The sequence below is a fragment of the Triticum urartu genome, chromosome 2, assembly GCF_003073215.2.
Source record: "Triticum urartu cultivar G1812 chromosome 2, Tu2.1, whole genome shotgun sequence".
In the NCBI taxonomy this organism is placed as follows: Eukaryota; Viridiplantae; Streptophyta; class Magnoliopsida; order Poales; family Poaceae; genus Triticum; species Triticum urartu.
The window spans coordinates 295,938,360-296,010,448 of record NC_053023.1 but is presented as its reverse complement, the minus strand read 5'-3'; positions in this window follow the sequence as shown (position 1 = coordinate 296,010,448).

Here is a 72,089-nt window from a genome sequence, read left to right as displayed (position 1 = left end):
GGTTTTCTAAAAAAAACCGAACTGGTTTTAAAAATAAAACCAAATGGTGGCAATAGTGGCTTATACCTCCGGTGAGGTCCGGCGAGGCGGGGCAGCTCCGGCGAGGTCCGGCTGCGACGGTGGGTGGCGCTGGGCGGCGACGGCAGGCGGCAGGGCAGCGACGGCAGCGGTGGCGCGGGGCTAGGCGGTGGTGGCTGCAACCGGCGGCGGCGCGGTGCTAGGCGGCGGGGCGGGGTGGTTCGGGTGGTGGTGCGAGGGTGCAGGGGCGGCGTATATAAGGAGGGGGGCTAGCTTGGGGAGGGCGTAAGGCGGCGCGGGGAGGAGTCCCGGCAGGACTCGGCTTGCGGCGGCGGCGGTCTCCGCGTCAGGGACGAGGCGGACGGCTTGGCTGAGCTGGGCCGGCTGGCTGGGCTTCGGCCCAGTGGGCAAAGATATTTTTTAATAATTTCACCGAAACTCCAATAAATCCTAGAAAAATAAATAAAAATCTAAAAATGCCAAAACAAATTTTCACCGTCTAAATAAAATATTTAGAACAAGATGAACATTTTCTTAGCCCTAAAATGCAATTTTGAAAAATGTGCAATTTTTTCTAATTCAAATAAAACATCAATAAACTCCGAATAAATTCAAATATTTGATTTTAATATGAAATATTTTCGGAGAGAAAAATAATTAAAACCAAAAAATCCTCGTTTCAATATATGATAGAATTCATATATGAAAACAGTGAAATCCCCAACTCTCTCCGACGGTCCTTGAGTTGCTTAGAATTTTGAGGATCGCGAAACGAAATGTAGCAAAATATGATATGCATGAATGATCTATGTATAATGCCAAATTGGAAATTTGGGATGTTACAGCTCTAGTAATTGGTCCAGTATGTATAGCAGCAGGGGCTGTGGTCTAACAATGTTATTGATGTCCTCATCATCCTCCCCTTCTTGAAATGAAGTCGTCCTCAACGGAAGCTCATCTTCCTCACCCAAATAAGGCTTCAAATCTGCACTGTTAAAAGTGGGACTAACCACAAAATCTGCAGGCAGCTCAAGTTTATATGCATTATCGTTTATTTTCTCTAACACCTTAAAAGGACCAATAGTACGTGGCATTAGCATTGATTTGCGCAAATTAGGAAATCTATCCTTACGCAAATGTAACCAAACAAGATCTCTAGGTGCAAACACAACATGTTTTCGACCCTTATCTCCTGCAAGTTCATATTTAGCATTCATATGCTCAATGTTTTCCTTAGTTAACTCATGCATTTTTAAAATCAACTCAGCACGTTTTTTAGCATCAAAATTAACCTTCTCTAAAGATGGAAGAGGCAACAAATCAATAGGTGCACGAGGTAGGAAACCATACACAATTTCAAAAGGTCACATCTTAGTAGTAGAATGCAATGAATGACTATAAGCAAATTCAATATGAGGAAAGCATTCTTTCCACATTTTCTTATTATTCTTCAAAACAGCCCTAAGCATAGTAGAAAATGTTCTATTAACTACTTCAGTTTGTCCATCAGTTTGGGGGTGACAAGTAGTACTAAAAAGCAGTTTAGTCCCCAACTTAGCACATAAACATCTCCAAAAGTGGCTAAGAAATTTAGTATCACGATCTGAAGCAATAGTATTTGGCACACCATGCAAGCGAATAATTTCATGAAAGAACAAATCAGCAACATTAACAGCATCATCGCTTTTATGACATGGTATGAAGTGTGCCATTTTTGAGAATCTATCCACAACAACAAATATGCTATCCCTCCCCTTCTTTGTTTGAGGTAAACCTAAAACAAAGTCCATAGATATATCCTCCCAAGGAACACTAGGTACAGGCAAAGGCATATATAAACCATGAGGATTGTGTCATGACTTAGCTTTTCGACATGTAGTGCAGCGAGCAACAAAACGCTCAACATCCCGTCTCATCTTTGGCCAAAAGAAATGTGTAGCAAGTACGTCCTCCGTCTTCTTCACGCCAAAGTATCTCATTAATCCTCCTCCATGCGCCTCCTGCAACAACAAAAGATGAACGGAGCTAGCTGGAATGCATAGCTTGTTAGCACGGAACACAAATCCATCATTAATGACGAACTTGTTCCATGTTCTTCCTTCTTTACAATTCTGCATTAGAACTTTAAATCAACATCATGCACATATTGATCTTTGATGGTCTCCAAACCAAATATTTTGAAGTCAAGTTGTGAAAGCATAGTATAGCGACGAGACAATGCATCAGCAATAACATTTTCTTTACCCTTCTTATGTTTAATGACATAAGGGAAAGTCTCAATGAATTCAACCCATTTAGCATGTCTACAATTCAGTTTAGCTTGACTTTTAATATGTTTCAAGGATTCATGACCAGAATGCACAACAAATTCTTTGGTCCATAAATAATGTCGCCATGTCTCTAAAGTCCGAGCAAGACCATATAATTCTTTATCATAAGTAGAATAATTCGGACTAGGCCCACTCAATTTTTCAGAAAAGTATGCAACAGGTTTGCCATCTTGTAATAACAGACCTCCTAATCCAATTCCACTAGCATCACATTCAAGCTCAAAAGTCTTATTAAAATCAGGAAGTTGGATTAAAGGAGCATGTGTCAACTTATCTTTTAATACCGTGAAGGCTTCTTCCTGTGCGGTACCCCAAACAAAAGGCACATCCTTCTTTGTAAGCTCATTGGGAGGTGCAGCAATGGTGCTAAAATCTCTCACAAAACGCCTATAGAATCCAGCGAGGCCAAGAAAACTCCTCACTTGTGTGACCGTTTTGGGCTGCGGCCAACTCTCAATAGCTTCAATCTTGGCTTTATCAACTTCAATTACCTGTGGAATAACAACATAGCCAAGAAAAGATACTCAGTCAGTGCAGAAGGTGCACTTCCCAAGGTTGCCAACAAACGTGCCCTCATAGAGAAATAAAAACGACACCTAAATGTTCCAAATGTTCCTCCAAAGATCTGCTATAAATCAGTATATCATCAAAATAGACTACCACAAATCGTCTAATGAAAGCACGTAAAACTTCATTCATTAGTCTCATGAAAGTACTAGGTGCATTAATTAACCCAAAAGGCATGACTAACCACTCATATAAACCAAACATAGTTTTAAATGTTGTTTACCATTCATCTCCCAGTTTCATACGAATTTGATGGTATCCACTACGCAGATCAACTTTGGAGAATATTCTAGAGCCACTCAATTCATCAAACATATCATCTAGCCTAGGAATAGGATGACGATAACGAATAGTAATATTATTAATGCCTCTACAATCAACACACATACGCGACGTACCATCCTTTTTAGGCACTAGTATAATAGGAACAGCACAACGACTAAGAGATTCACGTATATAACCTTTGTCGAGCAGCTCCTGTACTTGACGCATAATCTCCTTCGTTTTCTCTTGATTGGTACGGTACGGTGCACGGTTGGGTAGCGATGCACCGGGAATTAAGTCTATTTGATGCTCAATCCCTCAAATAGGTGGTAATCCCGATGGCATGTCTTGTGGAAAGACATCAGTGAACTCCTGCAAAATGTGAGTGACAACAAGGGGCAAAGAGGAAGGCACGTCCTCGAATGAAAATAATGCCTATTTGCATACAAAAGCATAGCAAACAGATTTGATAAAATCTAGCACATCAATATCAGATTTTGTGGCAAGTAAACATGCACTTTTCAATTTAATTTCAGAAGCAACACTAGATGGTTTATTATTAGGCTTCATTTGTTGCTCAAATTCTTTTGCCACAATCTGTTTTTCACTCTTATTTTCCTCTTGTTTTGCTTTATTAGCTCTATTAATATCATCTTTCAAAATGGAATCAGGAGTCATAGGAAGCAAAGTAATATGGCTATCTTTATGAACAAGAGTGTACATATTATTTCTACCATGGTGTACAGAATTTTTATCAAATTGCCATGGTCTACCAAGTAATAAGGAACATGCTTGCATGGGTACCACATCACAGTCAACATAATCAGCATATGTAGAGATACTAAAATGCACACGAATAGTACGTATTACCTTAACCTTGCCGATGGTGTTGAACCATTGGATGTAGTAAGGATATGGATGTGGTCGTGTTGTGAGAGATAGCTTCTCCACCATCTCCATGCTAGCCAAGTTGTGGCAGCTCCCTCCATGTATGATGACGCGAACAGAATGTTCCTTCACAACTCCCTTTGTATGGAAAAAATTATGCCTCTGATTTTGCTCAGCTTGTGTAACCTGCACACTCAAAGCACATTGAGCAACTAAACATTCATACCTGTCAGCATCTTCAGCAGCCATGTATTGTGTCTCATGATCAGAATCATCTCCATCGTGTTCTTCATGTGTAATAAGAGCCAAAGCCTACTCATCATAGTCACTAGCGGACTCATACCCACCATCCTCAGTAGAAATCATCACACGCTGAGATTTGCATTCTCTCGCAAAATGTCCTCTTCCCTTACAACGACGATAAATAATATCACTTGTGTGCCCTGTTGATGCCATGGAAGAAGAGCTTTGCGCAGGCTCGACAGGTGTGCTCTTGGCAGATAGTGGTGGTTGTGCCTGCTTTATTGTATCACGGCTGGAGGTGGCACCTGATGGAGGTGCTGGTGCAGTGGAGGTAGAGGATGCACGTGGTGTCCATGATGAAGATCGACCTGTAGAAAAGTTAGTTCGCGCCAATGCCTGTCGATCCTGCACTTCATGTTCAGCTTTAGAAGCAAGATGGAATAAACGAGTGATATTATTACAATCCTTATACTCTAGAATGGTTTGAATCTCTCTATTTAATCCACCCATAAAACGTGCAAGCATAGCTTCATTCTCCTCAACAATACCACATCTAATCATGCCAATTTGTAATTCCTGATAATATTCTTCTACTGAATTTTTTCCTTGTCTTAAATGATGCCATTTTTGAAGTAATTCACGTTGATAATATGGTGGAACCCAACGAGTATGTATAGCAGTTTTCAAAGAAGCCCAAGTACCTGGAATAGGATATAATCTACAATGTTCAAACCACCAAACACATGCAAAACTAGTGAAAGCACAAACAGCAGCAGGAACACATCTCTCCTCAGGATATTGTAAACATGTAAAACGTTGTTCAGTTTCTAATTCCCAAGTAAGATATATATCAAGAACATATCTACCCTGAAATGGTGGAATATTCAACTTCAGTTCAGGAAAAAGGTCATGATCTCGTACCTCAGGTGGTGGTGCAGCCCTGCTGTTGCGATGCTATACCTGAGGACGACCTGGTGGTGGTGGTGCTGGTGGTTGCACGTATTTCTGATTTTGATCAAACTCATCCTCGTAATGGTCCTCCACCTCTGCAGTAGCAGTAGGAGCTACTGAAGCACGAACAGCGGCACCAGAATTTTGCCCAGGGTCGATCGGAATGCATTGTGCTCATCCCACTTGATTTGGATGGCGATGTTGTTGTTGTTGTTGTTGTTGTTGTTGTAGAGGTGCGGTTGGTGCATCCGGCGGTGGTGGTGGAAAACGCACTAGAAATTCATTAAACTTGTTATCGAGCTTTGTTTCAAACGTCTTCTCAATGCCATCTATCTTCTCCATGGCCTCTTCAAATCTGTTTAGCATATCTTCTACCTGTCCACTCATCATTTGCTGAAACTTATCATGTAACTCTTTGTTCGTCATGTTCTCCCAGTCAGTCTCATCGGCTTGTGATCCTGCCATGGTTAGCAATAATAGAAACACACAAGAATATGGTCCTATAGACTACAAGGAAGTGGTGGTGTGGTGGACAGTCACAAATCTGTCAAGCGAATCTCAAATTCTTACCAGTTCTTACCAAGCAGCAGGTGGTGATCGGCAACCGTTGTAGTCAAAACTCTTAAAGCTTGGATAGAACGATTACCAGGGAAAGTCAAACGTACGACTTAGATGTATGTGGAGCCGGGAAGGCTTATAAGATGGTAGCAAAAAGATTAGCAATAATCAATTCGGAGATGCAAAGTTGAATAAATGCTCAACGACGGTACTGTGCTGGTCCTAGGCTAGACCGTGCTAGAGACACGAGCCTAGAACACTAACAAAATCATAGCGCTGCACGTAAAAAGGGAAAAGCACACTCTGGAACTTTTTTTCGCTCTGTTGTTTTTTGGCGCTCCTCTTTTTTTGTGCTCCTCTTTTTTTGCGAAAAATCACTATAATGGCGAGTGTCTCCAAACTCTTCCCTCGTTAAACTAACAGGATGGGCACACATTGTTTTTGACTCTTTCAGAAATCAGGGCAGCGACGACGAAAAAGTGCGACAAAAAATCACTATGATGGCACGTGGCTCAAAAGACCTAGAAAAGCCTAAAAATAGGATAGGGAAAAATATTTTTGCCTATGAAAATTTTGGCCTAAAAACTGCCTGGGGGTCTCCAGACTCTTGTTTTTCTTTTCTGAAACCTACTCACGCAAGCAAACATGAATCAAAAATTAGACGGATCTCGAAAACAAACCAAATATGAAAGGAACTCGGATTGGTGGTGGATATATGGTGGTAGGATATGGCAGCGGTGGTGGTATATGGATACGGATTGGTGGTGGTACATGGATATGGATTGGTGGTGGCATATGGATACGGATTGGTGATGGTATATCGAGAACGATCGGTGGCGGATAAGCGGTGGTGGTAGATGCCAGGGGCGAAGATGATGGTGCGGCGGCGGCGTGACAACTTATGACTAGAACTCGAAACTCTAAAAGACTAGACTCTAAGACCAGCAACTAGACACGACGATGCAACCACAAATTCAACAAAGCAAAATACTGAAAACACTATTCAAATGCTTAGACTGGTTCAAATATGTTGAACTAACCCTAATTTTTTTTGCTTTTTTTCGTGGAATGTAGGTATGAAGAACAGACTCGATCTAAACTACAAAAAAACTATAAAATCTCACCGAGCAACCCGGAAATCTTATACCACTTGATAGAGGCAAAGGTGTCCCGTCTTTCGATGAGATGGTGGCTATCGTTTTGGAGGAAGTTGACTTTGACGATCTGACTACGAACTTGCGAGGACGTCGTGCCTTAGCAATCACTAAACCAACTCCGAGAGGTTATTGACCACGCCGGAGCATGATCAACCTGAACGGGAAGGTTTGTTTCCTTCATGCAAATGATGAACAAGCAAGAAACTAAGATTACAATCTGGATATTGCGAATATAAGAGCAAAGCTTTATTGATCAAGGTGGGGTTCTGTGTCGCCTTTGTCTAGTCGTTGAACACAAACGAAGTACGCGAAGTTGCAGCTATGGCAAACTTTAATCTAAACAAAACCCAAAGTCTAAACGATGCCCTAAGGGCTGTATATATGGAGGAGAGAGGGGGAATTTCGTGGCCCTTGGAGGAGGGGTCCGAAACCAACCCTAACTCTTGTTTCCCCACACATACGGACTCTAAAAATAGCCTATAATCAAGTATTTCGAAATTGCATGGGCCTGGCCCAAAAGTAAGGTGACGTAGCACCTTCAATAGCCTCTGGACGAAATTTATGAAGTGGCATCTTGTATATTTCGTCCAAGGCTTCATGCACTCATTATGGTGGCTTCAAAGTCCTGGAATCATAACATGTAACTCTGTTCTTGTTCCCCTTGCGCTTGCCATCATCTCCATGCTTGAACTTTCTCCAAGGTTCATCTGTCTTGTCCAAGATAGGCCCTTCATTTGTAAGCAAAACAAACGTATCCAATTTAGGTAGCATCATATTCTCATGAACATTAGAATCTTTACCAAGAAACGAAAGTACCTGGTAATTCAATTGGCATGTGCGAGCTCTAGTAATTGGTCCAGTATGTATAGTAGCAGGGGTTGTGGGTGTGACAATGTTATTGATGTTCTCATCATGATGAGGAGACTTTGGCTCTTATTACACATGAAGAACATGGTGGAGATGATTCTGATCATGAGACGCAATACATGGCTGCTGAAGATGGTGACAGGTATGAATGTTTACTTGCTCAACGTGCTTTGAGTGTGCAGGTTACACAAGCTGAGCAAAATCAGAGGCATAATTTGTTCCATACATAGGGAGTTGTGAAGGAACATTCTATTCGCGTCATCATAGATGGAGGGAGCTGCAACAACTTGGCTAGCCTGGAGATGGTGGAGAAGCTCTTTCTCGCCACAAGACTGCAACCACATCCTTACTACATCTAATGGTTCAACAACAGCGACAAGGTGAAGGTAACACGTACCGTTCGTGTGCATTTTAGTATCTCTACATATGCTGATTATGTTGATTGTGATGTGGTACCTATGCAAGCATGTTCTTTATTACTTGGTAGACCATGGCAATTTGATAAAAATTTTGTACACCATGCTAGAAATAATCAGTATACTCTTGTTCATAAGGATAAAAATATCACTTGGCTTCCTATGACTCCTGATTTTATTTTGGAAGATGATATTAGTAGAGCTAATAAAGCAAAACAGGAGAAAGATAAGAGTGAAAATCAGATTGTGGCAAAAGAATTTTAGCAACACATGAAGCCTAATAATAAACCATCTAATGTTGCTTCTGAAATTAAATTGAAAAGTGCATGTTTACATGCCACCAAATCTGATATTGATGATCTAGATTTTAGCAAATCTATTTGCTATGCTTTTGTGTGCAAAGAGGCATTATTTTCATTCGAGGACGTGCCTTCCTCTTTGCCTCCTGTTGTTACTAACATTTTGTAGGAGTTCGCTGATGTCTTTCCACAAAACGTGCCACCGGGATTACCACCTATTCGAGGGATTGAGCATCAGATTGACTTAATTCCCAGTGCTTCGCTACCCAACCGTGCAGCATACCATACCAATCCAGAGGAGACGTAGGAGATTATGCATCAAGTCCAGGAGCTACTCGACAAAGGTTATATTCGCGAATCCCTTAGTCCTTGTAATGTTCCTATTATTCTAGTGCCGAAAAAGGATGGTACATCGCGTATGTGTGTTGATTGTAGAGGCATTAATAATATTACTACTCGTTATCATCATCCTATTCCTAGGCTAGATGATATGCTTGATGAATTGAGTGGCTCTACAATATTCTCCAAAGTTGATTTGTGTAGTGGATACCATCAAATTTGTATGAAATTGGGAGATGAATGGAAAACAGCATTTAAAACTAAGTTTTGTTTATATGAGTGGTTAGTCATGCCTTTTGGGTTAACTAATGCACCTAGTACTTTCATGAGGTTAACGAACAAAGTTTTACGTGCTTTCATTGGACGATTTGTGGTAGTCTATTTTGATGATATACTGATTTATAGTAAATCTTTGGAGGAACATTTGGAACATTTACGTGCTGTTTTTATTGCTCTACGTGATGCACGTTTGTTTGGTAACCTTGGAAAGTGCACCTTTTGCACCGACCGAGTATCTTTTCTTCGCTATGTTGTTACTCCACAGGGAATTGAAGTTGATAAAGCCAAGATTGAAGCTATTGAGAGTTGGCCGCAGCCCAAAATGGTCACATAAGTGATGAGTTTCCTTGGCCTCGCTGGTTTCTATAGGAGTTTTGCGAGAAATTTCAGCACCATTGTTGCAGCTCTCAATTAGCTTACAAAGAAGGATGTGCCTTTTGTTTGGGGTACCGGACAGGAAGAATTCTTCACGGTATTGAAAGATAAGTTGACACATGCTCCTTTACTCCAACTTCCTGATTTTAATAAGACTTTTGAGCTTGAATGTGATTGTAACAACCCGGATGTAACTTACCATATTTGTACTCCGACTCTGCCATTTTCGGCTTTAAGTTATGTGTTTCCCTTCGTTGTTGGGTTTTTTCTTTGTTTTGCATTTTGTTCAGTTCATGCATTTCATATCATGTCATCATGTGCATCTCATTTGCATACGTGTTCGTCTCATGCATCCGAACATTTTCCCCGTTGTCCGTTTCGCAATCCGACACTCCGACGTGCACCAGCGTACCCCTTTTGTCTCTTTTCATGAGTGGGTTTTAAACATTCTCGGAATGGACCGAGATTTTCCAATTGTCCTTGGTACACCACTGGTAGACCGCCTGTCAAATTTCGTGCCATTTGCAGTCCGTTTGATGCTTCAACGGTTAACCGAAGAACCGCAAAGGCCTCTTGTGTGTTGCAGCCCCACACCCCTCCAAAACGGCCCAATAACCCTTCCAAACCACTTTCACGTCCTCCGTCGTCGGATCACGATCATGTGGGTGAAAACTACACCCCATTTGGACACTCCTACCTCCTCCTACCTATAAATATGTGCACCCCCCTCAAATTTCGGGTCCAAACCATAGATCCATCCTCGCCCTCCGCGTCGGACACGTCCGCACCGGCCGGACGCGTCCGCCGCCGCGCCCTGTCCAACCCGCTGCTGCCGACGCCCGCCGGCCCAAGGCCGGCCCCCACGGGCCTAGCCGCCGTCGCCCTACGCCCGCGCTCGCCCGTCGCCCCGCGCCGTGCAAGCCGCCGCCACGCCGGCGCTCTCCGTCGCCCCCGCTCGCCGTCCACCGCCGCTCGCCGGGGCGCGCCGTCGCCCCATGCGCCGCCGCTCCTATGCCGCCGCCCCACACGCCGCTCCTCCGCCGGATCCGCCCGGGCAACCTCCTCCTCCGACCGGCCCCGTCTCCTCCCTTGTCCGGCTAAGCTCCGGCATGACTTCGGCGAGTTGCTCCGGCGAACTTCGAGATCCGTGCCATGAACCCTAGATCTGTTTTTTCCGGGAGGTGAAAATTCCACCAAGTCCTTATCTCTGTAACATTTTATTCCCCTGTTCATCATGCCATAACTCCATGACCATAGCCCCATTTCAAGCGCATGATATATCAAAATGTTCATTGGGAGATGCTCTTCATTTAATTCCATTGTGGAATGCTTGTTTGAGTTCATATTGATGCCCAAATCATTGATGCAAGAGTGCTATAAATTGTTTACTGCTGCTACTTATCAGTTTAGGGTGATTTGTCATTTTTGTCACATTTGATGTGTGCATCATATGGGCATGAGCTCTACATGTGTTTTGATCTATGCCATGCCATATTTACAGAGGTGCTTGCCATGTATTTTTGTGATCTTTGTGGTGACTAGCACAAGCATGCAAAGTAGCCTTCATGATATTGCTGTTCTCAGAGACTTAGGATTTTGCTAAGTCCTTGTTGCTGATGTTATTCTTATGCCATGTAAACATGATGCTACAGAGAGATCCGTGCTTGTTTTGAGCATCATCAGTAAGGGTGTTTTGGACATATGGTTATGCTCTATCCATACATGCCTTTGTTTGCAATTATGGAGTCCCCTAGCATGTCTTTATCTTACTCTAGTTTTGCTATAAAATGTTCCTAGCAGATTGTCTACATGTTAATCAATTTTTCCATGGGTGTTCCTAGTGATCCATGCATCCTATGAACTTGCTCTTGCCATGGTTAGCTTCATGAACATGTCATCTTGCTGTTGCCATGCTTGTTTTGTCATGCAAGGCTTTGTGATGAGTGATTTGAGCTCACAAAGATGCCTTCATAATTCTGCTTATGCCATGCTCTGTTTTCTGCTAAGTCTGAAAGTGTTTATAAAACTTGCTATGTTTACATGGGTGCCATCATATCTTCTGTGCCTTTTTGGTTCATGATCCGTAAGGGACTTTTGTTCTATGCATTCAATAGATTCATGACGTGCCTTTGTTTTCTATGATCTTTTCTTGTAGCATGTTGTTTGCTTGCTCTAAATATGGCTTCCTGATGTTATTTCTGGCATGTTAGTATTTTCACTAAGTCTGTGAAGCTGATATCTTTTGCACTTTTGCCATGCTTGTTTGAACCTGCTCTTGTGTGATTTAGCCGTAGCTAAGTGTTCATGTTTTGTCAAGCATCTTGAGTACATCACGGCCATGTCCTTTGTTGTTATGTTGGAGCATAGTAGCTTAGTTTCTTGTTGCATTCTAAGTAGCATCATGCTGTTAATTACAGTTTTGCACCATTCTTGTTTTGCCTGCCATTTGCAAACTGTGCATCCGTTTCCGGTGATCTTTATATCAATTTCGACCGAAATCATCTCATTTTCCAGCGGCACACTTGGTTTGCCAAGTTGATGCTTTGTTCATTCTTTCCCTTCCAAAGCACGCATATGCATTGAATATCACATTCTGCATGTCATGCCATGTTTTGCATGATGTTGCTTGTGCATTGCACCGTGATTGATTGTTGGTCCTTTTCTTGTGTTCTTGCTTTGGGTAGAGCCAGGAGACGAGTACATTATCGAGGAACCTGTTGAGTACGCTAACGAGGATCAAGCTTTCGTCAACTCTGAGAACTTTGGAGGCAACATGACCATACCCTCGAAATCACTTCTATCTTTGCTTGCTAGTTCTTTGGTCTATGGCTATGCCGTGATACCTACCACTTGCTTTATCATGCCTCCCATATTGCCATGTCAAGCCTCTAACCCACCTTTCCTAGCAAACCGTTGTTTGGCTATGTTACCGCTTTGCTCAGCCCCTCTTATAGCATTGCTAGTTGCAGGTGAAGATGAAGTTTGTTCCTTGTTGGAACATGGATATTGTTGGGATATCATTATTATTATCTCTTATTTACTTTAATGCATCTATATACCTGGTAAAGGGTGGAAGGTTCGGCCTTATGCCTGGTGTTTTGTTCCACTCTTACCACCCTAGTTTCCATCATAGCGGTGTTATGTTCCTTGATTTTGCATTCCTTACGCGGTTGGGTGTTATGGGAACCCCTTGAAAGTTTGCTTTGAATAAAACTCGTCCAGCAAGGCCCAACATTGGTTTTACCATTTGCCACCTAAGCCTTTTCCCTTGGGTTCCGCGGACTCAAGGGTCACCTTTATTTTAAACCACCGGGCCAGTGCTCCTCTGTGTTGGTCCAAACTAGAGCGCCGTGCGGGTCCATCCCTTAGCAACTTGGGTTATGTTGGTACCTGTACGCTTAGCTTATCCAGTGTGCCCTGAGAACGAGGTATGTTTAGCTCCTATTGGGATTTGTCGGCACAGTGGGGTGGTCTTGCTAGTCTTGTTTTACCATTATCGAAATGTCTTGTAACCGGGATTCCGGGTCTGATCAGGTCTTCCTGAGAGAAGGAATATCCTTCGTTGACCGTGAGAGCTTGTGATGGGCTAAGTTGGGACACCCCTGCAGGGTTTTGAACTTTCGAAAGCTGTGCCCATGGTTATGGGCAGATGGGAATTTGTTAATGTCCGGTTGTAGAGAACTTGACACTTAACTTAATTAAAATGAATCGACCGCGTGTGTAGCTGTGATGGTCTCTTTTTGGCGGAGTCCGGGATGAGAACACGGTCTTGTGTTATGCTTGAACATAAGTAGCTTTAGGATCACTTCTTGATCACTTATAGCTTCTCGACCGTGCGTTGCTTCTCTTCTCGCTCTCATTTGCGTATGTTAGCCACCATATATGCTTAGTGCTTTGCTGCAGCTCCACCTCACTACCCTTTCCTACCCTTAAGCTTAAATAGTCTTGATCGTGAGGGTGTGAGATTGCTGAGTCCCCGTGACTCACAGATACTTCCAAATAGATGCATGTGCCGATGATGCCAGTGCAGGGGACGCTACCGAACTCAAGTGGGAGTTCGACGAGGATTCGGGCCGTTACTATGTTTCTTTTTCGGATGATCAGTAGAGGAGGCATGTTGGGACGATCGGGGATCTAGCATTTGGAGTTATCTTTCTTTATTTTGGTTCCATAGTCGGACCTTTGATTGTACCTTGGATGATGTATGATATATTTATGTATTGTGTGAAGTGGCGAATGTAAGCCGACTCTTTATCCCTTTCTTATTCAGTACATGGGATGTGTAAAGATTACCCATCTTGCGACATGCCTACCATGCGGCTATGCCTCTAAGTCGTGCCCCAATATGTGGGAGATATAGCCGCATTGTGGGTGTTACAAGTTGGTAATCAGAGCCTTCCCCGACTTAGGAGCCCCTGCTTGATCGAATCGCTGACATTGTTGAGTCTAGAAGAAAATGTTTCGAGTCTTAGGATTATATATATCGGAGAGTAGGATTCTTTTTACTCCTCAGTCCCTTCGTCGCTCTGGTGAGGCCTCCTAAGATAGAGTTTTGACTCTTCTCAGCTCAAATTTCACGATTTTTTTAGGATCACGCGGGTATCTTGGAATTGTTCCGATTGTTTTGTGACGAGAACATTGTTCTTGGTCCCTCCTGACATTAAGTGTTGTGGTAGTGTCCCGGGGAGTTGAGCTCCAAGGTGTTGTCATCACAATTTTATCGTTGCAGTTCTGGAATACCTGAGTTCGCCGACATTGAAAATCTCTTTTATGCAGTTGTTGGTGAGATAACCTCAACACCACCCAGTACTGGGGCGGGAGTTTGGGAGTATTGCCATAACTCATATAACGGATGCTTTTCGAAGGTTGAGGTAAATGATTTCCGAAGGTTTCTTGGTTATGTGTTGAAGGATGGATACAGTTGGATGTAGGATTTGCTAGTTTTGGGTGAGATATTATGCTTCCCCTGTATCCCCAACTCCTGATTGCATAACCAGAAAGTTCCAGGAGTTTCATAGGTGGGAATTCATGTAGCTCTAATATTTCTTCCCGCGGATATTTGGTTTGTGATTGGGTAATCCTTACCACTTATTTGTTCATATTCGTACCTTGTTGCTTCATTTCATCTACCTTTTATCTAAGTGGCTTCTCAATTTATGGAAGTGTGATGATTCACTTTGGAATTCATTCATTCATTCTTGTTCGAATGTTAAGGCTTTATGTTGCAATTTCGATCCATTGATTCAGCTTGAATATATATCTTTCAAGATGCTAACAGATGTGAACCTCTTCAGGATGGCTCCTCCAACGCATCAGAATCCGAACCCTCCGCCACCACCTCCACCTTCGGAGGATTGGCAAGCTATCATGGCAGCCACCAACGCCAACACTCAGATGCTTTTGCAACTCTTGCGAGAGCTCAACCAAGGGCAAGACAACCAAGGAAATCAAGGCCAAGGCAACAATCGGCCTCAGTTTGCTACCCTCAATCATTTCCTCGCAAACCAGCCGAAGTCCTTCAGCAATTGTGTCGAGGCCTCAGACGCCGACGACTGGCTTGTGGATATCTGCAAACATTTTGAGTGTAGCAATGTCAGGCCTGAGGACTTTGTCAAGTTTGCTTCGTTCCTACTCAAAGACCAAGTTGCTGAGTGGTATCAACAATACAGAGATTCCAGAGGAGGTCGTGTGATTACCTAGGATGATTTCCGCCAAGACTTCAAAGCTCATCACATTCAACAAAGTGTTGTTGAGAGTAAGCGTGAGGAGATCCGCAATCTCAAGCAAGGCAACATGTCCGTGTATCAATACAATATCCAGTTCCAGAGACTCGCTCGCTTCGCTAAATAAGACGTCCCTGATGAAAAGAGCATGATTTATCAATTCAGAGGTGGCCTCAGAGAAGATCTGCAATTAGCTCTCGTGCTTCTTGAGCCGACTAAGTATGATGAATTCTACAACATGGGACTAAAGCAAGAAGTTGCTCAGATCAAGTGTGATGCTTCCAAGAAGAGAGTGAGGGATGCAGTTCAATGTTCTTCTTCAACTCAAGTGGCAGCTAAGCAACAAAAGTTCGGGTTGCCTCCTCCTCCGTTTCGTTAGCCTTGTCAGCAGACGAGTAAAGGTGGCAGTGGATCTTCCCACCCACCCAACCTAGGCTATCAGAACAAAGCTCAGTCTCATACTCCAAGGTCAAGTGCTCCTTATCACCGACCGCTCTCAGAGGTTACTTGCAACAAGTGTCAGCAGAAAGGGCACTATGCAAACCAGTGCTTCAACCAAAGGCGCCTTCCGCCTCCTCCTCCTGTGTGATCTGCCAGCAATGCAGTGGTCAAGCATAATCCCTAGCATGCTAAGGTCAACATGATGAACGTAGCTCGGGCAGAGGATTGTTCAGAAGTGATCATGGGTAAGTTTCCAGTTAACTCCATTCCTGCAAAAGTTCTTTTTGACACTGGTGCATCGCATTGTTTCATGTCAAGATCATTTGTTTCAAAGCATGACTTCGTTTCGGAAATGGTGGGTAAACCCATGGGAGTGGTTTCTCCGGGCAAGTCTATGAGGGCTACCACGATGATACCGGATGTTTCCATCAAGATGGGTGACTATAAATTTCTGTCTTCTCCAATGGTTCTTGGTGACTCAGATATTGATCTAATTCTCGGCATGGACTGGCTTTCTAAGCACAAGGCTCAGCTTGATTGTGCTGCCAGGCAGATTCAATTAACACACTCTTCTGAGGATGTGATCATCTATGCCGCTCGTGATGATACCATTCGTCTGTTTTCTCTCAATGAAAAGGGCGAGTTGAATGCCATCTCTCAGATTCCAGTCGTTTGTGAGTATCAAGATGTCTTTCCAGAAGAGCTTCCGGGAATGCCTCCTCACCGGCCAGTTGAATTCGTTATCGATTTGGAGCCTGGCACGGAACCTGTTTGCAAACGTCCTTACAAGCTTGGACCAGAAGAGTTGAAGGAGTTGAAGAAACAACTCGATGGACAAGAGTGCATGGGTCTGATCAGACCGAGTTCATCTCCATGGGGTTGTGGCGTTCTTTTTGTCAAGAAGAAGGATGGAACAAAACGACTCTGCGTCGACTACCGCCCATTGAACAAGAAGACAATAAAGAACAAGTATCCACTTCCCAACATCAATGAGCTATTCGAGCAACTTAAAGGTTCTCAAGTTTTATCCAAGCTTGACCTTCGTATGGGTTATCATCAGATTTGCATTCACGAACAAGATATCCCCAAGACAGCATTCAGAACAAGCTATGGTTCTTATGAATATACTGTCATGTCTTTCGGCCTTGTCAATGCTCCTCCAACGTTCTCTCACATGATGAACTTCATCTTCAACCCTTACACAAATGATTTTGTCCTGGTGTATCTCGATGATATTTTGGTCTTTTCCAAGAATAAGGAGGATCATGCCAAGCATTTGAGATTGGTGCTAGACAAACTCAGAGAGCATCAATTATATGCGAAGTTTTCCAAGTGTGAGTTCTGGCTTAACAAAGTTCTTTACCTTGGTCATAGCATCTCAGCCAAGGGAATCGCTGTTAATCCTGAGAAGGTGTATGCAATTGTGAATTGGGAACCTCCTCATAATGTCAAGCAGCTCCGCAGTTTTATTGGGCTTGCAAGCTATTGTCGACGATTTGTTGAGAATTTCTCTAAGATTGCAAAGCCTCTTTCCAGCCTCCTTCAGAAGCATGTTAAGTATGTCTGGATTCCTGAATGTGACGTTCCTTTCAACTCCCTCAAAGAGAAGCTGGTCACAACTCCTGTTTTTGTCTCCTCCTGATGAATCCAAACCATTTGATGTTTTCTGTGATGCCTCCCTACAAGGTCTTGGTGTTGTGTTAATGCAAGAGAAGAAAGTTGTGGCCTATACCTCTTGTCAGTTGAAGCCCAACGAAAGGAACTACCCCACTCATGACCTCGAGTTGGCGGCAGTTGTCCATGCATTATTAACGTGGAGACATCTTTTGTTTGGAAGGAAAGTGGACATCTTCACGGATTATAAGAGCCTCAAGTACATCTTCACTCAGCCCAACCTCAACCTCAGGCAGACTCGTTGGGTCGAAATGATTCAAGAATACAATCTAAGTATTGAATATACTCTAGGCAAGGACAATGTCATTGCAGATGCTTTCAGTAGGAAGGCTTACTACAACAGCTTAATTCTCAAGCCCTTCCAACCGGGCCTTTGTGAAGCTTTCTGCAAACGGAATCTCCAAGTTGTTCCTCAAGGCTTTGTTGCCAACCTCCAAGTCTCTCCTACTTTGGAAGATCAAATTCGTGAGGCACAACTTCTTGATGCCATGGTGAAGAAGGTGAAAAATGGGATTGCCAAGAGCCAACCCAAGTACAAGTGCTATCGCATTGATGACAAAGACACTCTATTCTTCGAGGATCGAATTGTGGTTCCTAAAGGTGATCTAAGGAATGTCATTATGAAAGAGGCGCACAATTCCCTTCTATCCATTCATCCTGGAAGTACAAAGATGTACCATGACCTTAAGCAGTCATATTGGTGGACTCGAATGAAGCGAGAAATTGCTCAGTTCGTGAATGAATGTGATGTCTGCAGAAGAGTGAAAGCAGAACACCAACGACCAGCTGGTCTCCTCCAACCTCTTGCTATTCTAGAATGGAAGTTTAGCCATATTGAGATGGACTTCGTAACTGGATTTCCCAAGTCCAAGCGTGGAAACGATGCTATCTTTGTTGTCATCGACAAGGTTACTAAAGTGGCTCATTTCCTTCCAATCAAAGAATCTATCACAGCAGCTCAGTTGGCAGAGCTATACACCTCCAGGATTGTCTCTTTGCATGACATTCCGCAATTGATATTTTCATATTGTGGAAGCATCTTCACTTCTAAGTTCTCAGACTCCTTCCAGAAGGCCATGGGCACGAACATGCGCTTCAGCACAGCCTTCCTCCTCAAACTAGTGGCCAAGTCAAGCGAGTTAATCAAATCCTTGAAGATATGCTCGGGGATTGTGTCATTTCCTTCGGTATGAAGTGGGAAGATTGTCTTCCATATGCTGAGTTCTCCTACAACAATAGCTTCCAAGCAAGTTCGGGCAAGGCCCTATTCGAGATTCTCTATGGCAGAAAGTGTCGTACTCCTCTTAATTGGTCAGAGACTAGTGAAACCCAACTTCTTGGCAATGACTTAATCACAGAAGCTCAAGAAATGTGTAAAGTCATTCGTGAAAATCTCAAAGTCGCGCAATCGCGCCAGAAGAGTTACTATGATAGCAAGCACTGTGACTTGGCTTTCGAGATCGGAGACCATGTCTACCTCCGCGTATCTCCAATGAAAGGTACTCGTCGCTTCGGTATCAAAGGGAAGCTTGCCCCTAGATACGTGGGTCCTTTCAAGATCATTGGCAAAAGAGGCGATCTCGCCAATCAACTTGAGCTTCCGTCCAACTTCGTAGATGTGCACGAGGTCTTTCATGTGTCACAGCTTCACAAGTGCTTCAAGACTCCTGAGCGCACCATCAACTTCGAAGAGGTTGATCTCCAAGAAGACATGTCTTACCATGAGCATCCCGTTGCTATTCCGGAAGAAACCGAGCGCAAGACTCGCAACAAGTCTATCAAATTCCTGAAAGTGAAGTGGTTACACCATTCCGACCGAGAAGCCACCTGGGAACGCGAGGATCACCTCCTTTATGAATATCCGGAGTTCTTTCAGTCCTAGATCTCGGGACAAGATCCTTTCATAGTGGTGGAGTGTTGTAACACCCCGGATGTAACTTACCATATTTGTACTCCGACTCTGCCATTTTCGGCTTTATGTTATGAGTTTCCCTTTGTGGTTGGGTTTTGTCTTCATTTTGCATTTTGTTCATGTCATGCATTTCATATCATGTCATCATGTGCATCTCATTTGCACACGTGTTCGTCTCATGCATCCGAGCATTTTCCCCGTTGTCCGTTTCGTAATCCGACACTCCTACGTGCACCAGCGTACCCCTTTTGTCTCTTTTCGTGAGCGGGTGTTAAACTTCCTCGGAATGGAATGATATTTGCCAAGTGGCCTTGGTACACCACCGATAGACCGCCTGTCAAATTTCGTGCCATTTGGAGTCTGTTTGATGCTTCAACGGTTAACCGGAGAACCACAAAGGCCTGTTGTGTGTTGCAGCCCAACACCCCTCCAAAACGGCCCAATAACCCATCCAAACCACTCTCATGTCCTCCGTCGTCGGATCACGATCATGTGGGCGAAAACTACACCCCATTTGGACACTCCTACCTCCTCCTACCTATAAATATGTGCACCCCCTCAAATTTCGGGTCCAAACCCTAGATCCATCCTCTCCCTCCGCTCCCGACACGTCCGCACCCGCCGGACGCATTCGCCGCCGCGCCCCGTCCAACCCGCCGCCGCCACGTGGCGCTCCACCGCTCGCCGCCGCCGAAGCCCGCCGGGCCCGAGGCCGGCCCCCGCGGGCCCAGCCGTCGTCACCTCACGAACGCGCTCACCCGTCGCCCCGGGCCGCGCCCGCCGCCGCCACGCCGGCACGCTCCGCTGCCCCTGCTCGCTGGCGTGCGCCGCCGCTTCTTCGCCGCTCCTCCGCCGGATCCGCCCCGGCAACCTCCTCCTCCGACCGGCCGCGTCTCCTCCCTCGTCCGGCTAAGGTCCGGCAAGACTCTAGCAAACTTCGAGATCCGTGCCATGAACCCTAGATCTGTTTTTTCTGGTAGGTGAAAATTGCACTAATTCCTTATCTCCGTAACATTTTATTCCCCTGTTCATCATGCCATAACTCCATGACCATAGCCCCATTTCAAGCGCATGATATATCAAAATGTTCATTGGGAGATGCTCTTCATTTAATTCCATTGTGGAATGCTTGTTTGAGTTCATATTGATGCCCAAATCATTGATGCAAGAGTGCTACAAATTGTTTACTGCTGCTACTTATCAGTTTAGGGTGATTTGTCATTTTTGTCACATTTGATGTGTGCATCATATGGGCATGAGCTCTACATGTGTTTTGATCTATGCCATGCCATCTTTACAGATGTTCTTGCCATGTATTTTTTTGATCTTTATGATGACTACCACAAGCATGCAAAGTAGCCTTCATGATATTGCTATTCTCAAAGACTTTGGATTTTGCAAAGTCCTTGTTCTGCTGTTATTCTTATGGCATGTAATCATGATGCTACACACAGATCCATGCTTGTTTTGAGCATCTTCAGTAATGGTGTTTTGGACATATGGTTATTCTCTATCCATCCATTCCCCTGTTTGCAATTATGGAGTGCCCTATCATGTCTTTATCTTTCTCTACTTTTGCTATAAAATGTTCGTGGCAGATTGTGTACATGATGAATTTTGCCATGGGTGTTCCTATTGATCCATGCATGCTATGAACTTTCTCTGGCCATGGTTAGCATGACGAACACATCATATTGTTGTTGCCATGCCTGTTTTGTCATGCAAGGCTTTGTGATGAGTGATTTGAGCTCATAAGGATGCCTTCATAATTCTGCTTATGCCATGCTCTATTTTCTGATAAGTCTAAAAGAGTTTATAAAACTTGCTATGTTTACATGGGTGCCATCATATCTTCTGTGCCTTTTTGGTTCATGATCAGTAAGGGACTTATGTTCTATGCATTTAGTAGATTCATGCCGTGCCTTTGTTTGCTATGATTTGTTCTTGTAGCATGTTGTTTGCTTGCTCTAAACATGGCTTCCTGATGTTATTTCTGCCATGTTAGTATTTTCACTAAGTCTGTGAAGCTGATATCTTTTACACTTTTGCCATGCTTGTTTGAACCTGCTCTTGTGTGACTTAGCCGTAGCTAAGTGTTCATGTTTTGTCAAGCATCTTGAGTACATCACAGCCATGTGCTTTGTTGTTATGTTGGAGCATAGTAGCTTAGTGTTCATTTTTTGTCAAGCATCTTGAGTAAATCACTTCCATGTGCTTTGTTTTTATATTGGAGAACAGTAGCTTAGTTTCTTTTTGCATGCTAAGTAGCATCGTGCTGTTAATTACAGTTTTGCACCATTCTTGTTTTGCTTGCCATTTGTAAACCGTGCATCCGTTTCCGGTGATCTTTATATCGATTTCGACTGAAATCATCTCATCTTTCCAGCGGCACACTTGGTTTGCCAAGTTGATGCCTTGGTCATTCTTTCCCTTCCGAAGCACGCATATGCATTGCATATCACATTCCAAATGTCATGCCATGTTTTGTATCATGTTGCTTGTGCATTGCACCGTGATTGATTGTTGGTCCTTTGCTTGTGTTCTTGCTTTGGGTAGAGATGGGAGACGAGTACGTGATCGAGGAACCTGTTGAGTACGCTAACGAGGATCAAGCTTTCATCGACTCTGAGAACTTTGCAGGCAAGATGACCATACCCTCGAAATCACTTCTATATTTGCTTGCTAGTTGTTCGCTCTATTGCTATGCCGTAATACCTACCACTTGCTTTATCATGCCTCCCATATTGCCATGTCAAGCCTGTAACCCACCTTTCCTAGCAAATCATTGTTTGGCTATGTTACCACTTTGCTCAACCCCTCTTATAGTGTTGCTAGTTGCATGTGAAGATGAAGTTTGTTCCTTGTTGGAACATGGATATTGTTGGGATATCATTATTATTATCTCTTATTTACTTTAATGCATGTATATACTTGGTAAAGGGTGGAAGGCTCGGCCTTATGCCTGGTGTTTTGTTCCACTCTTGCCGCCCTAGGTTCCGTGATACCGGTGTTATGTTCCTTGATTTTGCGTTCCTTACGCGGTTGGGTGTTATGGGAACCCCTTGACAGTTCGCTTTGAATAAAAATCGTCTAGCAAGGCCCAACCTTGGTTTTACCATTTGCCACCTAAGCCTTTTCTCTTGGGTTCCACGGACTCAAGGGTCATCTTTATTTTAAACCCTCCGGCCAGTGCTCCTCTTAGTGTTGGTCCAAACTAGAGCATCATGCGGGACCGTCCCTTGGCAACTTGGGTTATGTTGGTACCTATATGCTTAGCTTATCCCGTGTGCCCTGAGAACGAGATATGTGCATCCAATAAGTCTGAGCGGTCCTCAACTTGAAGGTCCATCGAGCCAATCTCCAATGCCACTCCTCCGTTTGCGAGATGTATCATGTAGACAACAAGAAGGAGACAACAATGGAAGAGTGACCCATCCAATATGCGTATTTGAGGATGGCTCAAAGGGAATGAGTTCACCTCTATCAGGATGTCGAAAATGTTGGTGTTGTGCATCATGTATGCCTTCACATGACCAATATGTTTCATGATGGTGCCACCTTGTGAATCCTTCAAAATGATAGGACATGACAAACACTCGGAAAAAAATGAGGTTAGCGGAAGTGCAACACCTATCATTCGAATGGTGAGATACCCAACAAGTGTTTTCATCATTCTTATCATAAGAAAGGACAAGGTGTGGTATGGTATGAAAGCATATGATGATAGTAAAACCAAAGACAATAGGCTCAAGTAAACAAGCAGGCATCACAAGTAAGGTGTCAAAGTCTCCAAGATCAATAATCATAGTATGGTTGCACTCACTACAAGTAGATATGAGAGAGGCAACTAATGGACACAAGAGACAATGATCAAGATATATCATGTGAGAGGCATGAACATATATGTCATCAACCCAAGAAAGTGAGTAAGAATGGAACATGGGTGATGCGATAAAGCAAGCAATCATTGTGATCAAGTCAAGCAAGCTAGTTGTGTGAAGATGCAACGTACTAGAAGGGATCATGGCAAGCATGTCATGTGTGCAAATAGTGGGCATGAATAATGCACATGACATATCACAAGTATGAAAGCACCATATGAGAAATGTATCATCATTGTATTGGCAAGAGGTCATATGTAAATAGCAATGGGACATCATGACTCTCCCAACACAACATGCAACAATAGCATGAGGCACATGGTAAACATGGAAATAGCAACAAGGATCTCCACCAAGCATGCAAATACACATATGAGTAGTAAAATGGTGAATCATGGGTAGATGCAAGCAAGGGTCACAATTGCATGGTAAAATCATGTAAAGATGCATAACATGCAAAGTGAGCACGATAGAATGGGCATAATGTAGAAAGTGGTAAATAGCCCATAGCCGTGTGAGAGCCAAGTAGAAGAGATGCGCGTAGTCCTTGCACAAAGGGAATGGTGGTAAGGATAATCCACGCGATACCAAGTCATCATTGCTCTCAAGAGCTCATTTCGTCAACTCTTGGGATTGAGAGGTTGACGAGTATATGTGAGTACGTACACAAAACAAAGACAAAGGGAAAATTGTGTGTGCGTGGTATATGTACACATCATCTATCATGATGCATACGTGCTTGTGTTGGTTAGCACAAAATATCCAATTCTCAAATAAATGAGATGTGTGATATAGGAACATGTTATCCATCATGAGAGGTTTGTTGTTATGTATAGCATAATGGAGACTCAAATTGTGTAATGCATCATGGGAAATATCTAGAGCATTATTATTCATGGAATGCATATGGTGCAAGCAATTATGAGAATCATGCAATGTATGGAATGCATCTAAATCTCCTAATATGTATGAGGAAACATCTCTTGGAGAATATTGACAACATCCAAAACAAAGCATATTTGGAACAATGTGATCATGGCATGGTATAGTAGATCAATTGCACAAATAATGTAAAGGAAGCATGGCAATATCATCACATGAAAAACAAAAGCCGATGACCATCATCTCGTCATCTATGCCATAAGTGCAAATGGGATTTATTTTAATGGGGCATGCATAGTTACTATGTTGAGATTGAAATGATGCAATATGGGCGATCTCACTCATATCATATGACAAGTTCAACGGATTGTCAAAGATCACGTGACCAATAGAATTTTCACATGATATGCTATGTAGCATGGCATCAAAATTAGGCAAATCAACATGCTCATCATCAAATTCATCATAAATGGGTAAGTCATGACATGAGTAATTCGCAGTAGCATGAAGCATGGGTGGATCAACATCATGTAAGAAATCATTGGTGAGATAGTCCACTAGTGGGACAAGAGAAACACCATCACCTATGTTACCTTTGGAGCATCGCTCATGTGTTGTAGGTGAGGTGTCAAAGACCGAGTCGTCATCATCTTCATCTTGATGGAACCATGTGCGGGTGCATCATCGTCCACCATGGCCATCGTCATCTCCATTGGAGGTATGGACTCGTCGAGGATAGGCGTGTCGTCATGTAGGAGACCTAGCACCATAGAAGAAAACACAGTCGGAGTAGAGGTTAGGTCGTTAGAAATCATAGTGGCCTCACATGCCATGTCAACTACCTCACTCACTAAGTGTTGTGGCTCACTCACTCCCTCTCGGATGCTCTCACTCATATGGTTGGCAGAGTCACTCAAATGGCTCTCAACCTCACAAAGGATGTGTGGCATGCTCTCATGTGTGGGCCTAGTGGTGGTCACACTCATCCTCTCATAGGAAATGCACTCCATGTCACATATGGTGGAGTCACTCATCTCACTCATGGGTTGGTGACACTCCTTACATGGCAATTGGGACATCTCATCATATTGGGTGTCGGAGAGATGTAGGTGCAAATGTCTCCATGCTCAATCATGTAGTAGTCGTAGCCGTGGATGAAGGCCGAAGATGGCACATCATCACTCTCCTCTAAAACCAAAGGTAAGGTCTCATTTGCGGTCTCGTAGCTTGACTCGGAGAATGAGTCCTTTTGGGGCGCCGTCTTCATATAGTTGAAGAGGTTCATGCTCGTCGATGTGGTCAAAGGGGATGGCCATTGTGCGACCTTCTTGTCATCGTCTTGTTGTTGGAGGCCCATATGATTTGGCAGCTCGTAGCTCGCCTCCATGACCGATGGGAATTTCCCATGCTCAGCCATCTTCCTTGAGGGGCTTCCGAAGATGGAAGTGTCCCCCTCGCTTGTAGGTGGTCGCCTCGTTTGTGAAGATGTCGATGTAGGCGAACTCATGGGAAGTAGGCAAAGACGCCGTACGTCCAAAGGCGAAGATGCCTTGAGAACACTTGGCGAAGATACCGAAGTGGTTGGTGCAGCCGTAGCTCCATCTTGGTGGTGCTTGTCTCGCGGTCTTCTCTTATGCTCATGAAGGTTGAACTTGGCGTGAAGTAGGGCTTGTTGGGACATGTGCTATTGCGCTTGACGTGCATCTTCATGATGATGGTGTCATTGTCATGCTTGAGCTCGATGGCGTTCGTCATCGTCATGCAAATGATGCTTGGAGTTGACTTGCCCTTCATGACGATGTGGATCACGAATGTGATGGTGGTCGCCATGGAGATGTGGACGTGGATGACATGCGATTGCATCATTTTTGCGCTCCGAATACTTGTGAGTTGAACATCACCACCTTGAGGATAATGAAGGGGAAGAACGGTTGATCAACAAGGTTCGAATCTCCACCATCCTTGCATCTTGCTCCTCCTTTTGTGCGGAAAGCTTGTTGTCGATGTAGTCCCTTTTCCTTGCTTCGGAGTGACGAATGTCGATGGAGAGGTTCTCAATGCGCTCTCGCAATCTTGATTGTGTGCCTTGCATTTGTCGTTGTAGATCGAAGATTGACGCTTTGGTGATGTAGTTGTTCACGCCGTCGTTGTTGTCGAAGACCGGAGATGAAATGCCTTGCCTATCCATCACAATACTCGAGAAAAGATGAGTGGAGAAAGGAGAAGAACTATACAAAATGTACCTCGACCGATGTTGAAGATGGATCAATGGATCACTTAATGATGTAACAAGGAAATAGCACAATTGGTAGCAATTCTTGTCGGTTTCTCACACCTACACAAGTAAAAGCTTATGGTGGAGCTCGGTGATGATAGTGGCACAAAAATTTGCTGTAAAGTGTTAGCAAGAGTCAATAAATTTGGAAGAGATTCACAAATTCGTAAGTGAAAAAAGTAGACCAATAGCAATGAATGGCACACGGAAACACACACACACGGATATATAAATGGGGTTGTGCAAACAAGGATGATCACGAAATGTGGAATCCACATAAAACGCTCGTGTTGCACAACTCAAGAGAGACGCTAGCACGATTGTTCAATAGGCGGATACGGCACTTGTGCACAACCTATAAGATGCAAAATGTATCAACTTTCTATCCCAAGTATGCTATATATGTATGTTCCGGTAGTGTGATCCAAGATGATTGGATATGACAATCTTATATGCAATGTGGTATGATGCTATGGCACTTGCTTACAAGCTTCTTTTCTCTTTCTATTTTGCTTAAAAGCTTATTCTTTTTTTTGTATGTGTATGGCCACTATGCGGAATGCACAAACCAAGATAGCAATTGGGTATATGCAGGAACAAACTTGAGGCACAAGATATGATATGATGATACCAATATAATATGGTATATATGTAATGGAAGATGTAGACCACTAATGCGCACAAGTAACGTTGCCGGCAATACTCAAATGGCTGGTCTCGATAGGCAAGTGACGCAAAATGGGCTAGGGGTTATCAATGCAATGGCAAGGGAATATACAATGGAGGGATACCACGATACCAAGATGATATGGAGGTTACCGTCCGTGGCGATGATGAGTGGCGGTGATCTTGATGGAGATACCAAGATGATGGAGACTTGTGCCTAAGTAGCCGAAACACCTTAGTAAACGGAAAAACCGTGAACTCAAAATCTCAAATGTCAAAATGGTGGTATCGGGATGCGGTGGTGGTTGCGGAAATGCAATGATGGTTTTTGAGATGCAATGCGGAAATGGAAGGTAAGGTTGTGGACTATACATGGTGTTGGAGTTGGACGCACGGTCCCTAAGTAGCCGAAACACCTTAGGAGACAAAACTCACAACACAAACAAAATTGGGTTAAGTTGGGGTGGCGGAAGTGTATGGTGGGCAAGCCTATGTGGAAGTTATGGTGGTGGTTGATGAAGAAGCAACCATCCCTAAGTAGCTGAAGCACCTTAGGAGACTCAAATCACAACTCAAACAACCACTAATGCTAAGGGGAACAAAATTGGTTAGGTTGCGGAAGGCTATGGTGGTTATGCGGAAGTTAAGGTGGAAGCCCTAGGAAAAATGCCAAATTTCCATACATTTGATGGAGTCAAATGGTGTTGGAAGTATTTTTTGGGAAGGGGGATGTCAAGAGCTTCTCAACGAGCTAAAGAACGCGAAAATCGGACTCTAGATGAATTAGTTATGGACAAAACGGTGAAACGGGGAAGGCTGAAATCCCAGGGGCCGGACATTCGGGGTCGGGGCCGGATATCTGGGACCTGATGTCCAGAAACTTGCCCGATTTTGCACTCCAGGAGCCTAATATCCGGCTTGGGGGCCAGATGTCCGGCCCGATTATTCTAGATCGGGATTTGGACTTCGAAACTCGATTTGGGGCGGAAATTGATGATTTCGGGGGCAAAATTGCGGAGATTTCGTGGATGGAAAGTGGGGAAACTTGGGAATTGCTAGATCCAGTCAAAACTAAGCAAATCCATGGATCAAAATCAACAAAACATCATCAAACCAACAAATCCCAAAAAAAATCTGGGTGCTATTTTTTGGTGGGGATTTTCGAATTTAGGACGAACACAACAAAATTAGGCTAGAAAACAAGGGGGAGGCTCCGAAATCGTGATCAACATGGCTCATGATACCATGATGATGTAGGGTGGAAACCCTAGGGGCCGATATTTCACAAAAGGAGCGGATCCCGCGAAGAGCACAAAGAACACAAGGGGAAATGTCGGTGTCAAAACCGGCAGATCTCGGGTAGGGGTCGCGAACTGTGCGTCTCGGGTAGGGGACATGATGTTTACCCAGGTTTCGGCCCTCTTGATGGAGGTAATACCCTACGTCCTACTTGATTGTTCTTGATGATATGAGTATTAAAAGAGTTGATCTACCACGATATCATAGAGGCTAAACCCTAGAAGCTAGCCTATGGTATGATTGTATGTTGTCCTATGGACTAAACACACCGGTTTATATAGACACTGGAGGGGGCTAGGGTTACACAAGGTCGGTTACAAGGGAGGAGATATACATATCCGTATTTCCTAGCTTGCCTTCCACGCCAAGTAGACTCCCATCCGGACACGGGACGAAGTCTTCAATCTTGTATCTTCATAGTCCAACAGTCCGGCCAAAGGATATAGTCCGGCTGTCCGGAGATCCCCTAATCCAGGACTCCCTTAGTAGCCCCTGAACCATGCTTCAATGACGATGAGTGTGGCGCGCAGTATTGTCTTCGGCATTGCAAGGCGGGTTCCTCTTCCGAATACTCCATGGAAGAGTTTGAACACAAGGATACTATCCGGCTCTGCAAAACAAGTTCCATATACCACCGTAGAGAGAATAATATTTCCACAAATCTAATCTGCTGAAACGTTTTGACAGCACGACATCACGCCATGGCCCAGTCATTATTCGAACCGTTTTTCTCAACCAGCACCGCACATATCGCGAGGCGGTTTTCTTGACACGTCTTGTCAAAGCAGAGATCGTTTTCCCCTTATTATGGGATTCTCATCAATACGGACGTGGGTAACCCAACCGTGCCTGTTGGTATGACTCCTAGATCTTAGGCAAATCCAAAATGGCCACGAGGAGGACGCTTGATATTCACCCTCTTTATAAAGAGGACGAGTCCTTTTCTTTTTCCCCTCTCGTGCTCAAATGAATCCTTCCCCCGCCTTGAGTTCTAACACCCAAAGCTCAGGCCAGGTGCTTCGGACGTTCAACTTCGTCCGGATCCAACCTTCAAGGTCTGTGGATGCCTTCATCTATCATAGAGGAGGACATCAAGAAGCTGAGAGAGGCCAGATATCTAACCGCCGAAATTTCGCAGAGGCTGCCTGCCCGAGGGCAGGTCATCCCTACTCCCAAACCCACCGAGAGTGTCATGTTCATCTCCCACTTCCTCCGAGGACTAGGCCTCGCTCTGGATCCCTTAGTTAGGGGTCTTATGTTCTATTATGGGCTGGATTTCCATGATCTGGCCCCGGATTCCCTTCTTCACATCTCGTCATTTATTGTCGTATGTGAGTCCTTCCTCCACATTACCCCTTACTTCGGCCTGTGGCTCAAGACCTTCGATGTGAAGCCGAAGATGATCGAGGGGCGGCACGCAGAGTGCGGAGGTGCCATAATAAGCAAAATCGCTGATACTCCATGGCCAGAGGGTTCCTTCCCAGAGGTATCCAGATTGTGGCAGTGGGAGTGGTTTTACATCACAGCTCCCCGAAGTGCCAAATGGGTAGCTGCCCCCACCTTTCGCTCGGGCCCTCCATCGCAACTGATGTCATGGCTCAGCAGGGGGCTGAGCTGGGTCCAGCAAAGGACGTGCCAATATTGCAGAGCCGTATTCGTGATCTCTCTGAGAGAGATTTTAGTCTGGTTATGGTAATGCATGTTATGCTAGTTCGTCGAGTCCAGCCCTGCAAACGTCGGCCCCTCCGTATGTGGGAATTCAACCCGGAAGGACCGCGAGCTATTCAGCATTTCCTCGGCATGACACTCGAAGAGATGTAGAAATCATTCTTCGGACCCCAAATAGAGGGTCCGAATACCACCGAGGATGTGGGTTTGAGCTGCAACCGCCCTGCTGCCCAAGTAAGTAATCCCATGGCCGAACCCGCTGTCCTTTTATTTATCATGGCATCATTCTAAAGAGTCGCTCTTTGACCAGGACTAGATAACAAAGGCAAAGATGATCAGGTGTTCGGCCCCCCTTCCTGAGGGCTTGGACAATCCGGTGCTGGAAAAGATGCTCGAGCCGGTGCCTTATCTAGTGCCCTCAAAGGAAGATGAAGGGGGAATAAAGAGGGCGAAAGTGGGCCTCACTCGCTACTTATTCCAACCGGGGGAATGAGTGCCTCCGTGAGGGAGGATAACTAGGGGGAAGAATCTAACATTCTCTCTCCCCGGGGAAGGAAGAGGACTACCTTTGAAGATCCGGAAACTAAGGTTTCCAAACGGGAGAAGAAATCTTCGTCAGAGGGTCTTGCCTCGGAGGGTATTCTTGCCGCACAATGTCCGCGCGGGGATCAGCCCTCTACCAAGCTGTAAGTAATCAAAAAGTACTTAATAGTGAAAATATCCTACATTACTTCCAAAGACAATAGCCGATGCTTATAAATTGTAGTCCGGATCGTAGCCCTTCTCGACAGAGTTTGTCTTCGGGGGATCTTCTTCTGGAGATGATGGAGAGCGAAACACCTCCCCCTGACACCCCGCCTCATGAGGCAGGCGACCGTGAAGTGTTGTCGTGGAGGGTATCTCCGGATCCGCCAAGGCCAGAGGATAACCCTTTGGCTACCCGGAATCCCCAGTATCCGGCTCCTAAGGAGAGCGGCAGCAAGAGTCCGGAACTATACAGTGTGCGGTCGGACGCACTGAAGGACCTTCTGGGGCAAGCGGCCGTCTTGGAAGCGCATCATACGCTGATGGGTACGGTAATTGAATGGATTTCGTCCGCTGAAAGCGGATTGCACGAAGCCTTAATGAGTCTGCTGAAAGGCTTTGAGGTACGTGAAATAGTGTATGTTTTTGATAGTACCACGCACGTTAGGTGTGCCCTATGCAGATAGTAGCCCCTGAGACTCTGGTTGTCGTTGAAAATGGTGGCAACCCGAGGATCATATTCCCAGGTAATAACCCGACTGCCTTTATGTGCAGGTGGCTGAGGCTCCGGTGGCTAGCCGAACTGATGGTTTTATCGAGCTAAAGCGGCAACTTGATGCGGCCAATGCCGATATCGTGCTTGTCAACCGGCGGCTTGACGAGGCACAGGATAAGTGATTTCTATGGTGATCATCACATAATAAGAGGAGCATGATCCAGTATCTTTAATATGTTGTGACTGCAAATGGAGCTGCCACCGTGGAGGCCCTTCGGGCGGAGCTTGCCCGAGTCAAGGAACAAGCAAGGAGTAGCAATGCGGCCGCTCTGAAGGCGGCCGAAGAGTTGAGGGCCGAACAGGCCACGCATTGCGATAGCAAGGAAGGAATGGCCAAAATGGCTGTAGAGTTAAAAGATGCCGCTGACTGTTACCACCTTCTTGAAGAAGAAATCCGAGCGAGGGCGACGGACCTGGAGAAGGCCATGGTAGTTTCCAAGGAAGCCCGCTCTAAAATTAGAGCGACGAAGGAGGAGCTGCATCAAGCTGCAGATATCGTGTCTGGGAAACCCTTCTTGTTGCGGACTAAATTTGGATATCCGAAGTATGCTCCTCTTGACCGACTATGGAGTTCTACGGACGCCTACGTGGATTTGGCTGCAAGTGCTGCTGATGCGGCTGAGTACTTCAAGGGTCAGAAAGATCATGAAGTGGAAAAGCTGTTCTGGTCACAGTTTCATGCTCCAGTCCGCCCGCTGCTGTTGAATGAGCGAATGGCCGAGTGGGCCGAGCTCCATAGGTTGTCCGGACTTGCCATGAGGTCCGTTGTGGATCATCAGTGGCCGGGAGGGCCAAGGCCGAATAACAATTCCTTGGTGCTGTGCCACGCATCGATGCTATGAAGAGATCGGCATGCATAGAGGGTGCGCGGATGGCCTTTGCCCATGTCAAGACATACTGGGCGGAGATGGAGCCCACCACTGTTGCGACACAGGGTTCGGCCGTAGGCCGAGTGGCTGCCGAGCACTACTTTGAAGAAGTTCTTGAAGGCGCTCGTTCGATAGAGGCTCAGTGCTCAAAGAATATTATGTTCTAGTGACATGTACTTCCATTGTAAAAACAATGTTTTATTGAGTTATCAAGGCTATATTTATACTTTTGCCCGAAAGTACTATGATGCCTCCTATGCGGCCGTTTTTGTATATATGTATATAACCTACAAGTTTGCAGTCGTCGGCTTCCGCCCCCATGCATATAATGCGGGGGTGTTCGTAGAAAACACGTATCCACACTTGATCCAATGTCTTGGTCCATTAGGGAGGTGGTAGCGCAGCGAACGAGGCAATCAGACTATATTGCTTTAACACAGTCGTCGGCTTCCGCCCCCATGCATATAATGCGGGGGTGTTCGTAGAAAACACGTATCCACACTTGATCCAATGTCTTGGTCCATTAAGGAGGTGGTAGCGCAGCGAACGAGGCAATCAGACTATATTGCTTTAACACTTTCACTTAGCCATAGGAGTTTGACGGTGGGGCTACTATATAGCGCCTGGTACTTCTGCGCTCGTCCGAATACGAGGCGCGTACGTACATGACCAGGAAACGAGCCTTCGTTAATGCGGAGGAATCCCGAAGATTCCGCTGAGTCATCGAGTGGTTGACCAGTCTCTCACTATATCATGAGAGTCAGGTTTCAGCTTTCTCTACTGAGGTGCTCATCCGGATGAACTAGGGCACAATCGCAGTAGTTCTCCCAGTGCTACCTTAGCCAATATAACGGAACATAAGGTACCAAAACGTGGGAGCCGGGCACACCCAACATTTGACCAAAGACATGATTCGGAGCTGATGCATATAGGGCCAAACTCGCGACGCCGAACACTCCCTAAGGTGTTCGGTCTTTATAACATATACCGGGCTAAACAATGCCCTTAATAATAAACCCCATGTGTCCAGGTACGTGCAATATCCTAACGTGGCCACATGCCAATAACGTCAGCATCCTTCTCGGTTGTGTGGAGTATCCGGAGGATGTGAGCAACAAGAGACAGTAAAAAAGGTTTACGCAGGGTCTTAATCTAAAAGGAAACCTTTGGGCGGGTCCCTGCTGCACGTCTGCGCCTGTATCTCCGTTGTGCCGTTTCCTGGACGGATGTAGCTTGATTGTCATCTGTAAAAGGAAAGAACTTAGGTGAAAGTTGTCGTGCCAAAAAAAGAATTGGTTATTATCAATGAACTATCAAAATTCAAGAGAAGTCAAGTTGAGTCGGGCTAGCCCTGATTACATGCGGGAAGCCCCTGGTATCTTCTATGAGGGTTTGATCATCAAACCAATCTCATGTATATGTGGTGGAGCACTGGACTCGTCTAACCGTGTCCGTGGTCTTGACGAACTGTCATTTTTTCTGGTTGGTGAGGCCGTCTAGTTCGCGGCTGTTAAAGCCACCGCATCCTCTTCCGCACGTAAAAAACATTCGGTATTTCTGCTAACTGTGATGATGCCACGTGGACCGGGCATCTTAAGCTTGAGAAAATCATAATGTGGTATTGCATTAAAACGAGCGAAAGTCGTTCTTCCGAGTAGTGCTTGATAACCACTTCGGAATGGAGTGACGTGGAAAGTTAACCATTCGCTTCGGAGGTTATCGGGAGAACCGAATACAACCTCTAGCGGTAGAGAGCCTGTATAGCATGCCTCTTGGCCTGGTATTACTCCCTTGAAGGTAGTATTGCCATTTTGCGGACTGTGTCCTGATATATCAGATTTAGATCACTGCCACCGCCCATGAGGACTCGTGTGAAATGGTACCCGTTTATTATTGGGTCTAACACCAAGGCTGCCAGTCCTTCGTGCCGGATACTTGTCGCGTGATCCATACGATCAAAAGTGATCGGCAGGGTAACCAGGGGTTGAACCTAGGGGTGACGGGCTCTATGGAGCGTGTGTCTCGGAGTGCATGCTTGCTTCTCCTCTTCGTCACATGGATCGCGTTTACCATTTTAACCTCTGGTGGGAACTTTTTCTATCCTCCGGTGCTTTGCTGGCGAGGTTCATCCTAGTGTTCGTTTGGTGTCTCTTCCCCTTTGTGTCCGGCGTTTAGCTTACCGGCCTGCTTGAAGACCCAACATTCTCAGTGGGTGTGATTTGCAGGTTTGTCGGGGGTGCCGTGAGTCTGACAGAGCTTGTCAAGAATCTTGTTTAGGCCAGATGGTCCTTCTCTACTGCCTTTGAAAGGCTTTTTCCGCTGACCTGGTCGAGAGCCCCTGAATATGGCGTTTACCGCCGTATTATCTAGGATACCTTCTTTATTTCGACTCTTGTTTTTGTTGCGTCGTGGTTTTCCATTGCCTTCCCTGACTTCAGATGTGCTTGGGTCACTGATGCTGCTACGGGCTAACCAGTTGTCTTCGCCCGCGCAAAAGCGGGTCATGAGGCTTGTTATGGCTGCCATTGTTCTCGGTTTTTCTTGGCCGAGGTGTCTGGAGTGCCATTTGTCTCAGACACTGTGTTTAAAAGCTGCTAAGGCTTCGGCGTCCGGACAGTCAACGATTTGGTTCTTCTTGGTGAGGAACCTGTTCCAAAGCTTTCGGGCGGACTCTACAGAATCTTTGATTATATGACTTAAATCGTCTGCATCCGGAGGTCAGACATAAGTCCCTTGAAAATTAGCCTGAAAAGTGTCCTCAAGCTCCTCCCAACTTCCAATTGAGTTTTCGGGGAGGCTTTTCAGCCAGTGCCGAGTTGGCCCTTTAAGCTTGAGGGGCAAGTATTTAATGGCATGGAGATCGTCTCTGCGAGCCATATGAATATGGAGGATAAAGTCCTCGATCCAGACTCCAGGGTCTATGGTCCCGTCGTACGCCTCTATGTTCACTGGTTTGAATCCTTCTGGGAATTCGTGATCCAGCACCTCATTGGTGAAACATAGGGGGTGTGCGGCACCCCTATATTGGGATATGCCATGCTGTTCGGACGGTTGTAGTATTCGGTTTTGATTTTGTACCGGAGCACGCTTCCTAGATCCATAAATGGATCTGGTCGCGCCGGATTTTTGGCACAAGTTCTCACGTAGATCGTGTGTTGACTTATGTGCGACATTGTTAGCCGCTCTATCGCGGTCACAAGGTGGTGGATCCGGCCGGTTGGCCGTATCATTTTTTGGTTGTGTGGACTCTAAGGCCTCATCATCGAATTCAGGTAATAACTTGCTCTTTGGATAGCTATTTGTGTGGTAACTTCTACCATACTTTGTTTCATTGTTGAGCACTTTGTTCCACCTCCTGAAGAGCGTATTTTGTGCGACCTTAAGCCTTTGCTTCTGCTTCTTCAAGCTCCTCGCTATGGCGATAAGCCTTCTGCGAAGGTTCTCTTGCTCCAAGTGCATTTCCCGGATGATGTGTGCATCTTCGTCCGGACTGTTTTCCTCCCCGGACGGTGTTTGATGAGGTTTATCCTTGGTGTCGCCCTGTTCAGAAGCAGGATCCGTACTATGTTCGCCGTTTGCATATTGATCATGCTCTGCCACCGGGGAGGTGCAGTCGTCGTTTCTTCTAGAGTCGACTGGACTGTTATTTCCGCTTGCGCTGTTATCGCTATTTTTGTTATGGTGGGACTTAGAGCGGTGCCGCTGACGTCGGCGCTTGGGTTGCTTGGAGGGGGCATCCTCCGCTTCTCTTCGCCATTGGCCTCTTTGGGTGTATCCACCATGTATATGTCATGTGATGAAGTGGTTGTCCGGCGCCCTGTGGGCACTGGTTCCTGCTCCTCTCCTGCATCTTTGTTCACGCCGTCGATGTCTTGGGAGTCGAAGTTAAGCATGTTGGTTAAGTCGTCGACAGTGGCTACCAAGTGGGTGGTGGGTGGGTAGCGAATTTCTTCGTCATCTGCATCCCATTCTAGCCGAACATAGTTCGGCCAAGGTTCTCCTGACAGGGAGAGAGAGCTTAATGTATTTAGCAGATCGCCGAAATTCGAGTGCTGAAAGATATTCGCGGAGGTGAACTCCATGATCGGCGCCCAGTCGGATTTGATGGGTGCGGATACAGGCGGCTCGGAGTCCGTAGCCGGAGAAGAATCCAGTGGTTCGGCGACGCAACTCTCGTAAGGGGTGAAGTCAGTATGCGGCTCAATCGCCACTGAGAGTGCGGCCTCCATGGCGAGGTCTATCCCTCCGCTCACGGATGGTGCGATTTGCTGCGGATTGATGGCCGGAGTAGTTGCAGATGCGATTTCCCGAACATTGTCCGACGGCAGAGTTATGGCATGCTCGTCGCGACTGTGCGACACACCTGACATGGGCTCGAATCCATCGAAGATCAAGTCTCCACGGATGTCGGCCGTGTAGTTCAAGTTTCCGAATCTGACCTGATGGCTAGGGGCTTAGCTCTCGATCTGCTCCAGATGGCCAAGCGAATTGGCCCGTAGTGTGAAACCACCGAATACAAAGATCTGCCCGGGGAGGAAAACCTCGCCTTGGACCGCATCGCTAGTGATGATTTAAGGAGCCATCAAGCCTTACGGTGACGACACAGTGGAACTCTCAATGAAAGCACCAATGTCGGTGTCAAAACTGGTGGATCTCGGATAGGGGTCCTGAACTGTGCGTCTAAGGCGGATGGTAACAGGAAGCAGGGGACACGATGTTTACCCAGGTTCGGGCCCTCTTGATGGAGGTAATACCCTACGACCTGCTTGATTGTTGTTGATGATATGAGTATTACAAGAGTTGATCTACCACGAGATCGTAGAGGCTAAACCCTAGAAGCTAGCCTATGGTATGATTGTATGTTGTCCTACGGACTAAACCCTCCGGTTTATATAGACACCGGAGGGGGGTAGGGTTACACAAGGTCGGTTACAAGGGAGGAGATATACATATCCGTATTGCCTAGCTTGCCTTCCACGCCAAGTAGAGTCCCATCCGGACACGCGACGAAGTCTTTAATCTTGTATCTTCATAGTCCAACAGTCCGGCCAAAGGATATAGTCCGGCTGTCCGGAGACGACCTAATCCAGGACTCCTTCAGGAAATACGAGGGGAAACACGAGAGATTCACTCAAACCAACAAGAACAATCACACATATGCTAGATCCAAGTACACATAGAGAGATACACGATCTAAAGTCAACAAAGGACGACACAAGAGGTAACCGGTTCTTCTTCGTCGGGAGGTCTTGATCGTATTCTTCGTGAGGAGGTCTTGAATCCAACGTGGATCTTCTCCATAGAGGGGCCACGGTCTCTCTCGTGGAGTAGATCCGATGTGGATGAGCGAGGCTCTATCTCTAATATGAGCTATCACAACGCTAACCCTAACTAGGAGGAGGTGAGGGAGTATACATAGTGCTATCCCACGAAGGGGTAAGTGAGAGGGGGGATACATGGGCCCTTGGCCCGATCTCTGTGCACAGGAAGGTGCCGGATGTCCGGGCTAGGCGGCGAATGTCCGGCGGCTTGCGAAGAGCCGGATGTCCGGGCCTCTGGCTGGATGTCCGGGCTGAACTTGGCCGGCTTCAGTTGCATTCCTTGATGAGGGGCCAGATTTTCGGGCGAAGGGGCCGGATGCCCGGGGCTTCAGGAGGAGCCGGACGTCCGGGGCATGGTGGCCGGATGTCCGGGCTGCGTGGGTCCTTTCCGGTGTTCTCTGGATAGCCGATCCCGGATTTCCGGGGCAAGGGCCGGATGTTCGGGCTGGGGCTGGATGTCCTGCTGTTGTAGTAGCTGGCCCTTCTTCCTTCTCCTTCCTTCACATCCGTGCACGCTTGGCCTTGGTCCATGGGATCTCCATGGTCTCCCTGGGTGTACCTGAGTATGCACAAGGTCCGCGCTTGAAGTAGCATCCATGTCTTACATGTGGAAAGGGAAGATTCGTAAAGCAGCGAGTTCACATTAGGTCCAATGGCGTATGCTCGAGTGTACATGGGGATGATATTAGGATGCTCCGCATCAAGGATTAATGGGACACTTTGGCGTCAAGAAGACGGAGGATATACTTGCTGCACATTTGTTTTGGCCAAAGATGAGACGGGATGTTGAGCATTTTGTTGCTCGCTGCACTACATGTCAAAAAGCTAAGTTTCCACTCAATCCTTATGGTTTATATATGCCTTTTCCTGTACCTAATGTACCTTGGGAGGGTATATCTATGGACTTTGTTTTAAGTTTACCTCGAACAAAGAAGCAGAGGGATAGCATATTTGTTGTCATGGATAGATTCTCGAAAATGGCACACTTTATACCATGTCATAAAAGCGATGATGCTGTTAATGTTGCTGATTTGTTCTTTCGTGAAATTATTCGCTTGCATGGTGTGCCAAATACTATTTGTTTCATATCGTGATACTAAATTTCTTAGCCACTTTTGGAGATGTTTATGGGCTAAGTTAGGGACTAAACTGCTTTTTAGTACTACTTGTCACCCCCAAACTGATGGACAAACTGAAGTAGTCAATAGAACATTGTCTACTATGCTTAGGGCTGTTTTTGAAGAATAATAAGAAAATGTGGGAAGAATGCTTGCCTCATATTGAATTTGCTTATAATCGTTCATCGCATTCTACTGCTAAGATGTGCCCTTTTGAAATTGTGTATGGTTTCCTACGTCGTGCACCTATTGATTTGTTGCCTCTTCCATCTTCGGAGAAGGTTAATTTTGATGCTTAAGAATGTGCTGAATTTATTTTAAAAATGCATGGAAAACATTGAGCGTATGAATGCTAAATATAAACTTGCCGGAGATAAGGGTAGAAAACATGTTGTGTTTGCACCTGGAGATCTTGTTTGGTTACATTAGCGTAAGGATAGATTTCCTAATTTGCGCCAATCAAAGCTAATGCCACGTGCTGATGGTCCTTTTAAGGTGTTTGAGAAAATAAATGATAATGCATATAAACTTGAGCTGCCTGCAGATTTTGGGGTAGTCCCACTTTTAACATTGCAGATTTGAAGCCTTATTTGGGTGAGGAAGATGAGCTTCCGTCGAGGACGACTTCATTTCTAGAAGGGGAGGATGATGAGGACATCAATACCATTGTTACACCCACAGCCCCTGGTGGTATACATACTGGACCAATTACTAGAGCTCATGCATGCCAATTAAATTATCAGGTACTTTCATTTCTTGGTAATGTTTCTAATGTTCATGAGAATATGATGCTTCCTAAATTGGATACATTTGTTTTGCTTGCAAATGAAGGGCTTGGCATGGATAAGAGGGATGAACACGGGAGCAAGACCAAGCAAGGAGATGATGCCATGTGCAAGGGGATCAAGAACAGAGTTACAAGTGATGATTTTAGGACTTTGAAGCCACCATAAGGAGTCCATGAAGCATTGGAAAAAATATAAAAGATGCCACTTCATAAATTTCGTCCAGAGCCTATTCTAGGTGCTGCATCACCTTATTATTGGGCCAAGCCCATGTATGTTCGAAATACTTAAGTATATGCTCTTTTTAGAGTCCGTATGTGTGGGGAAACAAGAGTTAGGGTTGGATTCAGACCCCTCCTCCAAGGGCACCGAAATTCCCCCCTCTTCCTCCGTATATATAGCCCTTAGGGTGTTGTTTAGACATTGGGTTTTGTTTAGATTAAAGTTCACCATAGCTGCAACTTCGCGTACTTCATTTGTGTTCAATGACCAGACAAAGGCGTTACAGAACCCCACCTTTGATCAATAAAGCTTGCCTCTTATATTCGCAATATCCAGATTGCAATATTAGTTTCTTGCTTGTTCTTCATTTGCCTATAGGAAACAGACCTTCGTGGTCACGTTGATCGTGCTCCGGCGTGGTCAATAACCTCTTGGAGTTGGTTTAGCGACTGCTAAGGCACGACGTCCTCGCACGTTAGAGGTTGGATCGTCAAAGTCGACTTCCTCCAAACAATAGCCACCATCTCATTGAAAGATGGGACACCTTTGCCTCTATCACAAGTGGTGTGAGCTAGTAGTGCGAAGATGCAACATACTAGAGGTAATCATGACAATCATGTCATGTGTGCAAATAGTGAGCATATATGATGCGCATGACATATCACAAGCATGAAAACAAGATATGAGAAATGTATCATCATTGTATTGGCAAGAGGTGATATGGAAATAGCAACGGAACATCATGGCTCTCCCAACACGAGAATCAACAATAGCATGAGGCACATGATTAACATGGCAATAGCAACAAGGATCTCCACTAAGCATGCAAATAAACATAGGAGTATCATAATTATGAATCATGGGTAGATGCAAGCAAGGGTAAAAATTGCATGGAAAAATCATGTAAAGAGGCATAACATGCAAAGTGAACAAGATACAATGGGCATAAAGTAACAAGTGATATATAGCCCATAGCCTTGTGAGAGCCAAGTAAAAGATATGCGCGTAGTCCTTGCGCGAAGGGAATTGTGGTAAGGATAGTGATGTAGGGTGGAACCCTAGATGGCCGATCTTTCACGAAAGGAGCGGATCCCGGGATGAACACGAAGAACATGAGGGGAATCACGAGGGTAAACACGAGGGGAAACACGAGGGAAAACGCGACAGAATCACTCAAACCAACAAGATACGATCACACATATGCTAGATCCTCGAAACACAAAGAGATACACGATCCAAATCCATCAAAGGACAATACATAGGGTAACCGGTTCTTCTCCGTAAGGAGGTCTTGATTCCACGAGGGCTCTTCCCGTGAGGGGTCTTGAATCGAAGATGGATCTTCTCCGAAGAGGGTCCGCGGTCTCTCTCGTGGAGTACATCCGTAATGGATGAGCAAAGCTCTATCTCTAATGAGCTACTACTTTGCTAATCCTAGAAAGGATGAGGGGAAGGTCTATTTATAGTCTAAGCCATGAAGGGGTAAGGTGGGAGAGATATACAAGGTAAAAGGCCCGGCTGCGCATAGGGAGGGTCGGATGTCCGATCGGCGTCGAACGTCCAGTCGCTCGCGGGGGTCCGGTCGTCCGGAGGGCGTCGGACTTCCGCTAATATCTTTGTATGAAAGTGGCGTCGGTTTTTCGATCGGCGTCGGTTGTCCGGGCGCTAGGGCTTGTCGGACGTCCGGAGGTTGTCGGTCGTTCGGCCACTGTGGATCTCCTGGCTAGTCCTGGCATGGTCGCATCGGACGTCCGGTGGACGTCGGTCGTCTGGGCGCTGTAGAGTGTCGGACGTTCGGTGGCTTCCGGTCATCCAGTCGCTGTAGACTCCACAGCTCCTTCTTTTGTCTTCGCTTCCACGCTTCCCTCGCGGATGGTGTAGTTGTATACTTGCGCTCGCACTCCTCCTCGTCGTCCGTACCATTCCGACAATACCTATGCATGCACACGAGTGGAGTGTCACGTAGTATACCATCCTTGAAGGGGTCAAGTGAGCATGTGTAAAGTTGATGATTCACCTTTGTGTATGTGAAGTATATGTCGCACGTGTCACTCGCCGAACGTACTCTTGACATGGTGATGCCCGTAGGATGCTCCGCATCATCTCCCGTCCCTTGGGAAAGATCCGACCTCAGATCGAAATCCAAATCACCATGGGAAAGAGATGGCATCGCTGTGTAGGAGTGGTCGATCACCAAGTTCTCGTCATCTTGAATCTCGAAATGGGCACTCTCCAATGTCTCACCATATTGGGATTCCTTCAAAAGGAGCAAAGACAACAAACACTTGGAAAAACAAATGTGATTAGCGTTAGTGCAAAACCAAGCATTCAAGAGGTGATTCACCAAACAAGTGTCGTCTTGATGCAAAGCATATGGTTTGACAAAGGATTGTGACATGGTATATAAGCACATAAATTGAGCACAAGCAAAGATATCATGGGGACAAGTATGTAAATGTGAGGTAGTGATGCAAATATGTTGGACAAGTGAATAAGCATCTACCTCAAGATCATAGCAAACATGGGCAAAACGCTCAATGAAAGGTCTATGGTAAGCATAGGAATCATTCACAACAGCAAAAGAAATGAAGTGTCTAAACACATGGGTCAAGTGCAAGACAATCCAAGCATAACGTGCATAGGGTGTAGTGAATATAGTGTGGCACTCAATAAAATAGAAATAGCAATTGTTCATCATGTGTGAGGCAATCAAGGCAAGCATGTAGCAATCGATGGGACATGGCATATGTGTAGAAATGACATTGTTGCAACCAAACATGTGATAGGAGCAAGTAATCCAAGAATTGGATGCAACACACAAGGCATATATATCATGATGTATGGAATTTTGAAATTGGCAAGGTGAAGCAAGATCTCTAACATGTGTGCAATGAAGGGGTCCAAGATGACCAATAAGTCTCATGGTGCAAGCAACATGTCACAGCCCTAGAATTGTTTGCAATAGTTGCATAAGAGAGCATCCATGCATCATGTCTAATTTCTGAAAGTTGAATTGAGGTTTGTTGAAACCCTCAGAAATCCGTTCAAAAATAACCAACTTTAAAAATCTTCTCAAATGAGTCCAATAAAATGTTCCTGTTATTCTATAAAATTACTGGCAAGGGCTAATTCAAACCAATATTTTTATGAGCTCGGAAACATTTATTTTGGCCATTTGAATTAATCCAATAATTATTTGCTTTGGATTTATATTTAATATATATTAAATTTAACTTCAATAATTCTGGAAGTTTGTGAGTGGCTTTGTATATATTTTAGCAAGCCATATAATAACCTACAGAATTTATTAAAATGATTTAGTGGCTAAGACTAAATCAAAACAAAGAGGAAATAAATAGAAAACTGAAACAAAAGAGAAAGGAAAGACACTCACCTGGCGCTTACCCACAGCCCAGAGGCCCAGCACTATGCAGCCCAGGAGCTGGCCTAGCCCACCACCACCGTCGTCCTCCTGGCGCCAGTCGGCCAGGCGTGTCGCCGACGCGCGCGCACGGGCAGAGCGCCACGCCACCAGCTCGCTTGCCTGCCTCCCCTGCCAGCACGACGCTGCGTTGCCTCTCTTCGGCGCCACCCCGTCCTCCCTGGCCTATCCACTTCTCCTCTCCTCTGCTCTCTCCCTCGCGGCCGCCCGAACGAGCCGGAGTGCGCCGACGAACACCACCGCAGCCACCATGCTCCCCTTGCCACCCCGTGTTGTCCATTACCTCCGTCGCGACTCCCTTGACCTCCTCGACGAACTGCACGCCACCGGACGCCCCACAGCATCGTCATCTTTGACGTCTTCATCACCGGCCACCGGAGACCCCCCTCGTCACCGCGCTCAGCTCCGGCCACCTCCGAGCTTGCCGTTCGTTCCGTTGCAACCTCTGTGGGCCCCTGAGTCAAACCCCCCTCTTCTCTGCTTCGTTTGCTCATCATAGACGCTGCCCCCTTGCTCACCGTAGCACGCCGTCGCGCGAGCTAGACGCCGGTGTCACTCCGATGACCATTTGGTCACGTGCGGGTGCCTAACGCACTCACCGCACCTCGTAGCGCCTCGCTAGTGCGTCCATTTCCCCACTAGCTCGCTGCAGCAGCAAAACCACCAACGGCCGAGCTCTGGCCACCGCCCCGAGTACGCTTCTGACGAGCTCCGGCCACCCCAGCTCACCCCGCCTACTCCATCAGCTGCGCACGAGCAGGATCTCTTCGTAGAGCCTCCCCACGCCCAAAACCATCGCCTGTGGGCGATTTCCGAAGCCCTCCGCCATCTCTGGCCTCGTCGGCGATGAACTGCGGGTCAACTCCGATGGGGTTGACCCCTTTTGACTACGGTTTGACCCCCCTAAGTCTATGACATGTGGGGCTGGCCCTAACTAGATTAGTTAGGTGTTAGTTAGTGCTAATCACCACTGTTAGGTGTTAATCCCCTCGCTAAACTAACCCTGAGCCACTGACATGTAGGCCCAGCCCTGCTGACATTTTTACTAGAATTACTTTAACCCTAATTAACTCAGTTAACTAACTGAGTCACTGACTAGTGGGCCCCACTGGTAAGGTTTGACTTGGGCGGCGCCTATTGACCAGCTGACATCAGCATGACCTAATGCTGACGCAGTAATACATTTTCTGGATTTATTAATAATTCAGAAATTCCAGAAAATAACCAAAACTTCTAAAAATCATAGAAAATAATCTATAACTCAGATTGAAAAGATTTATATATATGAAAAATTATCAGAAAAATCCAAAGAATCTGTTTATGCCATGATCATGCATGTTTGAACAAGTTAACCTCACAGAATAGGACAAATGATGATTAAGGCAATTTATGAAATAACATTTGGAGTTGGAAATTGATCTTGTTTGAGTTCCACTTGAATTAAATTGGCTAGATATTGCATTAGGTCAATTTAGTACCTTAATATGTCATCTCATTCATTCGCTTGTGCATTGCATTAATTGAATGTTGTTTATGTTCCCTTGTCAGTAATTGTCCCCTCTTAGTAGACGTGTTTCGACTATTAGTTCGACGACACCGATGAAGAGCTATACTATCTTCAGAAGTGCCAGGCAAGCAAAACCCCCTTGTTCATTCCGATACAATCCCACTCTCTCGCTCCTGCTCTCTTTTACTGCATTAGGACAACAATGATTCAACTGTTACATGTTGCGGTAGTTGAACCCCTTTCCTCTGCATGACCTGTCATTGCCACAGTAAATAGATGAAACCCACTAGCATGAGTAGGAGTTGTTTGAGCCCTGATGTGCCTACTCATTCATGCTTGTTTGTCATGCCTGCTATTGCTTAGAGTTGTGTCAGGTTTGATTCATCGGGGATGAATTGGAAAGTTGTGAACATGTCCTACTGTGTGTGAGCTAAGTGTGTTGAACACGATTTGGTAAAGGTATCGATGAGAGGCCATGTAGGAGTACATGGTGGGTTGTTTCATTGGAACCGTCCTTAAGCACCGAGATCTGTATGTATGATTTAAGAATCAGTTACTACCATGCATTGGGCCCGAAACCAATGGACCCTCTCGGCTTCTTAACCACCCTAGTCCTCTGTCCAAGAGTTGCAACTAGTTTCTGGTGTTTATAGGTTATGTGTTGGCGGCCGTGCGTAGCGCTGACCCCAGGGGTAGGCTATGATGCGGTAGATACACCGTGGCCGGGCATGCCGGGCGCCCGTTTGGTGTCTCGCAACCCTGTACACATCGTCCTGGGCCGTATGTGGAACCCTCGGCCGGACTCCTTGCGGATGGAACCTGGATAGGCGATAAACCTGGACTAGAGACTTGAGTGTTTAGGTAGGCCGTGGCCGACACCCTCGTTGGGATTCCGCTCAAAGGTTGCCGAGTACATGTCATGTAAATGGCGGTAAGTGGTGAGAGCGTGTGTGAAGAAGTACATCCCTGCAGGGTTAACATCATCTATTCGAATAGTCGCGTCCGCGGTAAAGGACTACTTGGTTGCCTATATAGTTCATAGATAACTTGAAGTGGATACTCTAAAACTTGCAAGATAAGTGTGAGTGCTATGGACGGTGTTCTTGTAGGGAGATGGGAGCAGATCCATAGTGGTGTATTGATATGGTGAATATGTGGACTCGTGTGCACCACCTCAAAAGAGTTGCTTGCAGTTGTAGTTCAGGTTAGCCACTGAGTCAAAGCTGGCTTGCTGCAGTTAAACTCCACTACCCCTTTGTTGATACCGATGCATATAGTTGTGCAAGAGGAAGATTTGTCGACCTTCAATGCCCATGAAATGTACTCTTCGGGATCGTTGCTTCCATTGAACTCGGGCATGGTGAACTTTAGCTTGCCGTAGCGTTGCTCTTCATTGTGTTGGGGTCAGGGATGATGACACCCAAGTTGTTGAGGATTGGCAAACTCGCGTTGCTCTTGGTGAGGAGGGTTCTCAACCTCGTGTTGCTCTTGTTGTGGAGGATTTCCATTGTCTCCATGCTCTTGGTGAACTTGGGGTTCTTGTGGAGCTTGTGGTGGGGCTTGTCAAGCTCGAGGACGAACTTGAGGAACTTGACGATGCACACATGATTGGTAAATCCTCTCTTGAACTTCTTCGCAAAGTGCTTCTTCTTGTTCACGCCAATGGCAATTGCGTGTGGCGACGGCATGACTGGAATCTCGAAGGGCACGTTGCGCCTCAAGTGCTTGAGCTTCACGAAGTTGTTGTTCTTGGTGTTGTGCCTCGGCATCTTGTGCTTCTTGGTGTAGACGCGCTCACTCTTCCTCTTTGTGTTGGTGTTGTCGTTGCCGTTCTCATGCATGCGCAAAGGTAGCTTGGTTTTGACAGTGTTGGTGTTCTTGAGAGTCGGTGTCGCGTAGAGGATTGAGGCTTGCTTGACAATCATTGCGCGCGGCACGGCGAAGAGTGTTTCATGTTAGTGTACTTGAGCCGGAGAGGGTGAAGTCAGAGTGTCGACTTGAGCGGCTCCGTCTTGATGAGGACGAAGTGGAAGAAGAGCGGTTGAGCAACAAAGCATGAATCTCGTCCATTCTTGCGTCGTTCTCTTGCTTTTGATCGACGAGCTTGTGGTCGAAGTAGTCTCTTGTATGTTGCTCGGAGAGTCGCAAGTTGGTGGCGAGGTTGTCGATGCGTTCACTCATTCCTTGTTGCTCTTGATGCAAAGCATGTTGTGCACCAAAGAGGTGGCTCTTGGTGACGTAGGAGTTCATGTCATCCTCTTGCTGGATGAAGAGTGGGTTGGTAGATGTACTTGGCCTATCCATCATTCCAAGAGAAATATGTGAGTGGGAGAAAGAGAAGAACGTATACCAAATGTACCTTGACCGAAGTTGAAGGTGGATCAATGATCACTCCAATATGGAACAAGGAAATAGCACAATTGGTACCAATTCTTGTCAGTTTCTCACACCTACACAAGTAAAAGCATATGGTGGAGCTTGGTTAGGATGGTGGCACAAAATTTGATGCAATTGTTAGTGAGCTTCAATAATGTTGGAAAAGATTCGCAAGTTTTCAATTCAACAAGTAGACCAAGCAATATAAGGTACACGGAAACACACACGCAAAGAGATAAGTGGGGTCGTGCAACCAAGGAAGAGCCAAAATGTGGAATCCACGAAAATGCTATAGTTGCACAAAACTAGAGAGACGCTAGCACGATTGCACAATAGGCGGATACGAAGACTTGTGCACAACCTACTAAGAAAAAATGGAAGGACTTCTATCCCAAGTAAATGTTCTATGTATGGTATTTCGATGATATGATCCAAGATGATCTAGTATGACAATCTTAATGTTCTATCATGCTATGGTTCTTGCTTAAAAGCTCTTTGCTTATCTTTCCCTTTTGCTTAAAAGCTTTTTTTGTCTCTTTGTTGTTTGAGCTCTTTTCTCATGTAATGCTTCACGAACCAAGATAGCAATTTGTATGTGATGACAACCTTGTGTCACAAGAGATGATACCAAGATATGCACCAATGATGTATGTATGCTATGGGAAGTATGATCGCTAATGTGCACAAGTCACATTGCCGGCAATACTCAAAGGCTAGTCTCGATGAGTAAGTTATGCAAAGGAGCAAGGTTATGATGGCTATCAATGTAATTGCAAGAATGGATGTATCCAATACCAAGATGATGTTACTGTTCTTGCTTATGGTATTGTGTCAAATGGTGTAGCGGTTGTTGTCGATGACGCGTCCGTGGCGAAGATGAGCGGTGGTGATGTTGATGTTGAACCGTACCTAAATAGCCGAAACACAATAGGACACAGAACCACAACTCCAATTCTCAAAGCACAATGTTGGAAAACGTGACGGATGGCGAAATAGATAAGCAATGCTGGTGCTATGCGGAAGTGGTGATGGGGTAGAGGTGGTGGTAGTGGGTATGCGGAGGTGTGGCGGTGGTGGAGACTAAACTGAAAAAATTCAGTTTTGTCAGGGTACGCCGGACGTCCGGGGATTTACGATCGTCCGGTCGTCGGACGTCCGGTGCCTGGGCGAAAATCGGGCACGGGAAGAACAGCTAGGGTTCGTGATGGGGAGGATGAAATTCGTCGAATCCGGGTGATTTTGTGGATGGAAAAGGTGGAGACGAAGGGGAAAAGCTAGATCCACTCGAGGCAAAGCAAATCCACGGATCAAATCCAACAAAATTTCATCACACCAACAAATCACAAAAAATGGGTCTATTTTTGTGGGGAATTTTGAATTAGGAACAAAGTCAACAAAAACAAGGCTAGAAACACAATGGTGAGGCTCCGAAATCATGATCAACGTGGCTCTGATACCAAGATGATGTAGGGTAGGAACCCTAGGGGACGATCTTTCATGAAAGGAGCGGATCCCGCGATGAACACGAAGAATACGAGGGGAAACACAAGGGGAACCACAAGTGGAAACACGAGAGAATCACTAAACCAACAAGAAATAGTCACACATATGCTAGATTCTCGAGTACATAAGAGATCACACGATCCACGGTCAATTAAGGATGATACAAGTAGCACGATCTTCTCTGTGATGAGGTCTTAATGTTCTTCCCATAAAGGGGACTTGAATCCGCTTGGGGGATCTTCTCCGAGGAGGCGCTATCTCCGAGGAGAAGGTTACCAAGTGGATGAGCAAAGCTCTCACACGAAATATGAGCTAATCCTTTGCTAACCCTAACTAGTAGGAGGGAGAGGTCTATTTATAGTCTTAGTGCAAAACAAGGGCGAAGTGGAGGGGTACATGGGCTTCGGCCCGAAACTGGACGCAGCTAGGGTCCGGACGTCCGTGAGGCACCGGCCGTCCGGAGGTTCGCGGAGGTCCGGATGTCCGTAGATCTTCGGAAATACGTAAATTAGGTTCTATCTCCACGGCTCGAACGTCCGTAAGTGTCCGGTCACCCGGTCGATGGTCCTCCGGTCTTCCTCGGACTTCCGCTAATTTGTTCTGTTGGCGTAGTGTCGGTCGTCCGAAGTGGTTCGATCATCCGGAGCCTAGGAGTCGTCGGACGTCCGGTCAAGGTAGGTCGTCCGGCCGCTGGAGCGTTTGCAGGCCTGAGTTCCTTGGGCTGTAGTGACCTCCAGGGGTCGGACGTCCGGGATGGGCCGGTCGTCCGGAGCCTGTAGCTTCTTCCGCAACTCTCCTTCTTCTCCGTCTTCACGTCCATCTTCTTCTTCGGATTCTCCTCGCTCATTAGCTTCTGCATGGCTAACTCCGTGATACCTGAGTATCCACAATGTCTCCGTTTGAGGTAGTAGCCATGTCTCATGTGCAACGAAGAGTACTTGTGAGAGGAGAGATGTCACCTCGGTTTCGAGAGCTCTTGCACATGCTCGTGTCATGGGTCCGCTAGGCACTTGGTGAGATTATGGTAGGTCCATGGGGATGACCTTGGTATGCTCTGCATCAAAATGTTAGCAAGAGTCAGTAATGTTGAAAGAGATTCACAAATTCTCAAGTGAAACAAGTAGACCAATAGCAATATGTGGCACACGGAAACACACACACGGATAGATAAATGGTGTCGTGCAACCAAGGAATGAGCACAAAATGTGGAATCCACGGAAAATGCTCGTGTTGCACAACTCAAGAGAGATGCTAGCACGATTTCTCAATAGGCGGATACGACACTTGTGCACAACCTATGATATGCAAAATGTATCAACTTCTATCCCAAGTATGCTATATATGTATGATGTTCCGGTGGTATGATCCAAGATGATCGGATATGACAATCTTATATGCAATGTGGTATGATGCTATAGCACTTGCTTACAAGCTACTTTTCTCTCTCTTTTCTGCTTAATAGCTTATTCTCTTTTTTTGCTATGGCCATAATGCACAAACCAAGATAGCAATTACGTATATGCGGGAACAAACTTGTGGCACGCAAGATGATATGATGATACCGATAAGATATGGTATGTATGCAATTGATGGTGTAGATCACTAATGTGCACAAGTAACGTTGTCGGCAATACTCAAATGGCTAGTCTCGATAGGCAAGTGGCGCAAAATGGGCTAGGGTTTATCAATGCAATGGAAAGGAATATACAATGGAGGGATACCACGATACCAAGATGATATGGAGGTTACCGTCCTTGGGGATGATGAGTGACGGTGATCTTGATGGAGATACCAAGATGATGGAGAATCGTCCCTAATTAGCCGAAACACCTTAGTAAACGGATAAACCGCGAACCCAATATCTCAAATGTCAAATGTCAAATGGTGGTAGTGCGATGTGGTGGTGGTGTTGCGGAAGCTCAATGGAATTGCGGAATGGAAATGATGGATTGTGGAGTACGTAGTGCGGAAATGGAGGGTAAGTGGTGGATTATACACGGTGTCGGTGTTGGAAGAACGGTCCCTAAGTAGCCGAAACACCCTACGAGACATAACTCACAATACAAACAAATTTGGGTTAAGTTGGGGTGGTGGAAGTGCATGGTGTGCTATATGGAAGTAAGAAGTTTGTTCCCGCATGTGTGCCTCAAGTTTGTTCCCGCATATATACAATTGCTATCGTGGTTTGTGCATTCCACATTGTGTACATATACAAAAAAAGGAATAAAGCTTTTCAGCAAAAGAGAAAAAGGAAATAAGCTTGTAAGCAATAGCCATAGCATCATACCACATTGTCATATCCAGTCATCTTGGAGCATACCATCGGAACATACATACATAGCATACTTGGGATAGAAAGTTCATACATTTTGCATCTTATAGGTTGTGCACAAGTGTCGTATCCGCCTATTGAGCAATCGTGCTAACGTCTCTCTTGAGTTGTGCAACACGAGCATTTTCCATGGATTCCACATTTTGTGCTCATCCTTGGTTGCACGACCCCATTTATCTATCCGTGTGTGTGTTTTCGTGTGCCACATATTGCTATTGGTCTACTTGTTTCACTTGCGAATTTGTGAATCTCTTTCAACATTATTGACTCTTGCTAACATTTTGCATCAAATTTTTTGTGCCACTATCCTCACCGAGCTCCACCATAAGCCTTATTTGTGTAGGTGTTAGAAACCGACAAGACTTGGTACCAATTGTGCTATTTCCTTGTTACATCATTGAGTGATCATTGATCCATCTTCAACATCGGTCAAGGTACATTTGGTATAGTTCTTCTCTTTCTCCCACTCATATTGGCTTGAGTCTTGTGATGGACAGGCAAGGCATTTCATCTTCAGTCTACAACAACAACTACAAGTTTGATGCCACGAACAACTCCACCGACGCCAAGATGCAAGCTCAAATGGAGGAGATCAAAGCCCTCATCAAGTCCTGCAAGCGGTCTTCCTCATCTTCGAGAAGACGCTCAAGAGAAGAAGCCTCTGAGCTACCATCTCCGGCAAGGTCACATCGGCATCGACACGATCACCACCACGAACATGAAGGTCAAGAGCTCAACACCAACAACCACTCAACGACTTCACCATATCCCTTGGCATCTTCCCCAAGCAACTTCAAGGCATATTCGCCTATGGACATACGGCATCTTCGCCCACAAGCACCTCAAGAGAAGCTCCCCAAGCTCAAGTCCGCGACTTCCACGAGCTACTACGACCTCGACATCGACCATGTGATTCCTTTCTATGGGACTCAAGAACCCGAGGAGTATCTCGAGTGGGAGCATTTGATGGACGAGTACCTCAAGCTACATCAAATCCCTCCTAAAGATCAAGTGAAGTGTGTCACAAGGAAACTTCCACGACTGCGCGTCCACATGGTGGCTTCACACACCTTCGGAGACCTACGACATGAGTTGGCGCAAGATGAAGAGAGCTTTGCGACAAGAGTTCGTGCCTCCAACATACACGGAACAACCTCAACGCCAATTGGAGAACACCATCCAAGGATCCAAGTCCATCGACGAGTACTTCAAGGAGATGAAGATTGCCTTGCGACGAGCCGGCATGGACGACCCCATTTCGATGAAGTTCCACTTCATGATGGGATTGCACAACGACATCTCCAAGATGATCTTCCTCGAGAAATACAAGTCCCTCGATGACAACTACATTGGTGCTCTCAAGGCGGCACAAGAACTCATGAAGGCCAAAGCTTCTCCACCCCAAGCTCACTTCGCGACGACCAAGATCCATGAGAGCAAGCATGAGGCTAGTACCACCATGATGTCCAAGCCCGACGAGCTCCTAGAGGATGCTCCCAAGTTTGACTTCACCGCCATCCCTCTTTGTGTCATTGATGATGCCGATTCCTCCATGACTCTTTTCAAGACGGTGCGGCAACGAGTACGACTATGGAGACCCTCAAGGACCAAGCTTTGGAGGCGAGCGACAAGGTGGCAAGCAAGGATGATGCTTCCATCTTAGGAGGCGAGAGTGCTGATGTGCCATCTTCGGCCTTCATCCACGGCAACGATGATGAGATGGTTGAGCATGGGATTTTCCCTTCGACCACGGCGATGTATAATGACTTAGTGACTTTTGCCACCATATTGAGAGTGAGAGTAACTGCACCACTAGTCCCATACGTGATGTGTTACGACAATTGCCATGTGAGAAGAGCCACAACCCCCACCACTTGAGTGAGATGAGTGACTGCACCATATGTGAGTTTGAGCGCACCTATTTTGAGGGAGTGAGTGAACCACCACATAGAGAGTGTGATAGTTGATAGGGCATGTGAGGCCATTTGCATTTCTAACAACTTGACCTCTACCTCTATTGTGTCTTCTCCTTTGGTGCTAGGTCCCATATATGATGACGCGCCGATTCGCGATGACTATGTCCACCCTTTGGACAAGACGATGGCCACGGTGGAATATGATGCACCCCCACATGGTTCCATCAAGATGAAAATGACCACCATTTGGTCTTTCCCACCTCACCTACACCACATGAGTGGAATGACAAAGGTAACATAGGTGAAGGTGATGCTCTAGTCCCACTAGTGGAGATTCTTGACGTTGATTGCTTGCATGATTTTGATCAACCTATTACCATGCTTCACGCTAGTGCAACTTCCCCATCCGATGATTTACCCATTTATGATAAGTATGATGATTTCCATGTTGAGTCTCTTAGTTGTGATGCCATGTTACATAGGATTTCTTATGACAATTATTTAGGTCACATCATATTTAACAACCCGCTTGCCTTGTCATATGCTATGCATGAGATCAATCATATGTCATATTTGCAATCTCATCTTAGTGACTATGCATATGCCATTAAAATAAGCCCAATTTTCACATATGGCATAGACGACAAGCCCATGGTTATCGGCATTTGTTTTTCTTGTGATGATATTGATATGCCATGCCATGACCACCTAGCTTCGGATATGCATTGTTTTGGGTGTTGCCCATTTTCTCCATATGATGTTTCCAATATTGCTCATGAGGAGACCCCCATAGTTTCCTCATACATTTTAGGAGATTTTGATCACTCCCATCCATTACATGATCCTCATACTTATGTGCACAATATGCTCCTCATGAATAAACATGATATTGATGTGCCATATATTTGTATGCTCAATTTGCATCCCCATCATGTTATACACAATAACTATTCTTTCATGATGGATGACATGTTCTTATACCATGCATCAAATTTCCTTGAGCGACGCTTATCTTGTGCTAAATTTCATGTGCACATACACATCATGATGGATGCTGTGTACATTTACCACACACACAATTTATTTCGTTTGTATCTCTTTTGTGTAGGTACCCATGAATTCTTGTCAACCTCGCAATCCCACAAGTTGACAAAACGAGCTCTAGAGAGCAACGATGACTTGGGATCCCATGGATTGTCTTTCCCACCGCTCTCTTCGCGCAAAGAATTCGTGCATTTCTTCTGCATGACCCTCACTTGGCTATGGGTTATTGTCCACTACATATTCTATGCCCATCTTGCCATGTTAACTTTGCATGATATGCTCATTACTATGCTTTTGCCACGCATTCGTGACCCATGCTTTTCATTACACATGATGATTGATTCTCATACTTGTATGTGTATTTGCAAGCTTGGTGGACACATTGCTTGTTATTGCCATCTTTGCTTTGTGCCCCATGCCTATGATGATACTATGATCTTGCTTTGTGTTCATGCTTGCAATATGTCATGTACATTGCCTATGACTATTATTTTCTCACATGACATGATTGCCATGCTTTCCTCTAGTATGTTGCATCTTTGCACTACTAGCTTGCACGACTAGATTCCTATGATTGCTTGCCTTGTTGCATCACCAATGATTCATACTTGCTCACACATGCGGTTGATGACAACCATTTACATGCGTGTCCCCATGATATCTTTGTTTGTGCTTAATTTATGTGCTAATATGCCATGTCAGAATCCTTTGTCACACCATATGCTTTGCATGATGACGACACTTGTTTGGTGAATCACCTCATGAATGCTTGGTTTCGCACTAACGCTAACCACATTCATTTTTCCAAGTATTTGTTGTCCTTGCTCATTTTGAAGGAATCCCAAGATGGTGCGACATTGGAGAGTGCCCACTTCAAGCTTGAAGATGATGACTACTTGGTGAACGTCCACTCCTACACGATGAAGCCATCTCTTTCCCATGGTGATTTGGTTTTTGATCCGAGATCGGATCTTTCCCAAGGGAGGGGAGATGATGCGGAGCATCCTACGGACATCACCATGTTAAGAGTCCGTTTGGCAAGTGGCACGGGCGACCTCTACTTCACATACACAAAGGTTAATCATCTCCTTTACACGTGCTCACTTGACCCCTTCGAGGATGGTATACTACTTGACACTCCACTCATGTGCATGTATAGGTATTGTTGGAACACTATGGACGACGAGGAGGAGTGCAAGCGCCAAGGAACAACTACACCATCCGCGAGGGAGGCCTGGAAATGAAGACGGAAGAAGAAGCTATGTTGAAGAAGCTACAACCACCGGACGACCGGTCGGGTCCGGACGTCCGACACCTGAAGATCCACCGTACGGCCCGGCCACCTCCGGAAATCCGGCACTGCAGCGTCCGAGCTAGATCATGCGGACGTCCACGTCTACCGGAAGTCCGGCCGCCTGTGAGTCTCCGGATGTCCGACGCCCACCGGACGTCCGACCCCTGGCTGTGTCCAGTTGCGGGCTGAGGCCCATGTACCCATTCACTTCACCCCCATTTGCACTAAGACTATAAATAGACCTCTCCCTCCTCCTTTCTAGGGTTAGCATTGGTTTAGCTCATGTTTAGAGATAGAGCATTGCTCATCCACATCGGATCTACTCCACGAGAGAGACCGCGGCCTCTACGGAGAAGATCCCTTTGGATTCAAGACCTGTAGCGACCCGACCTCAGACGGTCAAGTCTCTGTGTATCTGTGCCATCCCTAGATCGGTATGCTGGCATACACAATACATTAATGTATATATAAAAGTGCAATCACATGCATAAATAACGTAAAACTGATATATATATATATACCTCATAAGTCTCAGCAGAAACAAACAATCTGGTTTGGAGTCCCATCAACGCCATTGGCAGGTTGAGTGTAGACCGTAACCCTGTACTGTACTCTTACTCGTCGGAAGAAACATATCTGTAACATGAGACGTTGCAGCCATGTAGGTCAGTACATTGAATGTACCGGCAAGATCACTGTAAGAAAAACAGATGATAAACTATACTATATGCAATATGGCTTTGTGGCTCTGTATATGAGTTTTGTTTGCATAAAAGCTGGTTTTTTCCCTACATCAAAGGAATTAACCAGAGTCTATACTATGGAGTTTTCTATCATGACATGGTTCTGCCAACCGATCTCTCATAGCCCAAATCATCATAAGTTCCCCACAATTAAATTATCAGTTCGGTGTTGGGAGTTCCGAGATAGATCCAAGTCCAGAGGCTCAAATTGTCCGTAACCAAGGACACTACTAATCGACTAGGTTTAAACCCTCTGCAGAGGTTTATACACTTTACCCGCAAGATTTGATCCCTATTTTACGTTCTCGCACTTCAGGGTGTTTGAGAACAAGATGACCGAAACATGGTCTTCCGAAGAGTTCCTCTGACCATTGTCTGGTCCTCATCCAATCCTTCCGTAGTTCTACATCTGCTAGCACCGTCCTAGCCAGAGTCACCACTAAGGTCAACCAAGACAGAGCCCATAGTGACTTGCAGTTGCACAGGTAAGCTTTCGGGCATGAAGTATTCTTCTGTCTCTCTTTGAGCCTGGGTGAAGCTTTCCGCAAGATGTCATGGGGCTTCTCCATGCATCCCGGCCATCCACTGGTTTCACCAGGGTGCCCGTCAACCGTCCTTCACCCGGTAGTGTGTATTGAATTCTTGTCTCGAGTCTCGAAATCTTGAGGACATAAAGATACAGTCCTTGCCGATGCCACAATGAAGTTGTCGTCATTGACGTAGAGTCCTCCATTCTCACACCACTCCCGAGCACTCATACCAACCGCGTCTACTATAGCATAGCATTAAAATAAATAACGTCCCGGGCTTGGTAATAGGGTGATGGGTTCCTACCTCATGCATTCTACTCCACTACAAGAAATCAATATCACTACTGGAGGGATTCTTGAAAGGGTGCCACCACAAGCAAATAAAACATAGGTATGAAAAACATGGTCAAAGTGAACTTGCCTGGTATTACTTGATGAAGATAACAATGCTCTCAGAATAATGACTTAGTAGAACTATTCGTCACTCCGTTGAAAATCTATATAGTCAAACATAGCATTCATATAAGCAAACATACTAGCAAGCAATTCTAACACTCATAATAAAACCAACAAATAAATTGCAAAACAACCAGGGACACCAAATAAGAACAAAGGAAAACAACACAACAAAACTACTAAAGAAAACTCTAAGACATATCACAAAACAGTTTTGTCCTAAGCAAAATTGAACGAAGAAAATAGTAAACTAATAATTTTAGCAGAAAATAAAATTTAAATCAACTAAGTTAACTAAAGTATTTTTCATAAAGTTTTACTAGCAAAAGGAAACACATAAAAAGCTAAATTAAAACTCTAATTATGCTTAAAACAAAACTAGTAAGAAAAAAATTTATTTTTCTGTAAATAAAAGGTCACCCTCTAATTCTTTAGAGACCAATCTGAACTAAAATATAACAAAGGTGAAAATAAATTTTAAAATAATTAAAACAACAGAAAACAAGAGCAAGTTAAAATAACTAGCGCAGTGTTGTTTTCGTGAAAAACTAATTTTAATAAAATATATAAATACCCAAATTAATCCTACTGCTAGGCAAGGTCAAAACAAAGCAGTGGCAAAAAGAATCGCCTACAAATATTAATTCTGGCTCATAATATAGTAGAAATACTAATCTGACTAAAACTCATATAAAACAAATTTTTAAAACTAAAACATGGCCAAATCTATTTTGTACAGAAACTTTAGGAAAATTGTAGACTAGAGCAAAAAGAATCAATCAAAAACTCTAAATAACCTAAGAGATATAGAATTAGCGAAACTGAAACTTTTCTGTTTTAAAAACAGAAATGAAAATATAGAAAAAAACAAACGGGCGCTATTGGGCCTACGGGGGGTGCGATCTGTAAGGGCATCTCTAACCGCGCCCCCAGGAAGGCCTCCCCAGGCGTTTTTTTGCGCCGACGCCGAAAATACAGCCCAGTCGCGCCCCCAGGAGCCCGATTTTTGCCGGCCTGGGCCGAAAACAGCGCCGGCGGACCCAGGCCGAACCCGGCACGCTGGGGGCGTCCGGGAGCGCCGGGGGAAATTTTTTGGCGCAAAAAAAGCCGCGGGCTAGCCGCGTCAGGGACACGACGGCTCGTCTTCCACCAACTGCCTCGGTTCCCACGGGGAATCAATGGCAAGGCTGCCGCCGGTCAACCTTGCCATTGATTCCTCACGGGCGGCGCGTCACGGGACGGCGCGCCGACGCCTCCCCTCCCTTGCACGCGTACACACGGGCGCGGAGCGGCTATAAAAGCCGGTGGTCTCTCAGTCGTCTGTGCCCACACCAGACTCGCCCCTCGCTGCCGCCCAGCCCCTCTCTCTCCGTCTCCGTCTTCCTCTCCCGAGCGCCACCGGCAGCCCCTCTCTCTTCCTCTGTACCACCACCGAGCCCGTCGCCATGGCAGAGCGCTTCCCCGGAGAACGAGGCGGCGCGAACGGCTTCGGCCGCCGTTCGCTCCGCGAATAGGAGTCCTGCTCCTGTTCCAGGCTAACATCCGGCGCCGCCGGACATGCGCGCTGGGCCGACGGGGTGGCGGCTCAGTGAGGGGGAGTGCCCGTTCCCCCGTTACCGATGCCGTGGTGAAGCCCAGGTACTTCGCCGAGGAGGTCAAGGTCGCGCACGCCTCCCTGACCGACAACGAGCGCTCCCTCCCCCAGTACGCCGCCGCAATAACGCGGCTTGGGCGGCGTACTTCCAGCGCCGCCAGCAGCAGCGCCTGGCTCCACCAACGGCGCGAGGTGGTCGGCGGCGTGAAGAACAGCGAGGGGCGCCACCTGTGGTGGGGTGTACTCCCGGCCGCACGCTGGATGGCGTGCTGGCGCACCTCGACGGGGCAACAACCCGCCGTTGACCTATCCTGCACGGGGGCCGCCCCGTCACAACACCGACGCGCATGGGCACCAAGGAGGTTCGCCTCCTCCTCATCTTCCTCCTCTCGCTCATCTTTCCACTTCCTCCGGCTCTTCGCGCTTCTCGGTGTCAAGGCCGAGCCCGCGGGGGAGACGCCAATCGGTCGGCGCACTCGAGCGTCGGCATCGTCATCAACGAGGGCGGCCGGCGTGCCTCCTCCTCGTCGGCTCCTCCGCGCTTCGTCAAGCCAAAGATGGATCCGGGGCTGGTGTCGGTGAAGACGGAGTCGGGGCTGGCGCCAGTGAAGGCGGAGTTCGACGACGACGCGGTCCTAGAATGGGCGCGCCAGGACTCCATTGCGATGGAGAAGGCGCGCCAGGAGAAGGAGAAGGAGCGCCAGCGCGCCGCCCAGCGCCGCTTTGAGGAGCGCCGACGCGGCCCCGATGAAGACGGGGTCGTCGTCTTATTCGACAGCGACAACGACGAGGACGCACCGCCGCCAGTCTGCCATGGCGACGCCGGGCAGGGGTCCAGCAGGGGCGCCCGCGTCAAGGAGGAGAAGGCCGACGACAACGATGGCGGCGACGGCGGCGACGACTTCAGCCCCTTTCTTTTTTAGATTAGGTTAATGTAATGAAAATGCGCGAATTTCGCCGAAATTTGCCATGTTTGGCCAAAATTTAACTAGTTTTTATCATAACTTCGCCGAACGGTCCTTCTTTTTATATTTTAATACGCGCCTGGGGGCGGCCCTGGGGGCCGACGGCTGGGGACTGACGGCTGGGGACCGACTCGCCCCCAGGGCCATTTTTTGCGCTGGCTCACCCCCAGGCGACGCGTTTAGACGCCTCCTAGGGGGGCAACGGCTGGAGATGCCCTAACTACCAAACTCTCGGGCGAAACTTAACAATACGTACACGTGCATTTATTTTTCTATAGAATAAAACCGATCAGCTGGTTTGATCAGTACCTTACTAAACCGCTACAAAAAAACCATAACTACAACCGTTCTAATGAAAATAAAACAATCTACTAAACCGATCTAATCTAACACAACGTTTCGATCTAAAGAGAAAAAAACACTAGCAACCAGAGGAGAGGGTTCGTGCTTAGAGAGAGGAAACAAGCAAGCCAGGGAAGAAGAGGCCGATGGGCGGAGGGGCTCTGGTCGGCGGCAGCGTCAGCGAGGATGTCCAGGTGATGTGGGGGTTCAGGGGCGTCCGATTTTCTGTGGACGGTGAGGCGAGGGAACATCAGGGTTGAGCGTAGCGTCGAGGTGAACTTCGTGGACTTCGGCGGCGTTGTGAGATCGAGGTAATTGCTCCGGTGCTTTTTGGACGTCCGAAACATGTCAAAGAGGATCACAACGATGAGGGATAGTAGTTTATGGAAGGAAAAGTTTCGATGATTCTTACATGTGTCAGAATCGACCGGTGAACCGCGTAAACTCCAGCGAGATCCAAACGACGAGGGCGTGCGATACGGTGAGTTTTGGCGAGGGGTTTCAAGGGGAATTGGAAGAGGAGGGTCGTCACTATTTCTAGGACATGAGGCTTGGACGAGGGGTTGACTCGGGATAGGTTTTCCACGAAGACCGGACGCGGCGGCGGCGCGTATGTATAGGTTTATGTTTCTGTACATGTATGTGGGGAAGAAAAAAGAGCGGGGTGGGGTCCATGCGCTAGAGAAAAAAAACGAGGGACAGAGAGATCATGAGAGGGAGGGGTGGCGGCGGCTCCTGGGGTCGTGCGAGTGCTAGCCCTAGCGCCAGCGGTGGGTTGGGCTGGCCGGTGCGCCTGGCCTGGCCTGGCAGGCTCTTTAAAATAAAGAGAGGGTAAACTCAAGGAAAACAAACTAAATATAAACTTAATATAGACATATAATATATATAAATTTTCAGAAAAAGAAATCCTAAAACATGAACTATTTTTCAAGTTCAAATAAAATACTTTAGAAAAAAACTCTTTTTTGCAATACTCCAAAGTAGAAATAGAATTTAAGTTTCCAATAAATCGTCGAACCTTGTCTCTGATTTTGGAGTGTGATTTTCCTCCTCTCATTTTTTTGGCAGAGAAAGTTGAAAAGATTTAAACTTCAAAATTACGTAGGGATTCATATAGAAAATTTTGGGAAAGTCCTTTTATTCCCTCTCATTCAACTTTCAAAAAGGTTTCAAATTCCACTCCATTTTCACAGAAGCAACTACACCACAATCAAACAAACAATCAAAACTATTTATTTAATATAACATTCCAAAATTTAGAATTTTGGGATGTTACAAGACGTCCTTGCAGAGAAGAACTTCAAGACCTCCTCAAGGAGAAGACCGGTTACCTCTTGTATCGTCCATCGTTGACTTTGGATCTTGTATCTCCTATCGTGTTTCGAGGATCTAGAACTTGTGTGATCATTCTTATTGGTTTGAGTGTTCTCTTGTGTTTTCCACATGTTTTCCCTCGTTTCCCTCCTCGTGTTCTTCGTGTTCATCGCGGGATCCGCTCCTTCCGTGAAAGATCGGCCCATAGGGTTCCTACCCTACATCAAAAAACAAGGCTAGAAACACAACGGGGAGTGATGCGAAGCATCCTACGATCATCCCCATGTACACTCGAGCATACGTGATTGGACCCAAGGTGAACCTGCTCCTTCCCGAATCTTCCCTTTCTGCATGTAAGACATGGATGCTACTTCAAGCGCGGACCTTGTACATACTCAGGTACACCCATGGAGACCATGGAGAGCCCAAGGACCAAGGCCAAGCGTGCATGGAAGTGAAGGAAGAAGAAGGAAGAAGGGCCAGCTGCTACAGCGGCCGGACATCTGGTCCCAGCCCGGACATCCGGCCCGACCCCCGGAAATCCGTCATCAGACATCCAGAGAGCACCGCAAAGGTCCAGCACAGCCCGGACATCCGGCCATCACCCCGGACATCCAGCTCCTCCCGAAGCCCCGGACATTCGGCCCCTCCAGCCTAGAAATCCGACCCCTCCATCACCGAATGCGTCTGGAACCAACCCCGCCAACTCGGACATCCGGCCTCTCCAGCCCGGAAATCCGGCCTGTCGTGAAGCCTCGGACATCCGGCCCCCGGCCCGAACATCCGGCGCCTGTCTGTGCACAGTGAACGGGCCAAGGGCCCATGTATCCCTCTTTCCCACTTACCCCTTCGTGGCTTAGACTATATATACTCCCCCACCTCCTCCTAGTTACAGTTAGCGTTGTGTTAGCACACTTGTGAGGTAGATCTTCGCTCATCCATATCGGATCTACTCCTTGAGAGAGACCGCGGCCCCTCTTCGGAGAAGATCCACCTTGGATTCAAGACCCCCTCTTGGGCAGCCCCATCAAGACCTCCTCACGGAGAAGAACCGGTTACCCTATGTATTGTACTTTGTTGGATTCGGATCTTGTATCTCTTTATGTCTCGAGGATCTAGCACATGTGTGATATTCTTGTTGGTTTTAGTGTTTCTCTCGTGTTTCCCCTCGTTTTCCCCCTCGTGTTCTTCGTGTTCATCGCGGGATCCGCTCCTTTCATGAAAGATCGGCCGTATAGGGTCCCACCCTACATCATCTTTGTATCATGAGCTACATTGATCACAATTTCGGAGCCTCCCCTCTTTGTTTTCTAGCCTAATTTTGTTGATTTCGTCCTAAATTCGAAAATCCCCACCAAAAATAGCCCCAATTTTCTTTGTGATTTGTTGGTTTGACGAAGTTTTGTTGGATTTGATCCATGGATTTTCTTGGTTTCGAGTGGATCTAGCATCTCCCCAAGTTTCCCCATCTTTCATCCACAAAATCTCTCCAATTTTGACATTTGAATCACCGATTTCCGCCCACAATTCGAAAATTTCCGCCCCAAACGAGATCTGGAATCGTCGGGCCAGACATCCGAGCCATCGGGCTGGACATCCGGGTCCCCGGCCGGACATCCGGCTCCTGGAGCACAAATTCCGCACGGTTCTGGACATCATCCCCCGAATATCCGGCCCCCACCCCCGGATATCCGGCCCCTGTAACTTCAGCCTTTCACATTTCACCGTTTTGACCATAACTAATTCATCCGGAGTCCATTTTTGACGTTCTTTAGCTCGTTGAAAAGCTCTTGACATCTCCCTTCCCACAAAAATACTACCATCACCATTTGACTCCATAAAATTTTGGAACTTTGGCATCTTTGCCTAGGGCTTCCACCATATCATATGCATAACCACCACTAACTTCTGCAAACTAACCCTTTTTGTTCCTTATAGCATTTGAGGTTGTTTGAGTTGTGATTTGAGTCTCCTAAGGTGTTTAGGCTACCTAGGGACAGTTGCTTCTTCATCAACCACCACCATGACTACCACATAGGCTTGCCCACCATACACTTCCGCCACCCCAACTTAACCCAATTTTGTTTGTGTTGTGAGTTGTGTCTCCTAAGATGTTTAGGCTACTTAGGGACCGTGCTTCCAACTCCGACACCGTGTATAGTCCACCACCTTACCCTCGACTTCCGCATTGCGTACTCCACAACCCATCATTGCCATTCTACAATTCCATTGAGTTTCCACAAAACCACCACCGCATTCCCGCTACCACCATTTGACATTTGAGATTTTGAGTTCACGGTTTTTCCGTTTCCTAAGGTGTTTCGGCTACTTAGGGACGAGTCTCCATCATCTTGGTATCTCCATCAAGATCACCGCCACTCATCATCGACACGGATGGTAACATCCATATCATCTTGGTATCTTGGTATCCCTCCATTGTATATTCCCTTGCCATTGCATTGATAACCCATAGCCCATTTTGTGTTACTTACCTATCGAGACTAGCCATTTGAGTATTGCCGGCAACATTACTTGTGAACATTAGTGATCTACACCATACATTGCATACATACCATATCATATTGGTATCATATCATCCCTTGTGTCACAAGATTGTTCCCGTATATACCCAATTGCTATCTTGGTTTGTGCATTTCGCATCGTGGCCATACACATACAGAAAAAAGGAATAAAGCTTTTAAGCAAAAGAGAAAGATCAAAGAAGCTTGTAAGCAAGTGCCATAGCATCATACCACATTGCATATAAGATTGTCATATCTGATCATCTTGGATCACACCACCGAAACATACATATATAGCATACTTGGGATAGAAAACTTCATACATTTTGCATCTTCTAGGTTGTGCACAAGTGTCGTATCCGCCTATTGAGCAATCGTGCTAGCGTCTCTCTTGAGTTGTGCAACACGAGCATTTTCTGTGGATTCCACATTTTGTGCTCATCCATGGTTGCACGACCCCATTTATATATCTGTGTGTGTGTTCCCGTGTGCCATTCATTGCTATTGGTCTACTTGTCTCACTTGCGAATTTGTGAATATCTTTCAACATTATTGACCCTTGCTAACTTTTTGCATCAAATTTTTGTGCCACTATCCTAACCAAGCTCCACCATAAGCCTTATTTGTGTAGGTGTGAGAAACTGACAAGAATTGGTACCAATTGTGATATTTCCGTGTTACATCATTGAGAGATCATTGATCCATCTTCAACATTGGTCAAGGTACATTTGGTATAAGTTCTTCTCTTTCTCCCACTCATAATTGCTCGGGTCTTGTGAAGGATAGGCAAGGCATTTCATCTCCGGTCTTCCACAACAACGACGGCGTGAACAACTACATCACCAAAGCGTCAATCTTCGATCTACAAGGACAAATGCAAGGCGCACAATCAAGATTGCGAGAGCGCATCGAGAACCTCTCCATCAACATTCGTCACTCCGAAGCAAGGAAAAGGGACTACATCGACAACAAGCTTTCCGCACAAAAGGAGGAGCAAGATGCAAGGATGGGGGAGATTCGGACCTTGTTGATCAACAATTCATCCCCTTCATCATCCTCAAGGCGGCGACGTTCAAGTCACAAGTCTTCAAAGCGCAAAAATGATGCAAGTGCAAGTCTTCCACGTCCACATCTCCATGGCGACCACCATCACATTCGTGATCAACATCGTCATGAAGGGCAAGTCACCTCCAAACATCATGTGCACGACAATGATGAATGCCATCAAGCTCAAGCACGAAAACGACACCATCATCATGAAAATGCTCGCCAAGCGCAAATGCACAAGTACCAAAAAGCACTACTTCACGCCAAGGCCAAACTTCATGAGCATAAGAGAAGACCGCGAGACAAGAACCTCCAAGACGGAGCTACAGCTGCACCAACCACTTCGGCATCTTCGCTAAGTGTTCTCAAGGCATCTTCGCCTTCGGACGCACGACATCGTTGCCTACTTCCCATGAGTTCGCCAACATCGACATCTTCACCAACGAGGCGACCACCTACAAGCGAGGGCGACACTTCCATCTTCGGCAGCCCCTCAAGGAAGATGGTCGAGCATGGGAAATTCCCTTCGGTCATGGAGACGAGCTACGAGGTGCCACATCATATGGGCCTCCAACAACAAGACGGCGACAAGAAGGTCGAGCAAGGGCCATCCCCTTCGACTACGGCGACGAGCATGAACCTCTTCAACAACATGAAGATGACGCCCATATTGGACTCATGCTCCAAGTCAAGCTATGAGACCGTACATGAGACCTTATCTTTGTTCTTGGAGGAGAGTGATGATGTGCCATCTTCGGCCTTCATCCATGGCTACGACCACGACATGATTGAGAATGGAGACATTTGCACCTACATCTCTCCGACACCCACATATGACGAGATGCCCCAATTGCCATGTAAGGAGAGCCACCACCACATGAGTGACATGAGTGACTCCACCATACGTGACATTGAGAGCATTTCCTATGAGAGGATGAGTGTGACCACCACTAGCCCCACACTTGAGAGCATGCCACACATCCTATGTGAGGCTGAGAGCCATTTGAGTGACTCCACCAACCATATGAGTGAGAGCATCCAAGAGGGAGTGAGTGAGCCACAACACTTAGTGAGTGAGGTAGTTGACACGGCATGTGAGGCCACTATGATTTCTAACGACCTAACCTCTACTCCGAGTGTAGTTTCTTCTTTTGTGATGGGTCTCCTACATGACGACATGCCTATCTTCGACGAGTCCATATCCCCAACGACGACGATGGCCATGGTGGAAGAAGATGCACCCACACATGGTTCCATCAAGATGAAGATGACTACGAGTGGATCTTCGACACCTCACCTACAACACATGAGCGATGCCGCAAAGGTAACATAGGTGATGGTGCTTCTCTTGTCCCACTACTGGACTATCTCACCAATGATTGCTTGCATGATGTTGATCCACCTATTCCCATGCTTCATGCTAGTGCGACTTCTTCATGTCATGACTTACCTATTTATGATGAATATCATGATTAGCATGTTGAGTTGCCTAGTTGTGATGCTATGCTCCATAGAATATCATGTGACAATTCTATTGGTCACATCATGTTTGACAATCCATTGAACTTGTCATATGCTATGAGTGAGATCTCCCATATCGCATCATTTCAATCTCAACATATTAACTATGCATGCCCCATTAAAATAAATCCCATTTGCACTTATGGCATAGATGACGAAATGATGGTCATTGGCTTTTGTTTTTCATGTGATGATATTGCCATGCTTCCTTTGCATGATTTGCGCAATTCATCTACTATGCCATGCCATGGTCACATTGTTCCAAACATGCTTTGTTTTGGATGTTGTCAATATTCTCCAAGAGATGTTTCCTCATACATATTAGGAGATTTAGATGCATTCCATACATTGCATGATTCTCATAATTGCTTGCACCATATGCATTCCATGAATAACAATGCTATACATATTTCTCATGATGCATTGCACAATCAGAGTCTCCATTATGCTACACATAACAACAAACCTATCATGATGGATGACATGTTTCTATATCACGCATCTCATTTATTAGAGCATTGGATATTTTGTGCTAACCAACACAAGCACGTGCGCATCATGATGGATGATGTGTACATCTACCACGCACACACAATTTTCCCTTTGTCTTTGTTTTGTGTAGGTACTCACGTATACTCGTCAACCTCTCAATCCCAAGAGTTGACGAAACGAGCTCTTGAGAGCTAAGATGACTTGGGATCCCATGAACTATCCTTCCCACCGCTCTCTTCGCGCAACGACTACGCGCATCTCTCTCACTTGGCTCTCACACGGCTATGGGCTATATATTGCTTGTCGCTTCATGCTCATTTTACCGTGTTCACTTTGCATGCTATGCTTGCTTCTATGCCTTTGCCATGCAATTGTGACCCTTGCTTGCATCTACCCATGATTCATCATTATACTACTTCTATGTGTATTTGCATGCTTGGTGGAGATCGTTGTTGCTATTGCCATGTTTACCATGTGCCTCATGCTATTGTTGCTTGTTGTGTTGGGAGAGTCATGATGTCCCATTGCTATTTACATATGGCCTCTCACCAATACATTGATGATATTTTGCTCCTATCTTGCTTTCATGCTTGTGCTATGTCCCGTGCATTATTCATGCCCACTAATTGCACACATGACATGCTTGCCATGGTTCCTTCTAGTACGTTGCATCTTCACACTACTAGCTTACTTGACTTGATCACTAAGATTGCTTGCTTTGTTGCATCCCCATGTTCCATTATTACTCGCTTTCTTGGGTTGATGACATATATGCTCTTGCCTCTCACATGTTTTATCTTAATCATTGTCTCTTTTCTCCATTAGTGACATCTTGTATTGAGTGCTAACTTGCTATGCTTATTGATCTTGGAGACTTGGACATCTTAATTGTGATGCATGCTTGTTTGATCAATCCTTTTGTATTTGGTTGTTCTTGCATCATATGCCTCCATAGTATGAAATGCTCCCTTGTCCTTTCTTATGATGAGCATGATGCATACACTTGCTGGGTATCTTACCACACGAATGATAGGTTTTGCACTTCTGCTAACCTCATTTGTCTTTCCAATTGTTTGTCATGTTCTTTCATTTCGGAGGATTCACAAGGCGGTGCCTTTACGCAACAACTTGGTCATTGGAATACATACACATGTGCGACACCAACATTTTCGACATTCTCTTAAAGGTGAACTCCTTCCCTTTGAGCCATCCTCAAATACGCATATTGGATGGGTCATTCTTTTATTCTCGAGAACGGAGGAGTGACATTGGAGATTGGCTCTATGGACCTTCAAGTTGAGGAGCGCTCAGACTTATTGTATGCACCTTTGAAACTCCACTCATGGCACGACATCGAGCATTGGTACACCAACACCTCCTTATTTGTTGATTATGCTCACACATTTCATGCTCGATGGACATATCATACACATGACAAATTTGCATCTTATGCATGGATTGACTCATATTATGATTGCCTTGTTGCATCTTGTCTTTCTATGTCATCCATGATATATGAGCTTGTGCATTTCCTTAGCAAATTTGTTGTGATATACCTTGATGGCATATTCATACATCATGATCATATTGCCCATCATCAATTGCATGATCACATACTCATATTGAGCATCCATTGCCATATTCATACTATTGATAAACCGTCTCACTATGACATCATTTTGCACCGTGGTTGCATTGATCATATTCACAATACATTTGTGTGCACAATGAATGCTTTTGCTCCCATGAATGCTTTGCATACCATTCCTTATCTTTTGGATAAGCTTCATGCACCTTGTCATGATCAATCTTGCCGCACAGACTCATTCTTACATGATGGACACTTTGTATGCGCTAACCATTGTATTTCCGAGTGTCGTTTGTGTTTGCTCTTTTTGCATGTATACCACTCCGGCGACACCTTGAAGTACTTGGATTGCGCAATGTCTTCAACTCCGTACAACTACAAGTTCGTCCATGACTACCGTTTACATGGTGATGAGGATCATGATCCGAGGTCGGATCTTTCCCAAGGTAGGGGAGATGATGCGGAGCATCCTACGATCATCCCCATGTACACTCAAGCAGACGCCATTGGACCTAAGGAAAACCCGCTCCTTGCCGAATCTTCCCTTTCCGCATGTAAGACATGGATGCTAATTCAAGCGCGGACTTTTTGCATACTCAGGTACACCCAAGGAGACCATGGAGAGCCCAAGGACCAAGGCCGAGCATGCATGGAAGTGAAGGAAGAAGAAGGAAGAAGGGCCAGCTGCTACAGGGGCCGGACATCCGACCCGACCCCAGGAAATCTGGCATCGGCCATCCAGAGAGCACCGCAAAGGTCCAGCACAGCCCGGACATCCGGCCATCACCCCGGACATCCGGTTCCTCCCGAAGCCCCGGACATCCGGCCCCTCCAGGCCGGAAATCCGGCCCCTCCATCACCGAATGCGTCTGGAACCGACCCCACCAGCCCAGACATCCGGCCCGTCGAGAAGCCCCGGACATCCGGCCCCTAGCCCGGACATCCGGCGCCTGTCTGCGCACAGTGAACGGGCCAAGGGCCCATGTATCCCTCTTTCCCACTTACCCCTTCGTGGCTTAGACTATATATACTCCCCCACCTCCTCCTAGTTAGGGTTAGCGTTGTGTTAGCTCATTTTTGAGATAGAGCTTCGCTCATCCATATCGGATCTACTCCATGAGAGAGACCGCTGCCCTCTTCAGAGAAGATCCACCTTGGATTCAAGACCCCCTCTTGGGCGGCCCCATCAGGACCTCCTCACGGAGAAGAACCGGTTACCCATTGTATCGTCCTTTGTTGGATTCGGATCTTGTATCTCTTTGTGTTTCAAGGATCTAGCAGATGTGTGATCATTCTTGTTGGTTTTAGTGTTTCTCTCGTGTTTCCCCTCGTTTTCCCCCTCGTGTTCTTCGTGTTCATCGCGGGATCCGCTCCTTTCATGAAAGATCGGCCGTATAGGGTCACACCCTACATCAAGGAGGCTCCCAAATCGTGATCAACGTGGATGTAGATACCAAGATGATGAAGAATTTAATCCGAGGTCGGATCTTCCCCAAGGGAGGGGAGATGATGCGGAGCATCCCAAGGTCATCCCCATGGACCTACCATCATCTCACCAAGTGCTTAGCGGACCCATGACACGAGAACGTGCAAGAGCTCTCGAAACCGAGGTGAACTCACTCCTGTCCGAACTACCACTTTCTATGCATGAGACCTGGCTACTACCTCAAGCGGAAACCCTATGTGATGAGGACATCAATACCATTGTTACACCCACAGCCCCTGCTGCTATACATGCTGGACCAATTACTAGAGCTCGCGCACACCAATTAAATTAGCAGGTAGTTTTGTTTCTTGGTAATGATTCTAATGTTCATGAGAATATGATGCTGCCTAAATTGGATACATTTCTTTTTCTTACAAATGAAAGGCCTGGCATGGATAACAGGGATGAACACTGGAGCAAGACCAAGCATGGAGATGATGGCATGCGCAAGGGGATCAAGAAGGGAGTTACAAGTGATGATTTTAGGACTTTGAAGCCACCATAAGGAGTCCATGAAGCCTTGGATGATATATACAAGATGCCACTTCATAAATTTCGTCCAGAGGCTATTTTAGGTGCTGCGTCACCTTATTATTGGGCCAGGCCCATGTATTTTCGAAATACTTAAGTATAGGCTGTTTTTAGAGTCCGTATGTGTGGGGAAACAAGAGTTAGGGTTGGTTTCAGACCCCTCCTCCAAGGGCCACGAAATTCCCCCCCTCTTCCTCCATATATACAGCCCTTACGGAGTCGTTTAGACTTTGGTTTTTGTTTAGATTAAAGTTCTCCATAGCTGCAACTTCGCGTACTTCGTTTGTGTTCAACAACCAGACAAAGGCGTCACAAAACCCCACCTTGATCAATAAAGCTTTCCTCTTATATTTGCAATATCCAGATTGCAATCTTAGTTTCTTGCTTGTTCTTCGTTTGCAAGTAGGAAATAGACCTTTGTGGTCAGGTTGATCATGCCCCGGCGTGGTCAATAACCTCTTAGAGTTGGTTTAGTGATTGCTAAGGCGCGACGTCCTCGCATGTTCGTAGTCGGATCGTCAAAGTCGACTTCCTCCAGAACGATAGCCACCATCTCATCGAAAGACGGGACACCTTTGCCTCTATCACTATGTGTGATTAGGCACTAGGAGGAAAGCCACAGACAAGATGGTGAGGACGCCAACCTCAATGGACAAGAAGAAGGACAGCTCGAAGCTCCCAGGCTCCGGATGACTGGCGAACCCCGGACGTCCGACGATCTCCATGCACCGGACGTCTGACATTCTCCGGACGAGCGACGCACCCCCACCCGAGCCGAAACTACGGATTTGCGAAGCCCTCCGGACGACCGACGCCTCGGACGCCCGACCAAGACCGGACGTCCTACCGAAGACCATCCGAGCCGAACCTACAGTCGTCCGACAAGCACAGGACGTCCGGACCCTTGCGAGTCTCCAGATGACCGGTAACTCCCGATCGTCTGACGCCTGTGTGCTGTTTGTGTGTTCGGCCGCAACCCATCTACCCCATCGCCCATCTAGACTATATATATACTCTTCCCCTACCTACGTTATAGGGTTAGCAAAGTATTAGCTCATATTTATTGTGAGAGCTTTGCTCATCCACTTGGTTACCTTCTCATCGGAGATAGCGCCTCCTTGGAGAAGATCCCCCAAGCGGATTCAAGACCCCTTTACGGGAAGAACCTCAAGACCTCCTCACGGAGAAGACCAACTACCTTTGTATCGTCCTTAGTTGACCGTGGATCGTGTGATCTAGCATATGTGTGACTATTTCTTGCTGGTTTAGTGTTTCTCTCGTGTTTCCCCTTGTGTTTCCCCTTGTATTGCCCCTCGTGTTCTTCGTGTTCATTGCGGGATCCGCTCCTTTCGTGAAAGATGGGCCCCTAGGTTTTCTACCCTACATCAATAGGGTAACCGGTTCTTCTCCGTGAGGAGGTCTTGATGGGGGCCACCCGTGAGGGGGTCTTGAATCCAAGGTGGATCTTCTCCTTAGAGGCGCGCGGTCTCTCTCGTGGAGTAGATCCATATGGATGAGCAAAGCTCTATCTCTAATGAGCCACTACTTTGCTAACCCTAGAAAGAGGAGGGGGAGGAGTATATATAGTCTAGCCACGAAGGGGTAAGTGAGGGGCGAAGGGGTACACGGGCCTCGGCCCAAGTCACGCGCGCAGGCATGGTCCGGATGATCCAGATGGGGTCCCGAATGATCCAGGCGTCGGGGGTCCGGATGATCCGGGTGGCCGTCCGAATGATCCGGCTTCGTCAAGCAGGATTCAGGTGTCTTCGGGCACGTTAGCCAGATCATCCGGGTGGTCGTCCGGATTGTCTGGGCTCGGTCTGGATCGTCTGGCTAGGGGCCGGATGATCCGAGCAAGTCCTGTCTTGTTCGTTCTTCTTCTTCCTTCTCCTCTTCGATGCTTGGCCTTGGTCCTTTGGTTCTCCATGGTCATCTCGGATGTACCTGGGTATATGCA